At 35.9% G+C, this 60,948-nt stretch overlaps 1 protein-coding gene and 1 long non-coding RNA gene across 2 annotated transcripts; one reads left to right on the forward strand and one right to left on the reverse strand.

Moving 5' to 3' along the window:
* The first annotated feature begins 28,876 nt into the window (after positions 1–28,876).
* LOC109173213 lies at positions 28,877–48,474 on the forward strand. Its single transcript, XR_002052868.1, has 4 exons — positions 28,877–28,888; positions 30,033–30,036; positions 42,336–42,343; positions 48,404–48,474. It is a non-coding gene; the product is annotated as an uncharacterized LOC109173213 (long non-coding RNA).
* On the reverse strand, positions 38,429–40,681 carry LOC109173212 (plastid division protein PDV1-like). The gene is made up of 2 exons (XM_019322510.1): positions 40,237–40,681; positions 38,429–39,248 (listed from the first exon to the last, which is right to left on the reverse strand). Exons 1-2 carry the CDS (start codon positions 40,597–40,599, stop codon positions 38,727–38,729), a joined length of 885 nt encoding a protein of 294 aa, XP_019178055.1. The 5' UTR covers positions 40,600–40,681; the 3' UTR covers positions 38,429–38,726.
* Positions 48,475–60,948: the final 12,474 nt, after the last annotated feature.

The following is a 60,948-nucleotide window of genomic DNA, read 5'->3' on the forward strand; positions in this document are numbered from 1 at the left end:
AACAATAATATAAAAAATTGTATAAACTTTCCACGTATGGGAGAAAGGGTCACGAAAAGTTGATTAAAAAATTATTTTAACTTCCCACGACCCTTCCACCCAGAAAGGGTCGTGAAAAGTCAAACTAGATCTACATCTAACACCAGATCGTGAAAACCCTCTCCTCTCCCATCCTTTCCTCCGACGATTTGTAAAATCCTCCAGCGATAGCACCACCACGCTCAGCCATTGCCCACACCACTGCTATTGCCACCGTCGCGCTCAGCTTCCGCCACCGCTGACCCCATCACCACCAACCTCAACTACACCACTTTATTGGTAAGTTTTTTTTTTTTTCTTTTTTTCTTTTTTTTTTACGGTTAAATATGTGTTATTATTATTATTGTGCTAAATATGATATAAACTCCCTCCGTCTCATTTTATCTGTCTTACTTTCCTTTTTAGTTTGTTCAAAAATAGTGGCATCTTTCCAAAATTGAACATAACTATCACTCTACATTTCTCAATTTACCATTTTGATTTTTCAAATTTCTAGAGGTAAGTACAATTGTACTTTGTACAAATAACACCTACTTTTGAGGGAAAAATTGAAAAGTTAGTAATATTTGTTATGTTGTATTAAAAACTGTGCAAAAAGCAAATGAGACAATCAATTATTGGCGGAAGGAGTATTTATTTATTTTTTAAAAAAATTATTTCAAATTTTAAATAATTTGTGGTTATTTTTGTTATTGTTGGAATTTTAGATAAAATGGCATAGAAAGTGACTATTTTGTGGTACAAATATATGTGGGGTCAACTTTTTATTTGGATTGGGTGAAAGTAGATTCAGGTTCTTTGTAGTCAGATGAAAAAATTGATATATTGTACGCTCAAAACGGATAATTGGTGAATAGAAAATTGATTCTCAAAGTAGACAAATTTGAGTTGGAAAATGAAGGTAGAAAGTCTTTGTAAAAGCACTTGTCCCACATTGGTTTTGGAAAGCGGGTATACACCAAAATATATACAAGAACCTTCTATAAATATATTAAATTGTATAGCATAGATGTTCACTTTTGCGTGCAAGACACGAGGAATAATTGACTATGTTGCCTTGCAACTTAATTTTAATGAAAGTGTGTGTCACACACCGACTTTGATTTTTTTTTTTCTTCGTTAGGATAATTTATTTATATATTTTATATAATTTTTTTTTGTTCCATACCAAACGCGGGTTGAAATTAAAATTTTTCCTAAAATTAAATTTCATATATATATATATATATAGTAATGTGTGCTTGTCTATGACTTTTGATTGTTTATTTTCAAATTTGGTGATTTTTAAGGTGAGTTATTATGATTAAATATTATATAATTTTGAAGAACATCCTCATTCTTTATGTCTTGCGTTTAAGCTCTGATAAAATTTTTCTAAAAGTCAGTGAGTTATTTCATGCCATAACTTTAAATCTATATTGCAGTATCAATTTCTCCACCAACTATGTATAAGTGCTGATTAAATTATATTTGAAGCGACCAGTAAAAAAAAACTTTATTTAATGTCGGAAGGTAAAACATAAGTGGGTAAATAACATGTTTGTTATTAGTTGATACAGTCACAATTAACATCACATCATCCATCATTAGCGCCAAGTTTGGTAACGACGGTCACCTGCACGATTGAACGTCTTTCGGTTTTGATACATCTCCTTAGAGCATCCATATTAATTGGGAAGAATATAGGGATAATGTAAGAGTGATTAGGAGGGAGAATGTGGGGAAGGGAGAAAAAAAAAATTTAAAAACCAAAATTAAAAAACAAACGAAAAAAAAAATAAAAAAAAGATCCTGTCAAGCGCGCCGTTCGGTGCGCCTGACGCGCCCGTGTGGGCGGGCTGCTGTGCACGAAACACGCACAGCATCCCCTTTTTTCTTTTCTTTCTCTTTCTTCTTTTTCTGCCATTCTCCCTTCATTTGCAGTATGAATATCTCCACAATTATTTCCACCCCACATTTGTTATTATCTCCATTGGGAAGAATTAATACTGAAATCTCTCCATAATATACACAAGTGTGGATGCTCTTAATTTTACATAAAGGTCATGATTAATTTTTCCAGGTAAATTATTAGTCCTAGAAGATTGCCAGCTCAATTGTGTCCCATCACAATAAATGCAGTTTTATCACGTTTTACCTTTATTTTTTATTTTTATTATTTTTTTGGAACCACCAAGTTTTACACTTAAATAATTTACAAATATAAAATAATGTAACTTATTTTTTTAGTACTACTGACTTTGTTACAATACAGTATTTATTAATAACTACTTTCTTAATCTATTGAAGCACCAAGGGTTAATATCGCCCCCATTAAGTCTCAAATTCATGACTTCTCATATAGAAAAGTCACTTCGTGTCACTAGACCAAAGGTCATTGGTTATTTATTTAAAAACCTCATTATAAATTATGTGAAAGCATTTGTCACTCTTGAAGCGAGGTTTAATCTAATACGAATATGATTAGTGTTGATGTTTGCCTTTAGTTTAATAGTCAAGAGTTGTAATTAAAAAAAGAAAAAAGACTTGAATCTTTTACTTTTAAGATGAAATGTCATCTAATCTAAAAATTCTATATGGGTGAATGTAGGGTATATCCTTGAATCTTTTTTCGTCTGTGTTAAAAAATTTGTACATTATACATAAAATGTTATACATTGTATCTTTTGCATATTGAACTATCTACATTTCGCTAAGTTACAATGCTAACCATCATTATTACAAGTGTTAGTTGCATTGATTTCCATAAGGCCATAATAAAAATATACTCCATAATAAACATGCATTTGTGTATATATATATATTCAGGATAATACGAGGACCCTTCTAGAATTAAGAACATATTTGAATCATCTATCTTTGGCATTTTAATGATTGTGATTTTTTCTTCTTTTATTTTTATTATTATTTTTTTCTTCGTAATGAATAATTGTTAGTTTTCTAGCTAAGATTTATAAATATGTATTTACTTTTCTTCATTTTTAATATTAAATGTCAATTTGCTTGTTAGAAATATCTTTCAAAATAATCAATCTATAGTGATTTTTATATGCTTAGTTGCATATTTCTTAAGTAGTGCAATATATGACCAGTATATATTATTATTGATAATATTTTTTTTTTTAATTTCTTATAGCGATTCTTAAAGAATATTTAAGCAAAATGGATGCTCAAATGCATACATTGATTTGTGTATTATAATATGTATACTCAAATCAATTTTATAAGATTTTTTTTTTTTTTTTTTTTTTTTTTTTAATATCAGTCAATGATCTAATATGCTTATTTTTTGTAATGTCTTGTTGTAAATAGAAAATTGAAAATGCAATTGGTATTATGGTAATACCACATTTTTTTTTCAATTTATTTTAAGAAAATGAAAATGACATATATAATTATATAAATATTGAAAGTGCTTATAGATTGAACACCCACTCTAATTTATTGATATAAAAAAAACAAAGCAAAAGTTTGGCAACCTCAACGATTAATTAGCACAAAATAATATAAATAAATAGTGATTCTTCAATATTTTAAAAATTTAAAATGTAATGTTAATATTATCACAATTTGTTAGTGGTGATTAAAACTGCTATTTTACAGCCAACTACCATGTAGTGTGATAACATCGCGGTTACCATTTCAGATAGGTGGTCATAAGTTCAAACCTGGTGTTGAGAGCTTAGATTCTTTAGACTAAAAATGTTTGAGAAATTATAGAACAAGTACTACATACTTTGTAAAGAATCATTAGTATTAAAAAAAAAAAGGGATAGTCCAAATTGGCCATTAACGTAACCTGAAAATGCAATTAGGCCACTAAACACCTCAAATGTATGCAATTTTACCTGATAGTAGGTTACCACCCATTTCATCAGGTTGCCTGCTTACGTGGATGATGAGTTGTCATTTTTAATAATTTGTAATAATAAACTTTAAAAATAAAAATAAGAGTTAATACCATCCGAGGTCCTCCGAGTATAGTGGTTTTGCCACGTTTAGTCCTAAACTTTCAAATTGACCATTTGCGGTCCTTCGACTTTCAAATTTAACCATCCGTGGTCCAAGTTAACCACACATGGTCCTTCAACTATTAAATTTTAACCAACCATGGTCCTTTTAAGAGGACCACAACTGGTGAAATTTCGAAACTTGAAGGACCATGGGTGATTAACTTGGACCACGAATGGTTAAATTTGAAAGTCGAAGGACCACAAATGGTCAATTTGAAAGTTTAGGACTAAACATGGCAAAACCACTATACTCGGAGGACCTCAGATGGTATTAACTCATAAAAATAAATATTAAAAAAAAAAAAAAAGAACGCACCAGGGTGGGCGCCGACCACCCCTTCCCTAACCCCCTTCTCCTTCATCTCCGGTTGGAGACAAAGAGAAGTCTTCGTCTCTGGTTGGATCTCCAACCGGAGACGAAGGAAGGGGGTGGCGCGAGACAGGTCCTTCGTCTCACGCCACCCCCTTCATCCCTCCTTCATCTCTAGCGAAGATAATGGAGAAGGGGGGGGGGGGGAAGGGGTGGTTGGTGGCCACCCCGACTTTTTTTTTTTTTTAGTTTTTAATTTTTAATTTTATTTTTAAGTTTATTATTAAAAATTATTAAAAAATGTCAACTTACCGTCCACATACGTAAGTAACCTATTTAAATGGATGGTAACCTATTATAAGGTGAAATTGCATACAGTTGTGTTGTTCAATAGTCTAATTGTATTTTTTTTTGTTCGGTGACCTAATTGTATTTTCAAATTACGTTTACTGCCAATTTGAACCTTATTCCAAAAAAAATAAAATAAAAAATACTCATACTTTGACTAATGAATCTATAATATTTGGATAATTAATTAATAAACTAAAATTACAATTTTCTCAATCAATTATATATACCTCAACTATATATATATATATATATATATATATATATATATATATATATATATATACTGATTGAAGCATTAGCTAGCTAGTAGCTAGTATGGATATCATATATTAATTAATTAGTTAATTAAATAAGACATTAAATTAATCCGATCCCTTAATGAAATTGTTGAGATCAGAGTCGCGTAAAGGTCCAAACAGGAATGCTTTGCCTTTCACAGTTTTACACTCTTGGATGCTTATATTTCACGCAAACTAAAGCTGAATCTATCTAATCTCGATTTCTATTCTTTAAACTTGCCTGTTTGCTAACTCATCAAGTGTTGTTGTAAGTCAAACACGCTTAATTTCAGAGTTTTTTTGAATATTTAATTGTCATATCTTACTTAAAATAATTAGTATTTCTCTCTAGTTTATTTACTATCATACGTATCAAAGACAGATGTAAACGATTTTACAAGAACACACTACGTGCAAAATAAACTAAAAAGAATTAAAAAGAATTTCCGCTGTACATACTCCACACGAGAAGTTAAAGCTATCACTTGAATTACTTAAATGAATCGTGATAAATATTTTAAAATCTAACAAATTTATTCACCCGTTATAGACTTGTTCCCCGGCCCTAACCTCCGGACCAACATATTCTTCATTTTAACACTAATTTCAGTGTACATGCGCATTTGGGAGTCCCCAAAACGGATCGGAGCTGCTTTCTGATCTGCAGTTATTGCGGGCGGCCCCTTCCCCTGTAACGTGTAATCATCTCTTGCATGTGTGAGCCTCCACAGGGATTATATAATATAACCCCGGCCATTTCATTTCATGGTATCTACAACAGTAAAACCTTATCCGCAGATAATATGGGATAAACATAAACTAGTATCAGCATGCTTTCTGGGAGTGACAACTTCTATGTTTTCTAGAACAAGAATATATCTAACAACTAACTTTCCTAACAGATCGACTTCAGGATAAATAGATTCGATATGATCTCTAAAAGCAGTATTTCGGGTAGGGATCTATATATCGGAGGAATAAATTATTAATTAGTGTGGGAATTTGGAGATCTAAATGTCACGCTTCAGTTGGCGGCGACAGCGGCAGATGATGAATAGCCTCATAAAGCACAACATATAATACCCAGAAAGCTACACACGTTACCTACCCTGCCCTACTGCAATTCAATTCATTATCACTCATCTCCATCTGCTGCTTTAATTTTCTTTAATTTCTTGTATATATGTTTTTCATGCATGCAATGAGTTAGTTGAGTCATGAACACACTCCTTCAATACTTGATACTTCTAATTTCTAAACACACCCCAGAAGCTACGTATGTACCCATCACATTGACGCAAGGCTCTTTTCATTACATGACTCGTTATGATATCAAGTTAAATAATGTGCTATGTTTCAATTAAAAGTCTAAATTAATAAGATGGTTAGACTATACATTTATATGCTTTACACAATAACACTGGTAAAAAGTAAATTTAAAATTGTTGTTAATTAAAGTAAACTCGTGTGTTGTTAAAATATGGCAACTGGCAATCCATGATTTTAGAGTTTATCACTGAGTTTTTTGGTTTTATTTGGTTTAACAGTTCACTTTTTTACTACTTAGGGTTTAATATTTACAATTTAAGTTTAAAATTTAGTTTTTTCATTGATTTTTTAAAAGTTTCAAAAATGCGCATTATGTTGTTAAAAAGTGCATTGTATCAGTGGCGGACCCCAGATTTACTGATTTACGTTGACTGGGGAAAAGCAAAGGTAAAATGAATTAAAAAATGATCAAATACAAAATATCAAATACGAATAAAATTGTTAAACAACTATGCCAACTAACATTAACGAATTTCCAGCAAATGTATTCCTCCTTAGTAATTGACATAACTATTAAACAACTACATCAGTACAAATGGAATGCATAAGCAGTGAAAAATAAATGACAATTAAACACAGTTACAAAGGGCAATACAAAATATCAAATACGAATAAAATTGTTAAACAACTATGCCAACTAACATTAACGAATTTCCAGCAAATGTATTCATCCTTAGTAATTAACATAACTATTAAACAACTACATCAGTACAAATGGAATGCATAAGCAGTGAAAAATAAATGACAACTAAACACAGTTACAAAGGGCAATATTTTGGCAACTAAACACAGTTACAAAGAGCAATTACTAGATGAAAAAATAAATGACAACTAAACACAGTTACAAAGGGCAATATTTTGGCAACTAAACACAGTTACAAAGAGCAATTACTAGATGAAAAAAAAAAGAAACCAATTCCAAGTTGCTGACCTTTCACTCATATTTAAAGTCAAATAATGGCCTTACCATCTCAACCAAACCTAACTTTGTTTAAATGTTTATATGTTTAATATATATACCATTTATATGGAGTAGGGCAGTGGGGGCAGCAACCCCGTGCTCCAAAATCTCTGCTCCTACTCCATTCTTGAAGTTGTGTTCTGCCCGTGCCCTAGTTCGTCGGGTTCGTTCGTTTGGGTGCTCAAACGTCGAACCGTTGTACGTTTTATCATGGGAAACCTAGGCCACAACGCTCATAGCACTTTTGGGAGGTGACAAATAAGGTTTTAAGGAAAGAAAGGCACCTCGCCTAACTCGTACTTTCTTCTTTCTTCCTTCTCCTTCTTTCTTGTTTTGGATTATGCTTTTAAGCAAAAATCCGTTCTCCTTATTTGGTTTTTGCCGTTGGATTGGATTATTAGTTCCAATTTCTGGTTGATATATATTGGTATATCTTTCTCGTAGATATACATACATACACATACACACACACACATACACACACACACACACACACACACACACACACACACACACACACACACACACACACACACATATATATATATATATATATATATATATATATATATATATATAACCTTTTGGTCCGTTTATATATATTTGTGTGTATATATATATTTCGGATAAATATCAAATAATATTTTATATACTTGTGTGTGTATATATAAATATTATTTTACGATATTAAATCGATTTTTGGTTCATTATCACCAACAATCTTAAAACCTTATAATTTTGATAATGAACAAGTCGATGGATTCCAAGAGTAGTGGATCCGTGAATGTTGCTCGTGGTGCACATTCAAATGGTCGGAACGGTAACGATGTTGCACATTCCGTGATGCCGGTTGACGGCGGCAACGTTGAAAATAAGATTTCCATGGGAGTTGCAAAAACACACGATGGTGCTCCGGTGAACTTTGGTTCACGAACCGGTAGACCTGTCTATGGCTGGTGGCACACAATTGGTACCTATTGTGTTGTCTAGTGGATCGGCTAAAAGCCACGAAGGATCCTATGATCATGGCCGGTTTTTAGATTTTGGTGGCCCTGTTCGGGTAAATAAATCAGGCCTTACCAAAATCAAAATCTTTAAAACTAATATCGTAATTTTTTCTAATATATACTATTCTAATCCGGATATCAACCAAGGAAAAACATATTCAGGGATACCGTTTCTCTCTAATGTAGAAACGGTCCCCCATGTCCGTTTCTGCTCATACGAAAATTTTCAGTAGTATTCTGCATTGATACATATTCACACGTATTTGAATGAATATTTAGCAAATTTTGAAAGGATTAAAGAAATAGTAAAAATTTTATTATCTAAATATATAACAAAAAATTTTATACGTGTATCGCACGTGCATTGCACGCGCACTGTACGCACACTGCACGGATAATTGGACAATTATTTGCTCGAATTCAAGCAAGGATAACATAAAAAAACATAATTGATACAAGTATACAACCCATTTCATCAATTACACTATATAATATAATATTCGTTGTTATAATTTATATTTGTATATTCATCAAAATATATTCTTAAAGATTATAACAAATCTATTCCGTGCAACACACAGGTAAAAATACTAGTAATAATAATAATAATAATAATAATAATAATAATAATAATAATAATAATAATAATAATAATAATAATAATAATAATGTGGTAAAATATTAATGTGCGGAAAGAAAAAGCCAAAAGACATATTATGGAATAAATTACAATTATAACAATAATAATAGTATGCACAAGTTTTGAACCTTAGACTTCCAAGTTAAAATACAATAAACACATGTTTCTACCATTTCTACCTAAAGTCTTTTATGTTAAATTAAAAAATTTTAGTTTTTATTTATAGATTAACTATGTAAAATGAAATATTGGGCTTCTAAAATTTGGGACCCTGTGCAGTAGCCCAGCCCAAAATCCGGGCCTGCCTATGATGGTGTAATGACTACATGGTCTGAGGACTATTGTAGTGTGACCAATGTCTTCAACGATAATCGAAGGAAAGGCAAGTGGAAGCTTAACTTTCAAGAAGATTATGAGAAGAAGGAGAAATGCCACTACGAAGCGAACCGTCATCCTGGTGAAAAGGTTGAAGACAACTTCGCTATGTTTAAAACGTGTGGATGGTTGGATGAGTGAAGTCACAACCGAGGTACCCCCGATGTGCGCTATGGACCACCCTTTGTGGAGTGGACGGTTGAGAATGGAACAAGGCACACGGGTTTGAAGGACTACTACGAGATTTGAATAAGGAATTTTTTCCAATGTATTTTCCTATTTATTTATTTTGAATAAATGTTGTTGTATCCTTGTGATACATTTTATTGTTGAATAAAATGAATTGTTCCATTTGTGTGTATTGAACTTTGTATATTTTAAAATATTCTTGTGTGATACGGAGTATTTTATTATATAAAAGATTCAATATGGATGCCTAGTGCATCAAGTAGCATATGCTAAGATGGCTTAACGGCCGGAACGAAATGTAACAAGTGTGTTACATGTCTGAAATCCCGTAAAAGGACTGCGGTCTTGGTTCATGTAGAACAATAAGGATTTCAAGGATCAATTTGTCAAAAAATTGGGATAGCTATATAATCGTGAGCGTCACAGCTCAATTACTGAATATTTTAAATAATATTCTTGGTACGATTATGTATGCTTGATTCAACTAGTCGGAAATTTGGTTGATTTATTCTTGTTAATTGTGTTATAATTAACTTGATCAAAATTCCAAATTATACTAGTATGAAATGTGATTTGGGACAAATTGTTGGGACGTCAAATTAAGCTTGAGCTTAACGAAAAATGCTAATTAAATTTAGCATTATTGAAGTGCTAATTGGAGTAAGGTTTTAAGGAAAGAAAGGCACCTCGCCTAACTCGTACTTTCTTCTTTCTTCCTTCTCCTTCTTTGTTGTTTTGGATTATGCTTTTAAGTAAAAATCCGTTCTCCATATTTTGTTTTTGCCGTTGGATTGGATTATTAGTTCCAATTTCTGGTTGATATATATTGGTATATCTTTCTCGTAGATATACATATACATATATATGTATACATATACATATATATATATATATATATATATATATATATATATATATATATATATATATATAAAACCTTTTGGTCCGTTTATATATATTTGTGTGTATATATATATTTCGGATAAATATCAAATAATATTTTATATACTTGTGTGTGTATATATAAATATTATTTTACGATATTAAATCAATTTTTGGTTCATTATCACCAACATTATATTATCTCAATTTTATATTACTAGATTTAGAGTATAATAAGAATCTTTTAAATTTGAATTAAAAAAAGTTTTTTAAAGAAAATTTATAGTTAAGAAGCTAAGTAAAAAAGTTATCACTTATTTTAGTACTCCTTTATATGTCCAATTCCTTCAATTTTCAGTCATTTCAAATATAGACGTTTTTCTTATTTGGTGAAGAGCCTACTCTTTTTTTTTTGCTATTTATTTGTTATTTGAAGAAATATATAAGAACGCGTAAAATAAACATGAAAAATGAAATTGAGCAAAATTGAGCGGATTTAAGAACATTTCAGAGTTTCATATTAACTCAAATGTGAGGAGAATGAGAATATTAAGAACATGACAAAAAATAATTCAAAAACCATCTTCAAAGCTTACATTTTCGTAATTCAAACGCTAGCATATAACATTTATTAGCAAAGTTATATGATGTTTTCCGAACGTGAAACGTGCAGGCAATTTTAATTTCCTGGTCCCACAGTAGCAATCCTTATACTATGGACCATGGTTCAGAGTCCATTGTGGACCCTAATGTATGTGTATGTCTCTTATATTGTGAGTTTTTGTATCTTGTGTTATGAAATTCTGTACCTTAAAAGTATGAATTATGTACATGAAACATATTAGTAATTATGTCTTATTTTATGTATTTCTGTGTTATCTGTTGTGAAATTGTATGCCTATGAATACAAATTATGTAACTAAAACAAATTTGAAATATAAATAAAGAGTTAATACCAGTCGAGGTCCCTCGAGTATAGTGGTTCCACCACCTATGGTCCTAAACTTTCAAATCAACCCATTGTGATCCTCCAAGTTTCAAAATCTCCGTTAGTATTTTTCGTTTTAACCGTCAAATGTGAGGGCATAATTGACTTTTCACATTTTTCAATGCTGGCTGTGTTGCCTCCATCAAATTTAAAGTGTTCATGTTTTAAAAAGTAAAGAAACGTGTATGTAGGATAAAGTGCCACATATCTAATTGGGTCATTAGCTTTTTTCTCTCTCTCCAAAGAATAAAACAACCGTTCTTCTCCATCATATCGTGAATAGCGTTGAGTTCCAGTGGCAATAGAGAAACAGAGACGAGCAAAAGGAAGCTTCAAGCGAAAGATCCAGCATCATCAATTTCCAGTAGACGACGGAAGTTAAAGGAACTCTAGCTCAGTAGCGTCGACGGTCGAGAAACGAAGCTCTAACGGCGAACTTCAGTTTGTCTAATGCGACACTAAAATGGAGAACAGAGTTGGGCGATGCAGTCCAACAATGTCATCGATAATCCTCCAGAAGCGGCGATTTCCGGCAACCTCTGGTGAAGAACCCTATCAGACAGACAAAATTCTGCCATAAAGAACTTCCAAGACAGACAAAATTCTACAAAATCATAAGCTATCAATCTAAATTCTGAGTGCACTTTTGTTATCTGTATATCCCAATTCGCAAACTAGAAAACCTAAACCTTATGGAGCAATACAAATTCTAGTTATGTCATACTGATTGAATACCATACCTCATTAATAAACAATCAAGACTCTAAGAATTCCTTAAGACATCAATGCTCCAATCAAGACTCGTAGAAGATGTACGAAAGCTAAGGTTAGCTTCTGAGTTTCCTCTGGGTTCTCCGACGACACGCACGAGATGGGCAGCGACATCGTGCACCGGCGGGCTGCCCAGCCTCGGCAGCGACAGGTTTAGCTTCAAGTCTAGCTTCGGCCCTACATTCCCGTTTCTCCAGCTTATGATAGCTAAAGAACATGAACAACAAAATTAGTGGCGACAAGTGAAGGGGGCGGCGGTCACGGCTGAGATGGAAAATTTTAATTTCCGATTAGGGTTAGGGTGAGATAATTTTAATTTCTGATTTGTTATGGGTGAGAAAAATGTGAAAAGTCAATTATGCCCTCACATTAGACGGTTAAAACGGAAAATACTAACGGAGGGACTATATCAGGTCATTTTTGAAACTTGGAGGATCACAAAGGGTTGATTTGAAAGTTTAGGACTATAGGTGGTGGAACCACTATACTCGAGGGACCTTGACTGGTATTAACTCATAAATAAATATATAACATGTGTATGTGTCTTGTTCTATGAAATTATGTACATTAAAAATATAATTTCTGTACCTCATCGTTTCGATACTGGATCCATAATGCTATGTGGGCCCTAGTCCATGATATAAATTGTCCCACAGTATTGACGTAGTGTACCACGTTGAAAGAACAAAAATCTGAAATTCTGAGTTGAATGGAACGTGAAGCGCGCAAATTATGCTGTGCAACCGAATGCACCTTGCAAGGTGCATACGGTTGCAAAACGGCGCCGTTTTGGTTAAAAAAACGCGCGTCCCACTTAAAGGAGAAATCAGGTTCGATTCCCGGCAATAGCATTTTTATATATCCAGAAATTCATAACTATATAACCACAATTTCATAACTATATATCCAGAATTTCATAACTATATATCCACAGTGAATGAATGAATTAAAAATCCACAATGAATGAATGAATGAAGTAAAAATCCACACTGAATGAATGAATGAATGAAGTAAAAATCCACACTGAATGAATGAATGAAGTAAAAATCCACAATGAATGAACTAAATATCCACAATATATGATTGAACTAAATATCCACAATGAATGAACTAAATATCCATAAATTCATAACTATATAACCACAATTTCATAACTATATATCCAGAATTTCATAACTATATATCCACAGTGAATGAATGAAGTAAAAATCCACAATGAATGAATGAATGAATGAAGTAAAAATCCACAATGAATGAATGAATGAAGTAAAAATCCACAATGAATGAACTAAATATCCACAATATATGATTGAACTAAATATTCACAATGAATGAACTAAATATCCATAAATTCATAACTATATAACCATAATTTCATAACTATATATCCAAAATTTCATAACTATATATCCACAATAATGCTATTGCTGAGAGTCGAACCTGATTTTTTTTTTCTAAAGTGGGACGCGCGTTTTTAATCAAAACGACGTCGTTTTGAACCGTATGCACCATGCGCATGGTACATTCGGTTGCACAGCATAACTTGCAAGGTGCGTGAAGCGTGCATGGGCTTAGGAATGAAAACAAAAAGGATGGTCAACTAGTTTGATGGTTACCGACATGGTTTGAATAGCGTCATTGTTGAGTGGACTAAGCCCACACCTATTATTAACTAACGTGATAATAGGGTAGATACAGCTAATTGTACTATGTACTATGTTCCATATTATATTGTGACGTGATCACTGCTAAATATTCATTTTTAGTATATTAAATACTACGTATTTATCATTCATGTACTGAATGTTTATTTTTAGATAATATATTTAAAAATAAACATACAATACACTAAAAATAATAAACTTAAAAAAACATTTAATGTACTAAAAATGAACATTCAGTATATTAAAAATGAACTTTATGTTAGTGGTCTATCTCACAAGGTAAATCATTGTCCATTTTATAATTATTGGGTAGATATAATGTACTTTACTTTCTTGCTTGTCCATTAAAGACAAAATTCCATTGCCTCAAGGCTCCCACATCCAGGCCTAGGATAGTAGAGAGGGTAAATCACTATGGTTCAGCGACCCATTAGGTGGGAGGACCAGTGCCTAGTGCTCAAAAGGAGCTCACCACATTGGGTGTACTCCCACATACGACTGCCGCCTGTCAGGGCATAATACCTTTGTCATTGTTCACAATTTACCACCCAATACTTCGCTTTCTTAACCTCATAAAACAAGGTTAGTTTTTAGGGAAAATGGCGAGTTTGGTCCCTGAGTTATGATGGTAGTGACGACTCAGTCCCTGAGTTATGATCTTATCCAATGTTGAAAAAACGTTAGGCGCCCCCTAGGCGCCGATTTTTTATTTTATTTTTTATTTATTTTTTATTTTGTTTTAATTAAAAAAATATTTTAAAATTAAAAATTTTCAAATTTTAGTACTAAAACATAAGGTTTCCATAGTTATTTCTTAGAAACTATTTACAAAAGTGGTTGTAAAATTGTTCAAAAGATTGTTTAAACCATCTAAATACATAAAAAACTAAAATTAAGAGCTAAAGAAGCATTTTTTTGAGAAATTAGTGGACCAAATCGGACAACCGAGTCAAAAGTTATGCCTTCCGAAACTTTTCCGACATTTTCAAAAAAAAATAATAATAAATCGCCGAACTGCCGAACCGGCCGGCCACGGAGGAGGCCACCGAGGCCATTCCTCGCGGCGGCCTCCTAGCGCCTAGCGCCTAGGCGCGATTTTTGCAACACTGATCTTATCCATTTTTAGTCCCTCAGTTATGAGCGAAGTGGCGCATTTAGTCCCTGACCGTTAAAACTGATGGAAAAATTTAAAAATATTGGGAAAATTATAAAAAATGCCCCTCTATAATATGCCAATTATCAATGTCACTCCTAAATTATGAGTGGTGTAAATGTTGCCCCTCAATTATCAAAATGGTGCACATATAGCCCCTCTCGTAACAGACATGTGGTTCCCCGTTAGTGTACGACACCGTTAAGTCGGAGTAAATATGTAACTTAGTTATTTTTTTCCTCCCTCAATTCGAAGTACCAGAATGGACAGCGGTGGGGAACCACAGGTCCGTTACGGGAGGGGCTATATGTGCACCATTTTGATAATTGAGGGGCAACATCTACACCACTCATAATTCAGGGGTGACATTGATAATTGGCATATTATAGAGGGGCATTTTTTAGAATTTTCCAAAAAATATTTAAAATTTTAGGGGTAAAGTAGGAAATTCACATTTTATTCACTTTCTTATATTGAAATCACTTTTGCAACATTATTTTCAACTTTCTTGCATTCTATTTCAAGGTTCTTCAATTCCAAAAGCAATTGAATAATCTTCGTATGACTTGTTAGTAACCTGAGTCTCCTATAAGGAACCTGTGACTCAGACACTCAGTGACTCTGTGACTCTGTACAAACAAGAGAAGACTTGATCATTGTCTTTAAGCACGTAAAACACACCATCCTAAAAGTTTATGATTTACCTTACTAAACATAATGGTAATCAAACCATAACTCTTTTTTGTTTTTTTTTTTTTTTTTTGTTTTTTGTTTTTTGTTTTTTGTTTTTTTGTTTTTTGTTTTTTTTTTTTTTTTTGTTTTTGTGAAAGGAATTAAACCATAACTTTTGAAATACAAAGAAGATTAGACATCAAATTTCTCATGACAAATTCTCCAAGGGAGTAACTTGAGATTTTTAGTACGTAAAATTATTTCGTATGCTTTGCAGTAACTTAATCAAGAATCATATATCCTGACAATATATATATATATATATATATATATATATATATATATATATATATATATATATATATATATATACACACACACACCCATCACCTCATCTGTCTTCTTAAAAACCAGAGTAATAAATAAGGAACCTAAGAATCAGTTATGAAAATTCTAAAAAATTGTAACTTCTAAAAACGATTATTGACTGTTGCATATGAAAAAAATTTACATACTAAAAATCTCAAGTTATTCTGTTGGTGAATTTCTCATAAAAGCAACCTGAGAAATTTAACATCATTTTGTATCTCAAAATTTCTGGTTTGATTACCTTTGTTGCTTAGTAAAGAAAATTTAAAATTGATAGGATTGTGCGTTTTACACTTCTGAAGATAATGATCAAGTGTTTCTTTGTCTGGTCTAGTAATGACCAAGTACTGCAGCAGGCCAAGGAGACGCTGAAACTGAGTTACATCTACCGTAGCACTACCAGATTGCGCAGGGAGCAATTTGTCTGTAGTTGCCAGTGGTGTTGAAACAGCCTTTGCACCATCCATCTTAAACCGAACCAATATGTCTGTGATATATTGACTCTAAGATAGGAACACGCCAGTAAGTGTTGGAACTACTTCAATGCCCAGAAAATTATGCAAGGAACCAAGGTCCTTAAAAGCAAACTGAGCTGACAGAGTTTAACAAACTTATCAAGCCATGCAACATCATTTCCTATTAATATAATATCATCCACATACACCAGGAAATAAACAATAACATTATTAACAGAATAAACAAATAAAGACGCATCTGCTTGTGACTTCAAAAACCCACAACGCAACAAGAACTAGAAAAGTTCCAAATACGAAGCCATGGGAGCCTGTTTAAGACCATATCAAGCGTTAGCCATTTTGCAAACATGAGTTGGAAACGAAGGATCTACAAACCCCGGTGGCTGTTCCATAAACACCTCCTAATGCAATGTTACATGAAGGAACGCATTGTTAATGTTTAGTTGGCGCAAACCCCAGCGATTAGTCAGAGCAATGGTCAAAACCACACGTATGGTCACTGGTTGTGGGTAGTCGGCTACGTTAGAGAGAGACGTAGCCGGAGAAGACACAGACGTAGAAGTAGGGGAGTGAACGGCTGAGGGAATGGTCACGAACTGTGTAAACACAGGAGATGACTTGAACATGATATTGCTTAATTCTGAACCATGCGAATCAGACGGTGGGCTGCTAGATGTTTGCTGCAAATCCCTATAAGGAAACACATGAGGCACAAATCTAACATGCTTAGATACATAAATGCAATTAGAATTGGAGTCTAGACATTTATAACCCGATTGAGTGTTTGAGTAGCCAAGAAAGACACACGGGCGCGACTTTGGCTATAGTTTCTTGGTGTTATAGGGGCGCAACCAGGGGAAACATAGGCAGCCAAAGGGTTGTAACTTATCATAGTTAGGCAACTGACAAAACAGGACGTAAACCGGAGACTGATTACCTAAAACCAGTGTTGGAAGCCGGTTAATGAGGTAGACGGCTGTCTGAAAGGCGTAGGTCCAGTACGAGGAAGACAGGGATGCAAAGTGAAGGAGAGACATGCCGGTTTCAACGACATGCATGTGTCGTCGCTCTACGACACCATTGTGCTCAAGAGTGTGTGGTGGGGGTGGTGAAATGAGAAATTCCGTTTGCATTTAGAAATAGTACAAGTTTTATGAATTCTCCCCCATTATCTGAGTATATAGAAATAATTGAAAGGTCAAAATATTTCTCCACCAACTATTTGAACTGAGCAAATATTGTAAACACATCCGACTTACGTTTCATGGGGTATAGCTAAATGTATTTTGAAAAATGGTTTACAAAAATTACATAATAGCAAAATTCATCAATAGATTCCTCAGTAGGCCCCCACACATCAGTATAGATCAATTCCAGAGGTTTAGTGTTAACAAGGGTATTTGTTGAGAACCTGGCTTTGATACCATGTAAGATTATGAACTCAATGACTTATTGATGTAAATACAACTAGCTATAAATAGTATACAAATGTGAGAAGATAGTAGGAAGTTGTAACAATTATTCTAACACAACTATTCAACAGGAGCATAACTAGAACAAATATAGAGATAGAACATGTTAGCCACATATATTCTTAACACCTATATTGAGTGGTTGTGAACCACCACTACTGAAATATGAGGAAGATCTAAAATGGTGTCGCTCTCTTTGGGATAAAAATATCAACCTCATCACCAAGCCACTCATCTAGAGAAGCCAACTCCTGATCAATAATCTATTTTGTTTTGTTTTTATTCGGTCCACTTTGTGTTACAAAGTCGTATCTTAGCCTAGGTTACGAAATCTTGGGCATAATAAATTGTTGAAAAAAATAGCTTAAAATGACATATTTAGTGGCTATTTTGTGGTACAATTATCAGGGGGGGTCCACTTCCAATTTGGGTCGGGTCAAAGTGGATTCGGGTTCTTCGTAGTGAGATGAAGAGATAGATAAATTGTATTCTCAAAATGGATAATGGGTGAATGAGATATTGATTCTCAAAGTAGACCCATTTGAGTTAGAAAAGTGAAGGGAAAAAGCTTGGGAGTAGTTTTTGTCCCACATTGATTTGGGAAGTGGATTTGCACCACTATTTATACAAGAACTCTTCAAAAACTTATTGAATTGTATAGAATAAAGGTTCTCTCTTGCACGCAGGGGGGGGGGGTGCAAAGGCTGGCCGGCCATGTATTTAAGGCTTGATTCAGGCTTGAACTCGTGTATTTAAATTTTGGTATCAAAGGCCGGCCGAATCTGGAGAGCGAGCGAAGCTCTCGTGTCATGAACGGCTCGGCCTTGGCCCGAAACCAAGGCCGAATCTGGAGAGCGAGCGAAGCTCTCGTGTCATGAACGCCGAATCTGGAGAGCGGATGGTTCGGCCTTGGCCTTGGCCTGAAACTGCAGCAGCTCTCGGGCGGATGGTTGGTTCGGCCTTGCGAGGTCGAATATGGAGCGCGATGGTTCGGTCTTGGGAGGCCGAATCTGGAGGGAGGCGGAACAACAAGAGCCAATGGTTCTGGCTGTTGTGAGATTAAATTCATCCGTTACGAAATTAATTTTGAATTAATTCCAATCTTTAAAATTTAGATTTAATTTCATGTTGTGGCCTGATGTTTCAGCTGTTGCAAATTGGTTTTAAATGCCAAAAATCAATGCTATTTAATCCAAACATCCCTATATAAGAAGGGGTAAGAACATCAGAAATTTAAATATCAAGAAATTAGATTTTTCAGCTCCAAAACTCTCTGCTTCTACTCCTTTCTTAACCAAATTGTGTTAGAAGCTTTTCTCTTGTTCGCCGTGTTCAAAGTTTGGGTGCTCAAACGATTACACTGTAGTACGTTTTATCCTAGGAAACCTAGGCTACAACTCTCCTAGCAATTGTGGGAGGTAGCAGATAAGGTTTTAAGGAAAGAGTGTTTCGCTCGGCTCGTACTAAACCTCTTCCCTCGTTCTTCCCATCACATCCGTTCATCCTTCCCGTTTTTCCATAAAATAATAATCCTTATTTTGTAGGATTATTATTGGGTTTTACCAACAAAATATCCAACAGAAATAGAATTCAATAGGCTATGATACAGAATGATATCAGAGCTTAAGTTATTAAATCTTGGGCATAGGAATTCAAATTGATTAGACTTTTTGATACAAAGGGGTATCAGAGCTTAGGTTGCCAAATCTTGAGCATAAGAAACAAAATTAAATAGACTCTGATACAAAGTGGTACTAGAGTAGTACTAACCTTTGGGACCTAGGAAATAAAATTGATAAGTTCTTATTCAAAATGGTATCAGAGCAGTATGAAACTTTGGGATATAACTTAGGGTTTTTTTTTTCTCAGATTCATCTTGTAATACAATCAACAACAATATTTTTTAAAATATTTATCCATTTGTAAACACACCAACGGTATCTACAACAGCATAAGGGGTATCTACAACAGCATAAGGGCCGTAATCTAGGTCTTCTTGGTCCTCCAGTTCAGGATTTCCCTCCAAATTGTAGACGATATCTCATCAGCAATAGGGTAGCTTCTTGCTCCTCCAATTCACGACTTCCCTCTAAATTGACAACGGTATCTTCATCAGCAATAGAGTGGGCTTCTTGCTCCACCAATTCACGGCTTCCCTCAAAGCTTAACAAAGTTGAAGCAGCAGTGTGGTGGTCAGTTCACATCAAAGATGGAAGGGATGGTAATCTCCGTGAGATTATTATTCATACTATTATACTAGTATGCAATGCCATTCTTTTGTCATTAACCCCCACCCCTTCCCATTTCTTTTCCTTTCCAGGTCACTGATTTGACTTTGACAAGTGAAAATCAAACTAGTTTTGAGGAATATCTAAGTAAAATCCTCATGCAAGCCCTGATATTGACCTGACTATTACAGTGAGATTATTATTCATACTATTATACTAGTATGCAATGCCATTCTTTTGTCATTAACCCACCCCTTCCCATTTCTTTTCCCGTCTGTCATCATTACTGGTGAATGCTATCACATGAGGGTCTGGATCTAGAGGATTTGAATATATACCAAACCCAACAAACTCGTCGAGTTTAAGTACATCGAACACGCTGCTAAAATGACAAGACCTGACGGTATAGGCTTCAAGCTGGGCAAGCTCGGCGCCCGGATACTCGATGAGCCGCTCAAATTCACGAAATTGTGGCTGGATTCTATGAAAGAGGTTGATTGTAACATGATCCCGTTGCATTTGTGCCACAAAATAACCTCCACGCTAGGAGATTCTCACAGTGGGGGCTCTGCTCCATTAACAAATTGGTCTTGGAAATAGTGAACTCCTCAAGAAGAACCCTTCAATTTGCAAAAATATGGTTAGATCTATCAGGTAAATTCATAGATGTAAAATTGGAAACTCAACAGTTTCATCAAGCACATTTTTGGTTAATTTGCCTGCTTGAACATCAATTGGGATTGGGAGCAATTCTTTTTGTTGCACTACACTTACCGTTTCAGACACACAAGTTTTGAGCTTATTTGGAAATGAAAATGGAACTGGGAACTGACGCGATTCTTTTTCACAAAAAGAACGTTTTAGTAATGGTAGTACACTATCACTATATGCTTATTAATGATGGTATCATATACCGTCACTATTTATTTTTATCCTTAGAAAGAATAACAACTGGTGGTGACGATAAATTTACCGTCATTAAAAGTCTTTTATTATGATTTTTGATTTTTTTAGTTACAGTTTTACCTCTTACTAATGAATAAATTTCTTAGCTTGTTGTTTTAGGTATAAGATATATGTACTTAAATAATTGTGTAAAAAAAAATTAGATGATTGTTATATGATCTCAATTCAATAAGCTTTGATACAGAGTGATATCAGAGCTTAAGTTGCGAAATCTTAGGCATAGGATTAAAATTGATTAGACTCTGATACAAAGTGGTATCAGAGCTTAGGTTGCAAATCTTGAGCTCAAAAAACAAAATTAAATTGACTTTGATACAAAGTGGTATCAGGGCCGTACGAACCTTTGGAACCTATGTTGTAAAAAACTTGGCATAAGAAATAAAATTGATTAATCTTTGATATAAAGTAGTATCAGAGCGGAATGAACCTTTGGGATAAAACCTTATGTTGTTGTTGTTGTTTTTGCAAAGTAATATTTGAGCCTAGATTACCAAATCTTGGACATACGAAATAAAATTTGATAGGTTATGATACAGAGTAATATCAGAGCTTTTTTTTTTTTTTTTTGAGAGGTAGGGCTATCATTACTAGAATTTTAGTACGAAATTACAACATATTTGTTAGGCATATCACAGAAAATGGAAATCATAGGGTTACTCAGTAACAGAAAATGGAAATAATGGAAAAGCCCTAAGGGCTACTCAGTAACAGAAAATGGAAATCATTGAAAAACTCTAAGGGATACTCAGTAACAGAAAATGGAAATCATAGAAAAGCACTAAGGGTTATTCAATAACAAAAAATGTAAGTCAGGGAAAGCCCTAAGGGCTACTCTACAGGCTTTGGTGCGTGATTTGGTTCAGGCTTTGGCTTGGTTCTTTGAAATTTCTCACATTTCTCTTCGTGCTTATACAGCTTTTCCATGTTTTGCAAATTTTTGCAATCACAGCATTGGAATACAACTGCCTTTTTCTCATCCTTTTACCCCATTATGTAAATTCTACAAATGATGGCAATCAGTGCAGTTAGAGCTGCTCTGCTGATGGATGGAGACCTATCAAAATGGAAGGCGTGAGAATCTGAGTTGAAAGCTTGAAAGTACTCTACTGAACAAGACGCCTAATAGATCTAGTGATATTAGAGCTTAAGTTGCAAAATCTTGGACATAAAAATTAAAATTGATTAGACTCTGATACAAAGTTGTATCAGAACTTAGATGCAAAATCTTGAGCATAAAAAACAAAATTGAATAGACTATAATACAAAGTGGTGCCAGAGCAGTACGAACCTTTGAGTCCTAAGAAACAAAATTGATTACACTCTGATACAAAATGGTATCAGAGCGGTATGAACCTTTGGGAAATAACTTTAGGTTTTTTTTTCCTTATATTAAATTATGAATGCATGAAGTGCTTCTACAACCAAAGAATACAATCTTCGAGAAAAGAGACTGTATTTAGTGCATCAAGAAAAGAGACAAAATGATATTATATTGAGTGCATTATGCTTAAAATTCTTCGGTGCGATCTTCGAGATACTTGACATCTTCGAGAAGTTGATGCATCTTGGGCCTAATGTCTGAGATCTTCTTAGTCTTTGCACTCTTAAAACCCCTGAACTTATCAATCTTTTTTTTTGTCGGTCAACTACCTCTACTTTCGACACCCAGACCTGATCCTTCAAAGAATCAAACAACATATTTCGTTAATTTAGCAGTTAGTCTGGTTTATTTGTAACGATCACCAAAGCATCGTACTTGCCACGACGTGCCTTGAGCTCATCTTCTATCAAGCCAATTTGTTCTCCAAGATATTCAAATCGTGTTCATTTTGGGATCATTCATTTGGTGAACCGTTATGACCAGAAATTGTAATCAACCTTTTATCGGTAATATCTTTGATATACTTCATACCAGTATTAGTCAACCCTCCCTCCCTCACACCCCGAGTAGTTGCCTTCCTTTGTTGTCCACTTTTATCACCTAAAGTTTTCACATATTGAAAGTTTTATTTAAATTTGAACAAAAATTGTATCTAAAAGTTAAAGAAGTGCATTTTATTATGCACTTGATTACTAGACACATTTAGAGAAGCCAACACCGGATCTGTAATCTATTTTGTTCCTTTTTTGTTTGATCCACTTTGTGTTACAAGGTAGTATCAGAGTTTCGGTTGTGAAATCTTGGACATAAGAAATAGAATTGAATAGGCTCTGATACAGAGTGATATCAGAGCTTATGTTGCAAAATCGTTGGCATAAGAATTTAAATTGATTAGACTCTAGTACAAAGTGGTATCAGAGCTTAAGTTGCGAAATCTTGAGCATAAGAAATAAAAATTGAATAGGCTTTGATACAAAGTGGCATCAGAGCAGTACAAACCTTTAAAGCCTAGTTTGCAAAATCTTGGGCATAGGAAATAAAATTTATTAGGCTCTGATATAAAGTTGTAGTAGAGCGGTATGAACCTTTGGGATATAACCTTACGATTTAGGGTTTAGGGTCTAGGGTCTATGCTTTTTTTTTCCTAATGCAAGAAATAGATTCATATCAACAAAAAAAGAATTCAGGATAACCCATAGGTCTTAACACGATTTTGACCAAAGTCTTGGACTTATTACAAACAAAAACGTAAAAGAAAAGGGGCAGTGAGTAAAACTTGCGAAGAGCTCTCATATGGACCTCGACCTCTGGAGTCCATCATCTTCGTCCTTCAGCATTAGGAGGACAACGTTCAACCCATCCACCACGCGGACAAGCTTGTCCATTATATTCTTCTCTCTTTGAATATATTCAGAATCTCTGGTTTTCAACTTGAGTTTCAGATGGTTGACATCATCCTTCAAGCCATCGCACTCGACATGCATTCCCGCCATAGCACCATATTGGTGTTCAATTAGTTCATAGAGCCGATCTATATGTTTTTGCACTTCCTCTTTGCATGGCACCTCCTTCATTATCTTTCTTTCTTGGGGAGAGAGGGAGGGGGAATAATGACAGAGAGAGGGGTCTAGGGTTTATGGGTTTATGGCTGGGGAGTTACGCATGTTTTTGTACAGATCCTTCATGAGCGTGATATCATCACTATTTTTCACCCCGTGAATGCAGTGTCAGTTAGCCAGGCCAGCTTACTCTTATTTAAGTTGGAATAGTAGAGATTATATTATTATAGTCCATACATTCAGGTAAGCAAGTATAGGGTATTACGTACTTTGCAATGCATACGAAATTCCACAATGGATGCGCTTATGAAAAATGGTATTTATATTGAAGGCATTTGGTACAAACTAATTTATATATGGAGACCAAACGTAGCAAACTAACTACATAGGCTAGCTCAACCTTAAATTAAAACGCCATACTACCCAAACAAAACCAATTTTTTTTGTGCGATTTCCACGTAACGTTGGATGACTATTTATAATTTTTCAAGTTCGTTTTAGTACCGTTTTAGGTTTTATGCATTTCAAGAATTTTCTTCCTGTTATTTATTTTCATTTATAATTTGCTTCGTATTACTACACCTTTACTTTGAAGAATTTTCTTCCAGTTCTAATTTGATCTTTTCGCGATCGCAGAATTCTCGTGCGTCTTCTGTGCTCTTTATAAGTTTCTATCTTCTCATTTGTTTTCTTCCTCTTATTTATTTGTTAGTACTGTGCTTCGTTTTAGTACATGTTTTTCTTCCAGTTCTCATTTGGTCGGTGCTAATGATCGATGCGTCTTTTCGCAATCGCAAAATACTCAATTGCTTGGTGTGTGTCTTATGTTCTCAGTGCGTCTAGCAAATTTTCAGGTAATGTTAGTGCATGCATCTTCTCATTTGTTTTCTTCTTGTTTATTTGTTATTACTGCGCTTCATTTTAATACATCTTTACTTTCAAGTATTTTCTTCTAGTTTGATTGGTGTTCTTCGGTAATGTTGGATTGCAATTTATAATTTCAAGTAATGATATAGTGCGTCTTCTCATATTTTTTTCTTCTTGTTTATTTGTTATTATTGCACTTCGTTTTAGTACATTTTTTTCTTCCCGTTTTCATTTGATCGATGCGTCTTTTCGCGATCGCAGAATTCTCAATTGCTTGGTGTGTGTCTTCTGTTATCAGTGCGACTAGCGAATTTTTAGGTAATGTTAGTGCGTCTTCTCATTTGTTTTCATATTGTTTATTTGTTATTACTGTGCTTCGTTTTAATACATCTTTACTTTCAAGAATTTTCTTCCAGTTTGATTGGTGCTCTTCAATTCGTTAATGTTGGATTGGAATTTATAATTTCCTTTTATTTATTTTTGAGTTTTTTTAGTACACGTTTTACTGCATTTGAAGAGTTTAGTACACGTTTACTACATTGGAAGAAAATGTTCTTACTTAATCAATATGTTCTTATTGTTGCTATATGTTGAATTGAAATTTATAATTTTCTTTTATTTATTTGTGAGTTCTTTTAGTACACGTTTTACTGCATTTGAAGAGTTTAGTACACGTTTACTGCGTTGGATGAAAATGTTCTTACTTAGTCAATCTGTTTTTATTGTTGCTGCAACTTATAGTTTAATTTGGAAAATATAATTTCAAATGTTTTACATATTTGAAGCGAAGTATATTTGCAAACAAATAATACTCGGAGTACGAGTTATCGATCCACAGGGAAGTGGTTGTACTAAGCACTAGCTACTAAATTATTCTATGAAGCTAATCCTACGATTTACTTGGAATGGTTGCATAAAATAAATAAAATTAAGTAATGATTCAGGGTAATGGAAACAATAGAGAGAGACTGAGATTCCTGGGATTCAAGTGTTTAATCCCCTAGTGTCTAACCTAATGCAATATTAAATCTGGGTTCATACGAGTGTGAGGATGCAAAGCTGTTAGAGCTACCCCCGTAGTCTTTAACACGGGTGAATATCCACTCCCGTGCGATAACCACCCAATAAAACAAGAACAAGCATCATAAATCCTTAACTACTTCCATCTCCCGAACTGGCAATAATCAAGAATTAAATCTCCCTAATAAATTACCATCCCAATGTGCAACAATTAGGTGCAATTGTGTATGCCCTAATTTATGCCTAACTCCCGTTCAAACATGAATATGGCAAACGAAACAAGTAACTATGACCAGTAATTACAAGCATCAAACAATAAAGTCACATTGCAACACAATTATTAAACCCAAATAATAATATGTTATAGAATCTGAGAGCTTAGGCACATAGGTTCATAAACACTTTTACCCAAGAATCTCTAAGGAATTTAGCCAAGCATGACTAAATTATACATGGCCAATAATAATAAAAGTTATACAAATTATCTAAAGAGTACAAGAATGAACCAAACGATTCTCTCAAATCTCCCTAGTCTTCTTCTTGCATCCCAAGATAACTTGTGGCTCTTGATTTCTCCCTGTCTTGTCTCCAAAGATCTCTGAATGAATATTAAGGGGTGTATTCAATCATGAATTTTGTAGAGTTTTAAAGACTTTTAAAATGATAGATTTTAATAAACTTTGATTGACTTTAATAGAGTCGTTCAAAACTTTTTAAAACTTTATAAGACTCTATAAAAGTCTATATAAAAAATATTCATAGACTTTTATCAACTTTTTATTTTAAGAAGTCTACAAAAGTCAATGAAATTCTAAATTGAATACATCCTTGCAAACTTTCAATGATTTTGATTCTTATCATTTATAATTTTCTTACAAAACATTTATAATATATCATAAAATTCTTCTTATTATATAGTTCTTCACCCACATCAACATTTTCAACATTATTATTTTTATCCATAGTATGTTGAAACTTACAACATAGTATGGAATTGTGTATCACGTTATGGCCCTGGAAGCTCCAAAAGAAATTTGGGATAAATTGGAAACTCAGTTCATGGAAAAATCTCTAACGAACAAACTGTATCTAAAGCAAATGCTTTATGGGCTTAAGATGCAGGAGGGTTCAGACTTGGTGCATCATATTAATGTCTTCAACCAGATAATCTCAGATCTGGCCAGTCTTGATGTCAAGATTGAAGATGAAGACAAGGCGATGATCTTGCTATGTTCATTACCTTTTTCCTTTGAACATCTGGTGACTACTCTAACATACGGGAAAAGCACGATTAAATACAGCGAGATCTCTGCGGCCCTGCAGGCTCATAATAAGCGCTTGCAGAGTGTAGGAGATGGATCGTCTGTTGGTGAAAGTTTGTATGCTAAAGAGGGTCAGGATCGTGGAAGGAAACAAGAGAAGGGTAATTCTGGGAGGAGAAACTCTAGGTCTAAGTCCAGAAATAGCAGGAAAATCCGGTGCTACAAGTGTTATGAGATTGGGCACATAAAGAGAGATTGTCCAAAGTTGAAAAAACAACAAGAGGCGGCGAACGTGGTACATGCTGATGACTCAGATTATAGTGAAGGTGATGTTCTAGCAGTTTCATCGAGTAAGTTGTCATATGCTTGGATTGTAGACTCAGGATGCTCTTATCATATTACACCTAACAGGGAGTGGTTCACAACCTATAAGTCAGGTACTTTCGGTTCTGTTTTTCTGGGTGATGATAGATGTCATAATATCATAGGTATTGGTGATGTTAACATCCAGATGTATGATGGTATTGTCAGAACTTTGCATGATGTCAGACATATACCGGGATTAACTAAGAACCTGATTTCTCTTAGCAGTTTGCATGCTAATGGTTTTATTCATAAGTCTGAGAGTGATAAGGAAACCATTAAAATTAGTAAGGGTGCTTTAACTATGATGAAAGGGAAAATGACCACAGGGAACATTTATAGGTTGTTGGGTAGTACTGTTGTAGGTGGAGCACATTCTGTTGAGTCTAGTGATGATACTACTAGGTTGTGGCATTTACGTTTGGGTCACCTTGGTGAACGTTGTCTGTCTGATTTGCACAAAAGGAATTTGTTAAAAGGAGTTAAATGTTGTAAGCTAGATTTTTGTGAGTTCTGTGTCCTTGGGAAACAGACTAGAGTCAGTTTTTCTACTGGGCAGCATAAAACTAAATGGATTCTGGATTATGTGCATTCTGATGTTTGGGAACCTACCAGGGAACCTTCAATGGGTGACTCTCGATATTATGTTACATTTACTGACGATTTTTCTAGGAAAGTCTGGGTGTATTTCTTGAAACATAAATCTGAAGTGTTTGAGAAATTTAAGTTGTGGACAGCTGAGGTTGAGAACCAGACTAGAAGAAAAATCAAGTACCTAAGGTCTGACAACGGGACAGAATATACTGAGAAAGAATTTCAGAAATTCTGTGCAGAACATGGAATTCAAAGGCACTATACAGTGCGTAAGACACCACAACAGAATGGTGTTGCTGAGCGGCTGAATAGAACCATTGCTGAGAGAGCAAGGTGTCTCAGATTGAATTCTGGGCTCTCTAAGTGTTTTTGGGCAGAAGCAGTGAACATGGCATGTTACTTGAATAATAGATCACCACGGACATCACTTGGTGGCAAGGTTCCTGAGGAGGTTTGGTTAGGTAATCCTGTAAGTTTTGATCACTTACGAGTTTTTGATTGTCCTAGCTATGTTCTTATTCCAGGTGATGAGAGATCAAAGTTAGATCCAAGTCGAAGAAGTGAATCTTTTTGGGTTACAAGAAAGGTGTAAAAGGATATAAGTTTTGGGATCCTGCAACCAAAAAGGTGGTGATTAGCAGAGATGCAGTGTTTGATGAGAATTTCATGTTCCAGCCAAAGAAAGAAGATACACTAGTTGATGGTTCTAGTACAGTAGAAGTGGATATGGATCGTGTACCTTTGAGTGAGAAAGTAGTTAATCCACCTATGATTGAGACTCAAGAAGTTGCAGATCCTACATCTGCAGCAGGTTCGAGTTCAGAAAATTTACAAGATTACAGTTTGGCTAGAGATAGACCGAGACGCACCAATGTCAAACCACCTAGTAGGTATGGGTTTGAGGATATGGTTTCTTTTGCACTTCTTGTTTCTAATAATGATCCAGTTACCTTTCAAGAGGCTATTTCTAGTCAGGAGAAAGATAAATGGATGGCAGGTATGATTGAGGAGATGGACTCTTTACATCATAATCATACTTGGGAGTTAGCTCAACTTCCTCAAGGAAAGAAGGCTATAGGGTGCAAGTGGGTCTATAGAAAGAAGCCACCAGTATCAGAAAAAGAAGGGGAAAGGTTTAAGGCTAGGTTAGTTGCAAAGGGGTTTTCTCAACAGAAGGGGATAGATTATGATGAGGTTTTCTCTCCTGTTGTTAGACATACTTCTATCAGATTAGTACTTGCTTTGGTAGCCATTTGGGATTTGCATTTGGAACAAATGGATGTGAAAACTGCTTTTTTACATGGTGATCTAGATGAGCAAATTTACATGAAGCAACCTGAAGGGTTTGTTAAACCCGGAGGGGAGCATCTGGTTTGTCGACTCAAGAGGTCTTTGTATGGGCTGAAACAGGCTCCACGGCAGTGGTACAAGCGGTTCGATGCCTACATGATTCAAATTGGCTATACACGTTGTGAGTATGATTGTTGTGTCTATGTTAAAAGACTTGGTGATGGTTCTTTTATTTTTCTGTTACTGTATGTGGATGATATGTTGATCGCTGCTAAGAGTATGAATGATATTACTGCATTGAAAGTTTTGTTGGGTCAGGAATTTGATATGAAAGACTTAGGAGTTCCACAGAAAATTCTTGGCATGGAAATTCACAGGGATAGAGGTGCAAGAAAGTTGTGGCTAACTCAACAGAGTTATATAGAGAAAATTCTTGACAGGTTTGGGATGAGTAAGTCTAAACCGGTTAGTACCCCTTTGGCTAATCATTTTAAACTCTCATCCAGTCAGTGTCCCCAAACAGTTAGTGAGATTGAAAATATGGCAAAGGTTCCTTATGCTAGTGCAGTTGGTTGTTTAATGTATGAAATGGTTTGTACTCGACCTGATTTGGCTCATGCTGTTAGCCAAGTTAGTAAGTACATGTCTAAACCTGGGAAGCAGCATTGGGAAGCAGTTAAATGGATTCTGCGGTACTTAAGGGGCACTATGGAGCATGGTATTGTATTTGGGAGTCAACAAAATGAGCATGTACTCATGGGATATGTGGATTCTGATTATGCTGGTGACATGGATAATAGACGTCCTACAACAGGGTATGTTTTTACTCTTGGGGGTGGTCCTATTTGCTGGAGATCATCAGTTCAGTCTATTGTAGCTTTGTCTACAACTGAAGCAGAATACATGGCTGTGACTGAGGCAGCTAAAGAGGCTTTGTGGCTTTCAGGTTTGATTAAGGAGTTGGGTATTGAGCGAGATGGAGTTCAATTACACTATGACAATCAAAGTGCCATTTTCTTAGCTAAAAATCAAGTATACCATGCCAGAACCAAACATATTGATGTAAGGTTTCATAAGGTCAGAGAGTTGGTTGCTTCTGGTGAGATTTTGTTGCAGAAAATTCATACAAGTGAGAATGCAGCAGACATGTTGACAAAGGCAGTTACTAGCGACAAGTTCAAACATTGTTTGGACTGGTTGGGTGTTTCCAGATGTTAAATGAACATGGTGGTCCTAATCCAGGGAGACTATGAGATGAGTTTTTTCTCCTAAAGGGCTTATTTGCGAAGGTGGAGATAGTTAGATAAGTATTTTCTCCTGAAGGGCTTATTCGCCAAGGTGGAGATTTGTTGAGTTATCTTTTCTCCTAGAGAGCATATTCGCCAAGGTGGAGATTTGTTGTGTTTGTCTCATATAAGGATTAGGAATATGAGTTTGTCTCATATAAGGAATAGGAGTGAAAGGGAGATTATATGCCTATAAATATAATCAATGTATCTCATCACCTGGATCACCATCACAAATAATAAGAGAATACTTTCATTCCCGTGGATGTAGGCACATTGCCGAACCACGTAAATCTTGTCTTCTTTACCTTTTTGTCATTATTATTTTCTTGTTCTTGTTAATCTCAACAGTAATAATAATAATAATAATAATAATAATAATAATAATAATAATAATAATAATAATAATAATAATAATAATAATAATAATAATAAAGAAAATGCTAACATCGGAAGAAATGACAAAAGTAATGAACAAATTCAAATATAAAGATATAAAAAGGAAGCTTGTATATTGAAAAAGTAATGAGGGGAGAAGAGAGATGATGTATTGAGAAAACATACAAAATCATAATTAAGAAATCTCTTATTTGAGCTTAATTAAAGGATGTGTCGAGAGAAGTTGCCCACTTGAAGAATACCCTTACATAAAGGACATGTCAATAGAAGTTGCGCCTTGAGGAATACCGTACCCTTCCATAACATTCATTTATTTTAAAAGAGATAAACTCATAAAAGTTGGACTGTTAAGTCTTGGAGATAGGGTGTGCTAAGAAGGAGGAATCGATACATGTATTACAGCACGTTTGGTTCATGGAATGAATTTTGAGGTAAAAGGAATGCTATTTCATAAGGAATAGAATAGGCAAGGAATAGAATAGGAATTGTATTCTATTGTTTAGTTCGCGGAAAGAATAGACTTTAGGAATTATATTACAGTGTTTGGTTGATTTAAGGAATAGAAATGAAATATGTTTTAAAAGACATAAATACCCTTATAAAAATATGTGATGGTGGTGGCGGTGGTGGTGGTGGTGGTGGTGGTGGCGGCGTTGGTGGTGGTGGTGCTGGGGTGGTGGTGGTGGTGGTGGTGGCGGTGGCAGTGGTGGGGGCGACGGTGGTGGTGGTGACGGTGACGATGACGGTTGACGGTGACGGTTGTGGCAGTGGTGGTGGGGGCGGCGACGGTTGTGGCGGTGCTGGTGGTGGTGGCGGTTGTGCTACTGGGTGGTGGTTCTAGTGGCGGTGGTGGTGGTGGCGGTGGCGGTGGTGGTGGCGGCGGTGGTGGTGGGGGCGGCGACGGTTGTGGCGATGGTGGTGGTGGTGGTGTTGGTGGCGGCGGCGATGGTGGTGGTGGTGGTGGCGACGACGGTGGATAAATAGGATAAATTTATATATAGGATAAAAAAAATTAGGTTAAAGAAAGGGGTAAAAAAGAAAATACATTCTAAAATCTATTCCTGAGCGTTCAGTAATAGGCTAATACCAGGAGGCCCCTAGTAATAGTTATTACCTTATTTGAGGTAATAGGCTATTACCAAGAATATTATTCCTGGTAATAGAAATGGTTACCAAACAAAAGAATATGCCTATTACTGGGAATGCTATGCCATTTCCGATCTATTTCGTGAACCAAACGGGCCATTAGTGTTTTGGAGATAACTAATACACGCACAGTAAGTATTCTCTTCGACAAAGAGGATTACACTAGGGCTATGTAAAACCTGTCCAACCCAAAACTCCGACCGATTCAAAACACGAACATCTATCTAGGTATGGTATTCGAATCTGAATGTACAAAATTGATCTGAATAATGCTTTGTTCGGATGTTATATATATATAAGGGATCAGGTGCGGGTGGTGCTTCCCGTGCGGTTGTTCGGGTAGACTCACATTAAGCATTACACTGGCACACTTTAAGTACACAACAGACGCACATTAAACACACAATCAAAATACATTCAGAACACAAACTCACGCACCTTAATCACAAACCCTCACGTACATTAAGCACAAAACTCACACACATTAAGCACAAAAACACATGCACCTTAAGTTTTAACAACTCACATTAAGTACACACTCACGCACATTAAGTACAAAACTCACGCACCTTAAGCACAAGACTCACACACCTTGAGCACAAAACTCACGCACATTAAACACAAAACTCATGCACTTTATAGTTTCAACAACTCACATTAAATACGCACGCACGCACGCACATTAAACACACAACTCACGCACCTTAGGCACAAGACTCACGCACCTTAAGTACAAAACTCACGCACATTAAACACTACACACTCACACACATTAAGCACAAACCTCACGCACCTTAAGCACAAGACTCACGCATATTAAGTACAAAACTCACGTACATTAATCACCCGCACAACCACACGGGAAGCATTCACCCACACTGGAACTTAAACCTATATATATGTATATATATATATATATATATATATATATATATATATATATATATATATATATATATATATATATTATAGCTAGCGTTTTCCCTTTCTCCTCTCTTGGTTTTGCACAGTCGCAATTCCTCTAGTCCTCTCCCGTCTCCCATTCTCTCTACTTCGCCTTCTCCAGTTCTCCAAACTTCCATGTCTCTCATTCGTTCATAGTCTCTCGTTCTTTAATCTCTCACACTCTGATTCTCACTCTCTTACTCTGTCTCTCACGAACTCATTCTCTCGTACTCTCACAGTCTCACTTAGACTTGACTTTTGAGTGTTTTCTCTTCAACGCTAGTGGTGCCGTGGTGGAAGCCTTTTATCCTGCAAGAAATTCGATTGAGGAGGGCGAAGAAGTAGGACAGATTCAGAAATTTTTTCCAGTAAAAGCGAAACATTAAAACAAAAGAGATGATTTAAAACAAAATAAATAAATTACCTAAGAATTTTTTTTTTTTTATAACCATTACCTAAGAAATATAGTTGTAAATATTATTGGATATGTGCGAAAAATAAAACACATCGAAACTTTATAAAAATGTTCATAACAAAATATGCTACATAATTCATTTGATAAAATAATTTGAAAGAACTCAAAAATATGAAAAACTATGGTAATGCAAAGATTTAAACCCAAGACCTTTCCCATTACCAACCACTTGCCCTACCAACTAATCTAATTCCTTACTTCTTAATATTTACTAATTTTTTTTTATACTAATACTAAAACCTATACTATATATACATATATACATATATACATACATACACAAATTATATATGGGGTGGGGTGGGGGTGGGGTAGGGGGGGCAGCTGCCCCCCCCCTTTGGCTCCGTCCCTGCCTGCAAGCCTTCGACTCTCATATCCGTGGTGGCTCCATGGTGGAAGCCTGTTTGCTTGAAGCCCTAGTTTTCTAGGAAAATATGGAGAAAACATGTAAATCTCAAACTTTTTTAAATACTGTTGTTGTATACTTTCTAGGATTTTTTACTTATTGTGTTATAGTGTTTGATGTATTCACTCTTTTGTAAACCTCTAAAAATTTGTAAGTGAGCCATTGAACCTTATTTTTTTGGCCTTTTCATATACATGATGAATTTTAAAAAAATTCTGATATATGGTTTTATGTTTATAGTTAGAGGATCGTACATGATGTATATATAGATTGTGTAATTGTGTTTGGATTGGTGGAAGGCTACTGTAAGTATGTAATCATGAACTATGATTAAATTCTTATGATGGATATATTCTCTATTTCTATTAATGTGTATGAATATTGAATTGTTAGATTATTTTATGACAGCCTAATTTGCTTTATGTGAATTTTTGTTGATGCATATTGTATGTTTGTAATCTGTATGAATTGTATGATAGTATGAGACTATGAGCCCTAAATTTGGGCAATTCTATATATGATGATTCAATTCCGAAATGCAATTTATGATGAATTACTGAATTGTGATTTGTGAGGCAAACTGACAACTGGCGCAAATTATGCTGTGCATCCGTATGCACCATGCATGGTGCATACGGATGCAAAAACGACGTCGTTTTAATAAAACACGCGTCTCCCCTTTAAAAAAAAATAAAATCAGGTTCGATTCCCAGCAACAACATATGAACTAAAATTCCAGAACTGATGAACTATAATTCCATAATCGATGAACTATAATTCCAGAATCCAATCTATGAACTAAAAAATCCAGAATGAATGAACTAAAATTCCAGAATCTATGAACTATAATTTCATAATCGATGAACTATAATTCCATAATCGATGAACTATTATTCCAGAATCAATGAACTATAATTCCATAATCTATGAACTAAAATTTCATAATGAATGAACAACATAATGCTGTTGCTAGGAATCGAACCTGAATTTTTTTTTAAAAGGGAAACGCGCGTTTTTAATAACGTGGAAACAATTGAACTGTTACTACCTTGATTCCTTTCCATGAGGCCCATTGAGGAAAAAAAAAAAAAAAAAAAAACAAGCATCAATATCAGCAATAGTTATGCTGTGCAACCGAATGCACCATGCGCATGGTGCATACGATGCAAAACGATGTCGTTTTGACTAAAAACGCGCGTCCCACTTAAAAAAAAAAAATTCATGTTCGATTCTCGGCAATAGCATTATTGTGGACATATAGTTATGAATTTCTGGATATATAGTTATAAATTTATGGATATTTAGTTCATTCATTGTGGATATTTAATTCATTCATTGTAGATATTTACTTCATTCATTTACTGTGGATATATAGTTATGAATTTCTGGATATATAGTTATGAATTTCTGGATATTTAGTTCATTCATTGTGGATATTTAGTTCAATCATTGTGGATATTTAGTTCATTCATTGTGGATTTTTACTTCATTCATTCACTATGGATATATAGTTGTGGATTTTTACTTCATTCATTCACTGTGGTCTGTGGATATATAGTTATGAATTTATGGATATATAGTTACGAATTTATGGATATATAAAAATGCTATTGCCGGGAATTGAACCTGATTTCTTCTTTAAGTGGGACGCGCGTTTTTTAACTAAAACGACGTCATTTTGGACCGAATGCACCATGCGCATGGTGCATTCGGTTGCACAGCATATTTTGCGCAATATCAGTTCATTAGGCCTTTAAGAATTTTCCCTTGATTCATTGAATTTTGAGTGAATAGTTAATCTAATATGGTATATCACTCTCATTTACTTCTTAGTTCTTAGTTATTAGTTATTAGTTATTAATTCTTAAGCCTTAACTGATTAGTGTTTACTAATTACTACCAATCGTTATGCTGTGGAATCGTGTCCACCTTGCATGGTTCTATGTTTATAATTACTAAACTATATGTTCATAATTATAAAGGTATATATTCATAATTTTTGAATTTCATATTCATAATTATTGAACTCTATATTCACAATTACAGAACTATATGTTCATAATTATAAAGCTATATGCCTATATATTTATAATTTTTGAACTTCATATTCACAATTATTGAATGTCTATATTCATAATTACAGAACTATATGTTCATAATTATGTTCACAACTCTATGTTCATAATTATATAACTATATGTTCAAAAATTTTGAACTATATATTCATAATTATGAACAGTTTTGGAACGGTTTCCACCTTGCAAGGTGGACACGATTCCACATCATAATTTGCCAATTACTACTTTGTTGACTAAGATGATACTTTCACCATTTGTCTGAATTAAAGGACTTTGGATTGGTATGTTGCTCATGAGTTTTGAGTTTCAAAATTAAGTAGCAATTTGTCCTCAATCCTACCTTGATATAGAAAAATAGCAATCTAAGCCTTTTATCTTTCTCAGCAGTCAGCACACCTGTAATTCCTTTTAACACTTGTATATTAGTAGTGATAGACTGATAGCTAATGATTTTAAATTGTGCATTTGTGTTATTTGAACAGGAAGTGGAGTAGGATTTAAGGGTGTGTTTGGAAACCTGGAAAATGAGTTCTGGAAATCATTTTCCAAGTTTCCAGTGTTTGGATGTGCCTGGAAAATCAAGTCAACGGAAATCATTTTCCGTTGACTTTGGAAAATAGGCTTGTTTTGGAGGAAAATGACTTCCCCTTTTTTTGGGGGGAAGTCATTTTCCAACTTTTACACCAACATCACACCACCACCAACATCATCAACACCATACCACCATCACCACCACTATTACCGCCGCCACCACCACTATACCCCCGCCACCATCACACCCCCACCACAACCATCACCAACACCGCAACCACTACCACCACCACACCACCACCTTCATACCACCGCCGCCGCCACCACCACTACCATACCACCGCAACCACCGTCGCCGCCACCACTACCACCATACCACCGCCACCGCCATCACCACCATACCACCGCAACCACCGTCGCCGCCACCACCACCACCACCACCATACCACTACAACCATTGTCGCCGCTACCACCGCCGCCACCACCATACCACCACAACCACCATCGCCGCCACCACTACCACCATACCACCGCCACCGCCATCACCACCATACCACCGCCACCACCACCACACCGCCACCACCGTCGCCGCCGCCACCACCACCACCATACCACCGCAACCACCGCCGCCACCACCACCACCATACCACCGCAACCACCGTCGCCGCCGCCACCACCGCAACAACACGACCACTGCCACCACCGTCATACTACTACCACCATAACACAAACACCACTACCGCCGTCGCCGCCACCACCAGCATACTACCGCAATCACCGTCGCCGCTGCCACCACCATACCACAGCAGCCACCGCCACCACCATCACACCGCCGCCGCCGCCACCTCCACGACCATACCACCGCAACCACCACCGTCGCCACCACCACCATACCACCGCCACCACACCACCACCGTCATATCACCACCAATTATTATTATTATTATTATTATTATTATTATTATTATTATTATTATTATTATTATTATATAACGAATAACACCACTACCACTACACCACCACCACCACCACCATAATATTTTTGATATATTATTAGTTTTTTTTTTTTGAAAAACTTAGCTATTTTTTATTATATTTAAAATTAATATTATATTATTATATATTATTATACATGTTGTAATATTCTAAATAAAATAATTAAAATGTTTAATTATACAATTCTACTCATTTTCCAGAAAATGAACCAAACACAGAAAAATAGTTTTCCATAATGCAACCAAACACTGGAAAGGAAAATGTTTTCCGGAAAATGACTCATTTTCCAGAAAACATTTTCCAGAAGTCATTTTCCTGCTTTCCAAACGGACCCTAAAAGAAGTAGAATTAGATATTTTAGACTTTCAATGTTAAACTAGTGACCTGCTAATTCATGAAGTTGATGTAAATTGTAATTTGGATACTAAGACACAAAAGTGCTTTATTGAGAATGTAATTCTGACATTTTAGTTTAAACAAGATAGTTGTGTTGAGCTTACTTAGACTAAAAATGTCACTTTAAAGATTGAATCTACACTAGAGATGTAATTTAGAGACTAACAACATTAAAGTAGTATACATTCAAAGTTCAAACACTATAAATTCATACAGAGCGTAAAGAAAGACAAGAAACAACATTAAAGTAGTATACTTTATACCGTCCCAACCGAATGTTAAAGTAACTAGCAAGTTGCACTAGACCAGAAGAGATCCAAGTATAGAATACAATTCTGGAGAAGCACATAAAATTCTATATATTTATTTACATTTAAGTCCGCGACATGTAGAAAACTATGACCAAATAGTCACCTTATCAACAAACACGACACGATAAATGCACCTTTTGATCAAATAATGGACACAAAAGTTTTGCTTGCTAGACTTGGAATGCTGAGCTTTTAACAATAATCACATATGCAGGCACTCCCCTACCAATTACAAAATTTTCGAGGCAGAGCAGCCAAAAGGAATGGCTACATCGTTAAATTTTCAATCTAGCCCCTGGCTGACAACACATCCAACTGCTTCACACCACTAGATGATGAATCCTGGCGTTGTGAAACTTTGGTATGAGTTTGGTTGTGGAGGGCATCTTCCTGTCTTGGTGGATAGTCCAAAAAGTGTCTTTCCTTGCAACCCGCTTGCTGCATATGCATTAACGCTAGCATACTAAATGCAACAAGAGCAGCATTACCCAGAATCCCACCCACATGATCCACTCTAAGGGACTTCTTTACAAATTTAAAACTAGACAATAGGACATTCAGAAGAATATTTGAATTCCCTTTTGGTGCCATGGAATTCTCACCAGGAGACCGTGGTGCAGAACCAAAAAGGCTTTCAGGTGAAACAAAATGACTGGCATCCCGAACATCTCCAACCAAGGCTTGAGCTTCTTCTATGAATTTATACTTTTGACCCTTATGATCAGCCAATCTCATTGCAAGTATAATACGGCTTTGCTCCAAGCGAGCAAGTGCAACATCTCTCTCTACACGCTGCTGTGTTTGCACAGTCTGCAAAAGACAGTAAACAAACTTCATATTTTAACAAAATGGTAGCTGAAAAGGAGCTCCCAAGTTATAGTTAAATAACAAATGTAGTTAATTTAGGCTTATAAATTATAACATAAAGCTATATAACATACAACATATACACATTCTTCTGCAATTTGGACAAATAAGCCTATTGTTACATTCCGGCACCTCTAAGGAAATCCTAAGAAATACAAGAAATGAGTTCATCAATCTTAACCATTTTATCAAGGTAGAAAAGCATAGCTTTGTACTCCTTAATTTTCATGTGAAAAATATCATTAAAGATTATCCATCTCTCAACTACAGAAATAAAACAATTTCATCCTGCCAATGTTTTCCTTTACTGATTCTACTCACAGTATAATTATAGTAGCACAGATACTACATAAATGCTTATGCTGGACTATGGTAATTTGGGGTTTCTAGATGTATACATAGAATTCTTGTTACTCCAAAACATAAGTCCATCCAATGAATCCACCAATATGTAAACAATATCACCATTCTTTATAATTGAAAGACAAACAAAATTATTGTAAAAGCTAGTTTTTCCATTCCATGAACATAAATGCAAGTACTTGATAGAGTAACATTAGTAATATACGCTTGCCATATACAAATCTCATGATTCAATTATACACAAATTCAGTTTTTCCAATGAAATTAGAAGAAAAACGCTAATGATTGAAGTCTATGTAAACAAGACTCAAACAATACAGGTCTATGTTCCTCCTATCCTATTTCTGCTTCTATATCCTCCAAAACACAAATTACAGGATATTGCTCCATAACAATCAGAACAATCTTCTATACGGTGGAAATTTTTTGAAATCGAAATTGTGCAGCAGAACATTTAGGCTAAGCGTGCCAAGGCACATATCAAATTTCAGAACATTAAGCGAAAAATCTAAAAATATAAGTCGCTAAAAGATAGGATCAATGAAAAGATGCATAATCGGGGACTTACATGGAAGAATTCAAGCTGGTCCTCGAGGTTTTCGAGGGCGGTGCGGATAGCATTGAGGCTCTTAGCTTCATGAACCGCCGCCAAGTCATCGTCCTCATCAACTCTAAACTCCTTCACGAAAACGAAGCCGGACGGCTTACCGTTCTTCCATCCGGCGTTCTGGTCGGAGTCGGGTCCCGTTCGCTTCTTAGAGCGGTGGTGGAAGCACAAATCGTCGGGCTTGCGAGGCTTGTTGATTGAGCTCAAGAAGTGAGCTCGAGTGATGGAGTGGATGGCGTCGCTGAGCTTATCGTGCAAATCCCAGATTTTCTCCAGCACGGCTTCGATCTCTTTCTCTTCTTCGACCTCCATTTCCCATTTCATGGTGAACAACCAAATGAACACACGGATTAATACATTTTGTTTTCTTTTTCTAGGGTTTGGAATTTTTTTCTTTTTCTTTTTCAATTTTTAATTATTTATTTCCTGACTTTCCCTCCTTTTGATTTTATGTTTTGCCTCCTTTCACAATTGCTTGCACGATACCCAACGCACATTCGTAATGAGTGGGGCCACCATGATTCTGTTCCACTCCAGCTGTATTCCTGGTGCAGATACAGCGTGGACCCGCGCAAACAAAATAAGAAGTTTTTTTTTTTTTTTTGGAAAGACATAATGGACTTGTTTGGTTATCCGCGGTTAGTGGTTAGTGATTAACGGTAGCGGGTTGTGTTAGCGGTTATCATATAACGGATTGTATTAGCGTGTTTGACCAGCAGATTGTATTAGCGGTTTATAAAAAAATGTTTGATAAAATTAACTGTTTAGATTAGCGGTTAACATGTAAAATGACCTATATACCCTTATAATAATTAATAATTAATAATAGTAATAAGAATTTTAAAAGAAAAAAAAAAAAAAAAAAAAGAAGGGAGCAGCGCAAGCTGCTCACCTCTGGGCTCTTGTATTCCCACTTTTCCCACCGTCCCACATCGGTGGGAAAAGTGGGAATGGAGCCTTGAGGCTCCTATTTAACGAGCCTCAAGGCTCCACAAATTCATTCGTTGCCCATCTGGTGATGGGCAACATTGAGGAGCCGTTTTGGCTCCTCAAATTGAGGAGCCGTTTCGGCTCCTCAAATAAAAGTTTACAGTTTTTTTTTAATAATATATAAACAGGGGTGTTTTGGGAAAAATTAATTTTTTTCTAAAACGTTAACTCCAAACCGCTGCTAACCAAACAGTTTTTTTTGGCGGTTTGATCATGTCAAACCGTCAAAAAATGGCGGATCCGCCGATAACCAAACAGGACCAATAAGAAGTTAACGCCTCAATTAATTTTTGAGAAAATGATCAAATAGGCTCCTAAACTTTATCCCAGAGGTCAATTAGGCCCCTAAACTTTAAAAAAGTTCAATTAAACACTCAAACATGTCAAATTGGGTCAATGAAGTCCAAAAACCGATAAATGACTTGTTATTACAGGTCATTTCAATTCCGGCGACGGACTCCGGCCACCGGCGACAATTTCCGAATACAAAACTCGAATATAATGTTTTCTTCTAAGTTTTACTAGTATTCTTTGAAAGTGTGGTCCTAGCTTTGTATTTTTTAAATTTGCATTGAATATGTGTCTTTTTATCAGGATGAATGAATCTGTGGAATTAATAATTCACCATGGGGTAATTTTGTGCAAAACCCCAGGCTACAATATGTGGATGGAGGGACTGAGGTAGTACGTATGGACCCAGACCTTATATGTTATCCCCATTTACTGAAATATATATCAGACCAAATATATGGGAAAATAACCTCACTTACCTACAAGATGGCCTTTGAACCCTTTTAAGCTTTAAAAGTATTACACAATGATACTAGTAGTCTACACTTAGCTCAGATTGCTCGTCAAAATAAAAAGTGTAAGATTTATGTTGAACATGGAGTAGATGAGCCTGAAGTGGTGGGTTTACATTTACCGGGGCCTGAAGGGGATGAAGTTGAAGCTGAGGATGTGGTTGAGTCAGATTTAGGGGGTGAGCATGAGGGTAGTGAAGTTGAGGCAGATGCTGAAATTGGGAGTGAAGACGAGAGTGAAACTGAAAGTGAAAGTGATAATAACAGTAAGCAGGGTACTAAGAGTGATAGTGACCAACAGAGGGATCAAAACACTACTCCAAATCAAGGTAGGGATAAGAGAAAAAGAAGAGCAAGAGTAGATGATGAAACTGTACCTCAATCTGTGCCAGCATCAGATATTCCTTTAGAGGATGCCCAAAATTCTGAGTATTATGATTCAGAAGATCCACCTACAGTTGAAGAAGAAGCGCAGAATGATGAAGGGAATGGAGTGCAGTCTAAGTACAATGATAAGTACCCTAAGTATAATGCTAAATGTGACCCACCCATTGTTGAATTAGTTATGTATTTTGATGATAATGTGCAATTCAAGCTTGCTATGATAAGTTATGCTGTACACACAAAGAGAGATTTATTCTGGAAAAAAAATGGATTATAGTATGTTAGGGTAGAATGTATTGGAAAGGGATGTGGATTTCATGTTAGTGCGGGTTGGGAAGAAAGAACCAGGTGTTTTCAAGTGAAATCAATTATGTTAGAGAATAGATGCAACTCTCAATTCACCTTAGGGATTGTTAGTCAGAAGTGGTTAGAATGGAAATATGAAGAAAAGGTAAGGCAAAATCCTACTATTGGTTATGCAGAGTTGAGTAAGATCATTAAAGCTGAGTTGAACATCAATATTACAGTGAGTATGTGTAGAAGGGCAATGATGAGGATTCTAAAGAAGTTGGATATAGGGTATGAGAGTCAGTTCAAGAGGCTTAGAGACTATGCTCAAGAGTATCTAAATTCAAATCCAGGTTCTACTGTGAAGATAACAACTACAACAACTACTCCTACTTCACCCCTTGTGTTTGAGAGGATTTATGTATGCTTTAATGCCATGAAGAAGGGATTCTTAGCGGGATGTATGCTTTAATGCCATGAAGAAGGGATTCTTAGCGGGATGTAGGAAGTTTATTGGACTTGATGGATGCTTCTTGAAGGGCAAATTGAAGGGTGAAATCCTCACAGCTGTTGGTAGGGATGGGAATAATCAAATGTACCCAATTGCTTGGGCTGTAGTTGAGATTGAAAATAACTCTTTATGGGGATGGTTTTTGGGGCTTCTGAAGACAGACTTGGACATTACGGACATCAGTGAATGGACTCTAATGAGTGATCAACAAAAGGTAAATAATCTAATTCCATTTTCTCAATCTATTTCTTTGTACTTTCTGAATTTGTTTGTATGTATTTAAATTTAGTTTGCTTTGTTTTGTGGCATATCTTTTGTAGGGATTATCCAATGTCATTCAAGATCTATTCCCGGGAATTCAACATAGAAACTGTGCTAGGCATGTGCATGCCAATTGGAGTAAGAGCCACCGAGGGAAGGTATTAAAGACTCATTTCTAACAGATTGCAAAGACCCCAAATGAAGCACAACTTGCTGAAAATTTGAAGGCTTTAGAGAAGATAGATGTTGCTGCTCGTGTTGCTCTGGACAAATATCCTATGCAATTTTGGTGCAAGGCTTACTTCAAGGAAGATGTGAAGTGTGACATGGTAGATAACAACTTGAGTGAGGCATTCAACAAAACTTTGTTGAATGCAAGGTCAAAATTCATAATTCCAATGCTTGAGGATATACGGGTAGCAACAATGAAGAGGGTTGCAAAGAAAAAAACATGGGCTCAAAATTGGAGAGGGAATTATGGGTCATTAGTCATGAAGAAACTGAATGAAAGCATACTTGGGAGTGCAGGTTGGGAAGTGGCATTCAATGGAGTTGAGGGGTATGAGATTAAAAAAGGCAGATTTCAATGCAATGTAAATTTACAATTGATGGCCTGTTCTTGTAGGCTTTGACAGTTGACTAGTATCCCATGTCGTCATGGTATTTGTGCAATATTTCACAAAGGACATCAGCCTGAAGAGTACATACATGAATGCTATAGTAAGGAGCTATACTACTTGAAGACATATGGGCATGTAATCTAGCCATTGAATGGGGAAATCTTTTAGCTAAGGACTGAAGGTGATGAAATTCTTGCTCCTGTTCCAAGGAAGATGACTGGTAGGCCAAAGAAGAAAAGAAAGCTTGAAGAAAATGAAAAAAAAAAAAACAAACAAACAAAAAATGAGTGAAGAGGTTAGAAAGTTGTCTAGAAATGGAAGAATTATGACATGTCAATTGTGCGAGATTTTGTCCTACATTGTCAAGCTAACAAGTAGAATCTGCCAGTTCTTCTACTGTTAGAGGAAGATGAAGACCATCGACTGCTGTTAGAGGGAGAGGAAGAGGAAGAGGAAGAGGGAGAGGAAGTGGAAGAGGGACAAACTTGTCTCAGGAAAGCTTTGTTGGAATGTCAGGTAAATAAATTGAACATAATGCAGATTTAAATAATTTATGTAGATGGTTGTTTGCAGTTTATGATTAATTGACAATGCTTTCTTCTTTTGTGTAGCTTGCACAGAGTGAAGCTCAATGAGACCATGAAGGCATATGAAGATTGATGAAGTCACATTTTTTAATTTCTCTCATTATTTTTATTTGTTTTTATTATTAACTAGCTGGTGTTTATAGCTACTATGTATGTACGATTTTGTCTTTTAACTAGCTAGTGGATTATGAATTGAGAATTTATTTTGTTTTGTTATTAGCAATAATATATATTGGTTTTTCTTTTTACAATTTATATTAGTAACTTGATTTCATTTTTAATTTCACTTGGTGGATATATTTATGTGCGAAAATGCTAAACAAAAAAAAAATAGCATTTCTATAAATTAGGAAACCTGGAAAAATATTAAACAAAAAATTATGCAAAAAATAAAAATTCTGAAAAAAAAAATTGAAACATTGGAATTGAAAATTTGAAAAAAAGTATAAATTATGAAAATAAAGAGAAGAAAATTATGGTTTTTTTATATAATGATTTTGGTTTTTTAAATTTTAAATATGTAAATGCTTACATGGACAACATAAGGTTAAGAGAAATGCCACATCTGGTGCCATGTCAGCAGGAAGAAGGGAAACCTGCTAAAAGTTCTAGGTGAATTTTATTTTTTGGTTTGTGGATTGATATATATGATATGAAAGTTCAGGGTGCGGGATGAATAATCGAATATGGTTCATGGTGCTTTAGCCAAAATTAAAAATTAACTTACTTTTTTTTTTGGTAACTCCGTGTATATGTCGAGCCAATCACCCCACAAAGTAAAGCTTCTGCTGTTTCCAGCAACAATGATGCACGATAAGAATCAATTACCCTTATCCCAACATTAAACGTTGCTTCTGAAGCCATAATTCTAACCGGTACAGCTAAAATATTTCCCGCCATTCTTGACAATATTGGATACAGTCTATTCATCTTCCACCAATCCAAACAAGAAAAGTCTGTAGAAATCTCATTCTTCTTAAGAAGGCCTTTTTCAAGATAGTCTACTAGCTCTGATCTCTTAGGCTCTGAAGTCTCAACTTGTGCACAATAAGCATCAAAATCATCCCAAGTATATGCAGAACTGTGGTGACTGACTTGGCTCCCAAAAGTGTTAGAAGAACCTGGATTTTCAGAAATTCCTTTGTTCATTGATTCAACAACATACTCTTCATAAAGAGTATTAATTAATGATCTCCTTCACTTTTGAAATATTTTCCCATAGCTTCTTCATTAGAGTAAAGTCTAGCAAAACAAAATTCAACGGCAAGCATTTTTTTTGTTGGATCAAAGAAAGCACTTATAGTCATCAACAAATTACACTCACCCCAATATTTATCAAATTTCATCTTCAATTCATTCTCCTAACAAAATCTCTAGGGATGTCAATCTTAGCCCGAACCCGGTGGGCTGACATGATAAAACCGAAGTTGACAAGGCTATGACCCGAACGGGTTAGCCTGATAAAAAACATTAGTCCGATGAGCCCAAAAACGATAAACCCGAGGCCGGATAAGACTGGTCTGAAATTTAATGAACTAGCCCGATAACCCGAACTATTGAAAGTTATTTTTTTATTATAGAAGTGATGTGAAACATAACATACATGAAATTAATTTATAGGTGAGTTCATCTTTAGTACGTATTTTTTATTACATTTTTATATAAAATTTTAATAAATATATTACAAAATAAATTATTTTTATAATAATAAATAATGAAAAATTAATAACTTACTGTAAATATTATATTACAGTGTAAGTATATTAATTATTTTTAGTTATAATTTAGAAATACCGGTTTAGATTAATTGAATGATGTATAAGTTTATATTTATTAGTGTAAATGTGCTAGTTTGAAATATAATTATAATTTATTTATTATAATTTATATGTAATATTTTTATTTTTACTTTATAATTAAAATATTATCAAACTATGAAGTTTATAAAATGTATAGTTTATAACTTTACTTTTTTTGAAAAACCAATGTGGTTGCATTTATATATGAATCGAAATAGAGTTTGGAGGGATTCCATCCCAGTACATAGCTATAGAATAATTAAAAGCATCTGATGCTAAATCATGAGCCATTGTATTCTGCGATCTAGGAATAAATATAACTGAAAGGAAATTAAAAGTAGCAATTAATCGTCTGCACTCATCAAGGACATAGCCAAGATAAGATCGAGGTTGGATAGAAGACTCGAGGTAGGTTCGCAACGTCTGGCAATCCGTGTAGATTTGAACCGATTGTTCACCTCGCTGTTTGAGCCATGATAATGCCTCCTTACATGCTAGGACCTCGGCCATAAGAGGTGAGAAACAAGTTTGTGGTGGCACACAGTAGCCCGATACATAAGCTCCAACATGGTCTAGTAATAGGACGCCGGCTGTGGCTATCATCAAATCGGCATTGTATCCTGCATCTATGAAACATTGCTTCGGATATGCGGGACAGTCCTGGGACAAGCGAGGCGGCTGCAACGTTGACGTAGCTGGAACAGGCGTGCCGTGGCGTGTGGCAGTAATGGACCCGGACAGCGCTGTAGAGTGGCGTGTGGCAGTACTGGACCCGGGCAGCGCTGTAGAATGGCGTGGTGGCTGTTTGGTGTGTATTGCTTGCCATGTGTTCTTCATGGTTAGAGTTGCTAACACAACTCTCTTTGGTAACTATAGGCATGCATCCCATACCGCTCCGTTTCGGACTCTCCAGATATTGTATAGAATTCCAGCTGCAAACAAGAATTCATTAGAGTCTAGAACATCCAAAATTGTCCTAAACCATTCATGAAAAATATTTGTGGTAATATGGGGTAATGGAAGGCCAGATTAGCTCCAAATGGACTTTGCATAATCACACAATACTAATGAGTGCATAACATCTTCATTGATTAATCTACACATGGCACATATCGGATCAACATCCACTCACTTTATAATCAAGTTGTTTGTTGTAGGGAGGATATTACTTATAGCTCTCCACAAAAACATCCTCCACTTAGGTGGTATTTGTAGCTTCCATATAGTGTCCCATTTATCAAACCCCGGGCTGCTTTCATAAATGCCTACCACGTGCCTGTACCCATTCTTGACCGAGTAGCATCCATTCGGGTCATCATACCAATACCACGTATCATCATATTCCGGGGAAACAGGTATTTTTAATATTCTTGGCACATCACTTGGGTCAAAAATATCAGCTAAAATATATGGGTCCCATGTACCAGTCGTCTGATCTATTAAACCGGAAACCTTTGCATCCATTAATTGTGGCAGCATTTCCGTTTGGATCATAGGATCCAATTCATCCTGTAACCAAGGATCCTTCCATATTTGAGTCGAGTTACCATTTCCAATACGGCGCCTCACCCCACCAACTATCAAATCTTTGGCCGCTATAATACTCCTCCAACAATAGCTAGGATTATTCCCTAGGCATGCTTCGTTAAACGGGCGGTCATGATAATATCTGGCTTTATAAATGCGGGCCACCAAGGAGTCAGGATTGGTAAGAAATTTCCATGCTTGTTTTCCTAGCATAGCCAAATTAAATGCTCTTAAATCTTTAAACCCCAAACCTCCATATTTCTTTGGGATACATAGCTTATCCCAGGATTTCCAATGAATACCACGGTCCGTCCCAGAACCCCACCAATACCGGTTCATTGTGCGCTCAATAGCAGAGCAAACAGATACTGGCAACAAAAATACACTCATTGAGAAAGTAGGCATTGCCTGAGCCACACTTTTCAACAATATTTCTTTCCCAGCTTGCGTTAGGAGCTTCTTATTCCATGAGCCAATTCTCTGCTTGATTTTGTCTTCAATATAGGCAAAGGCTATTTTCTTATTTCTTCCAACAAAGGCTGGCAACCCCAAATATTTTCCAAAATTCGGCGCCTGGACTACTCCAAGGGTCAGTGCCACCATATCCCTGTCAGCTTCACTAGTATTCTTACTATAACAAATACTAGATTTCTGATAATTGACCATTTGCCCAGATAAGTTCTCATAAATAGTCAAAATATTCTTAATCTCAGTCGCCTCCTGTATATTTGCCTTAAAAAATAGTAAACTATCATCAACAAAAAACAAATGGGAGACAGGGGGCGCAGCTCGTGCCACCCTACAGCCATGAATTAATCCATTAACCTGCGCCTGCTGTAACAATAGAGAAAGGCCTTCTGCACAAATAATGAATAGATATGGGGATAAGGGATCTCCCTGTCTAAGACCACGGGTGGGCAATATTGCTTCTGTAGGAGACCCATTGACCAGAAATCTGTAGAAGACAGTGGTAACACACAACATAATCAAATCCACCCACTTCTCATCAAAGCCTAACGCTTTAAGCATCCCTTTCAAAAATGGCCATTCCATACGATCATACGCCTTAGCCATATCCAGTTTAAGAGCTCCCCATCCACTAACACCACACTGTTTTCTATTCAAAAAATGTCCCACCTCAGCTGCTACTAAAATATTATTAGTAATTAGCCGATTAGGAATAAAAGCACTCTGTGTGTCCGAAATAATACCTTCCATCAGGGGTTTCATTCTCTGCGTAATCATCTTGGCCATCACCCTGTATACAACATTACTTAGGGCTATTGGTCGTAGATCAGATACTAACTCTGGGGCATCCTTTTTGGGAATTAACACAACATTCATTTCATTCAATGCAGGGGGGATAGTACGCATATTCAAGCAATCCACAATATAATTAGCCATGTCTCCTCCCACAATATCCCAGAAGTGCTGATAGAAACCTGGGTTCATTCCATCTGGGCCTGGTGCTTTATCCGGGTACATTGAAAATAATGCAGCCCTAACCTCCTGAACCGTAAACGGCCGAAGTAGCGCCTCATTTTGCTCATACGAGACCTTTGGTATTACCCTCTCAAACAGATCATGGCCAGACACAGGATTACTAGAGCTAAACACATTGATAAAATAATCCATAACCACATTCTTCATATCATTCCCCTCAACCCATTCCCCTAAATTATTCATAATACGAGATAATGAATTTTTCTTTTTTCGGTGAGAGGCATACCTGTGATAGAATTTAGTATTGGCATCCGCATCCTTGAGCCAATGCTGTTTTGCTCGTTGTTTCCAATACGCATCCTCCTGGGCCTCCATATTACTCAATTCCACCTCCAGGCGCTGGAATTCAGTTAATGAGTTTATATCCATTCGTCCCCTGAGTTGCAATTGCTCCCTCCGGAGAGCCTTAATTCGCTCACCAAATTTATGATACCTGTCTCCCCCCCACTTAGCCAAACGATTACCACAATGTGCAATACAGTCCTGTAACCCATTACCCCTCTTCTCATTCCACGACTCCTCTACCACAGGCCTGCACCCCTCATCATACAACCATGCCATTTCAAATCTGAATTGTCGTCTGTATGTCCTCCCACTCCCTATTGGATCATGAATACCTAAGAAGATGGCGGAGTGATCTGATTGTCTCATTAACAGATTCGCCACATTAGCTCCTGGAACTACATCGCTCCACACATTCGTTGCCAGCACCTTATCCAATTTCTCCTCTACCCATCTTGCCGTACCCTTTCCTTTCTCCCACGTAAATTGATATCCATTCATCGGTAATTGAGCTAATTCACAATAGTCCAGAACCTCTCCAAACCCACGCAGGAGGTAATTCGGGTGTGGATTACCCCCCCCCCCCCCCCCTCTTCTCATACTGGAATAGAAGCTCATTGAAGTCACCAATCATGACCCATGGTAGATCAGATTGCGACTTTAAGGATTTTATGAGATTCCATGCCTCCCTGCGCCTATTTCTCTCTGGAAACCCATAATAACAAGTCATTCTCCAGTGTGGAAAACCCACCATAATGATCTCCATATCGACATAATTCTTCGAATAAGTTATCAATCTTGCTGTGCTGTTTCGGTGCCACATTAACGCCATGCCACCACTTAACCCACGTTCGCCCCCCGGATCAACATAAAACAACCCCTCAAACCCTAGCTTTATTCAAAGACGTTCCGCATGATCCCTTCGTACTTTAGTTTCCATTAAAAATACAAAGTCAGGCTTCTTCCGGGACACTACATCCTCTAATTCACGAACTGTCTGTGGATTGCCCAAGCCACGACAGTTCCAGCTTAGCATACTCATTGACTCGGGCGGGCCTGGGAACCAAGACCCGCCATCTGCAAGTTTTTTGACACATTGTCATTCACCACCTCCTCAGTCACTGGTATAGTAGTCCTGTTTACATCACCCTCTACCGTTTCAGCACGACGTCGTTTAGACGAAGCCACCACATCCTCCTCTACTTCATCCCCACTCACTACCATATGCACATCCGCCATCCCCCCTGCACCTGACGAACCCGCACCTGGCTGTGCCTTTGGTGGTAACGATGTGCCACTAACCGGTGGCAATAGCCAAGACGCCCCAACTGGCCTCGGCCCCTTGGTTCTTCCCGCTCTCATCCAGGCTCCATACGGATAAAGTTCCGGCTTAATCCCGGAAACCCTAGCTTTCACACAGAATTTCTCAAGGTGCCCTAGCATTCCACAACAGTAACAGAAGTTATGTAGGCGCTCATACTTCAAATTGACCCATCCCCAGGCTTTATCCCGGCGAATTAATTTCATTCTTCGTTTCAGTGGTTGGTCCACCGGCACTGCAACACGCACACGGTAAAACGTTTTCCATGGCCCTCCAACCTGACGATCATCACACTTAATAAAAGAACCAACATAATTACCAACCTGTTCCAGAATCACGTTTGACGTATATCCCATAGGCAAGTCATAAACCTGCAACCACATATCGATCGTATCAAGCTTAACTTCCCCAGGCAGAAAACCATCACACACCTGTCGGCAGACCAACGTGTGATTCTCAAACAACCATGGCCCGTCCTGAAGCACCCTGAGCATGTCCGTCTCATGATAAAAAGCAAACAGAAACAAATTCGCATGTAACTCCGTTACCCGTAACCCCATCACAGGTTGCCATGTCGAGGCTAGGACTTGTCGTATATACTCTACCTTGATCATCTTCCTTGTGAGAAATCTGCCCACAACTGAGTATACCTTACCCCCATCCAAATCATTCGGCTGGAAGGTGTTGGCAGCCTCCACACCTTCCTCCTCATCTTCCAAACGCATATCACTCCATCGATCAGACAAGGTTTCTTCATCAAGTTGGTCCGAATCCACACGGTGCTGCTGGGGAACCGACGCCATGGAGACGAAACAGCAGCTGCTTAGTAACGTGCTGTCGGACGTCGAGCACGAACTTCGATCGGCGTTGAAAGCGTAAAGCTGTCGGAGGCTTCCAAAACCCTAGGCGGGAGAGAGGGAGAGAAAAAACCCTAAACGGGAGAGAGATATTGTTTTATTAAATCGAGGGTCTTTATAACTTTACTTAATTTATGTAATAAATAAACTTTACATTAATTTTATATATATATATATATATATATATATATATATAATTATATTAATATTAATATTAATATATATAATAAATATTTAAATAAACTTACGATGGAGGTATGACTAGGGGTAGTGGGTTATATGGGTTGACTCACGGGTTACATAGGTCATGAGGTCAACCTGTATAACACGGGTACCCCTTAGGGGCTAAACGAGATGCCCATTTGGATTGGATTGGATCGGATCGAAGAAATATACAACCCAACCTGCCTAAGGCTAAACGGGCTCAATTCTACAAATAGGACCTGTTTTTATAGCTGGAATTCTTTAAATATGGGTACTCACTTTTAGTTTTCCATTTTAGTTCAGATGGTTTAGCTTGCGCGATTAACTCGAATCGATAAACCCGACAAACCGACAAAGCTAGCCCAAAATCGAACAGGTTAACCTGATTGACATCCCTATAAATCTCTAGCTAATAAAGGAATCTTCATCATCTACACAAATATCCAATGTTATTTGATTTTTTAAACTTGAATAAATAAATTTAAAGTAAGATACTCACAACCTAAAACAAACGCCCCAATCCGAGTTGTTTGATGTCAATTAAGTGTACCTTTTCTTTTTCAAAAAAAAAAAAAAAAAAAGTAAGTGTACCTGTTTCTAACGACTTAGTAAATGCTTTGACCAAACAGAACAATTTGCTTAAAAAATCCGCGTAAGTTTGACTCGTAATATGCAGAACAGCAGAAGACGACAGCTTTTGGTTTAAACCAAATTTGACTGAGATTCCACCCTCCTTCTTCTCCAAGATTCAACTCAGTCAACACCAGATTCGGAAATTTCCTTTTTCTGCTCGCAATTTCCTCAACCCAATTCTTCACACTATAAATCAACCCCCTTCTTCAATTCAACAATCATCGCAGCTTTATACACACACATCTCTCTCTCTCTTTTACCCACCTGACCACTACGCATAATCCATCTCTTGTTGATCAGATAAAGAAGATGATGTCAATTTTCAGTTCCTTTGAAGTTCTCTGTGCTGACTCTTTTGGCCTTAAAGTTAACCTTTCTCGGCATCCCTCTTCCGCTCAGCAACAGTTACAACAGACAGGGTCGGAAAGCAAGACTGCGCCGCCGCCATCTGCCGCGGCTGGTGGTTCGAACAAGTCCGGCGAGGTTCCGACGCCGCAAGCTAAGAGTCCCCAGCAACAGAGGCGGCCCAGGTTCGCTCCGGAGTTCGACGGCGTCCACTGTTTCGAGACCGTTATTCCTTATTGACGATGATGAATCATTAAATCGTACTATAAATTTTTTAGGTTTATGTTGGATTCTTGAATTCTTTGGGTAGCCAAGATTTTAGATTTATGGATGCTGTATAAACTCCTAAATTTTGTTTACAAGAAAAATTAATTCATATACTATTCTTTTTACATACAAATATTTCAGCTCTCTCTTCAAAGAAAATAAAATTATTTCAGCTCTATGATTTTACTTGTTTATTATTCAATCAAACTAACACTGTTCGGTTATTTTTCCGGTTTCTATTTTTCTGTTTCCTTTTTCTACAGTTTACTCGATTTTCTTATTTCCATTAGAAAAGTGATAGACAGCACAAAAAAAAAAAAAAAAAAAAAAAAAAAAAAAACGCTATTATTAGCATTTATTTTTCAAACCTACAAATAATGCTAGTGGTGGAGCACAATAATATTGAGTAGTGTGGTCATGTATGTACATTGTAAATTAAATTGTTCAATAATAAAATTCTTCTCATAATCATTGATCTTATTTCGTATCAGTAATCCTAACGATCTATGAATGCCAACCCTACCATAACCGCCACTGCCACCGCCAATGAGGACGGTGCACCGTCGCCGCTAGCAAGTGACACTGCTTCCTCATCCGGTATTATCTTAGATGTTTTCTCTCCACCTCAACCCCGATAAATACCCTACAGACAATCCATCACCACTTTATATCCATTAAACTTACCTCCCCACACTATTTATTATGGAGAAACCAACTTGTTCTCTTTCTTCGCGGACAAAATCTCAGTGAATACATTAATAGCATAATTCCGCGTCCAGCTTCTTTTGTTTAATTAGGCTCCGAATGGGTGTTTAGTTGTAGCCAATCTTACGGTTCAAAATTGGATCTCGTCTCTATTTGATGAGGTTATGTATGTTGGAGTGGGACATACAACGTACTACGCCTTGTAGCAAACCATTGAAGTTGTGCTTGGGTTCTCCTCTCAGGCACATTCTCTGAGTCTCCTTGGCCAGTTGCAATCTTTGCTCTAAGGGGACTCTATTACGAGTGAGTACTTTGGCAAAGCTAAGGTTTTGATTGGACTGCTTGTTGAAGTCGGTCGGTCAAATGGTTTGGATGAACATAATCTCGATATGTTCAAAGGCTTCCACCCTGACTATCGCGCAATGGTCTCCTCATTAACCACTAAGGAACCTGCAACGATCGATCAACTCAACGATTATCTCATCGCACATCAATTTATCTATGTAGATGACGTTTCTGCTCCCCTAGAATCCCCAATATCACTTGTTGCGCTACAACATTGACCAACCATGCACAACCTCTCCTCTGGAACACATTGCCAAGGATGCCAAGGATGTAGTCATGGTCGTGGTTGCGTTCTAAAATGTCAAATATGCAACAACCTTGGTCATACTGCCATTCAATGCTATAAGGGATACCATGGAGCCCCCGGTCTTCAAGCAAACATGACTTACGCTAATGATCTAGCCACCACACCATTCTCTTAGAATTGGCTCTTAGACACTAGTGTTACCCATCATGCCACGCTGGATTCATCTTCATTACAAAGTAGAAGAGTACGCAAGTAACAACACTCTTCGAGTTGGCCTGGTAATGGTATATGTTTGAATCTTTCTGGTATTGGAGACACTTCTATATCATATTTCTGATGTGCCCTTCAACTACAAAATGTGTTACATGTTCCAATCCAAAAAAAAAAAAAAAAAAAAAAACCATTGCTCTCATCACATCGAAAACATCACCAGAAGTTTGGCACAACCGTCTTGGTCACCCCGACTCTAGGGCCTTGCACAATATTCTACATCATTGTTCAGTGTCAAAGTTCTCAAAAAATAGTAGTATCCTCAAAGTCCCTATATAAAGAGTTACAAAATCTACTTCTTTTATATTATATTTAGTTTACACTGATATTTGGGGACCATCCCCAATTTTATCGAATGAAGGTCATCGTTATTTTGTTATATTTATTGATGATTATTCTCGATATACTTGATTTTTTTCTCATGAAACTAAAAATAGACATCTATGCTATTTTTCATAGGTTTAAAGCACTGGATGAACAAACCTTTTTCTTAAAAATAAAAGTCATACGGTCTAATTTAGGAGGTGAATACAAAAAGTTAGACAAACACTCTGTCACCTTTGGAATAAACCATCATCAGTCATATGCTTACACACATGAACAAAATGGACGTGTTGAAAGAAGCCATAAATGCATTGTTAAAACTAGTCTGACCTTACTTGTTGTCATCCTAGATTTTTGGTTTATGTCTATGAAATAGCAATATTTCTAATTAATTGTATGCCTGTTGTCAACAAATCAACTCCAACTACTCTTTCCTCGTGTCTTTGGTTGTCTATATTTTTTTTATCTCCGTCCTTATCATAAACACAAAATAGGATATCATTTTGTTCCATCTGTCTTCCTTGGGTACCTAGACTCTTTTAGAAGATATCTTACTTGAATCTAAATACTAGACAAATTCGTAAAATACTTATCCCAACAATTAAAACCCTTTTAAGACTAAAAAACTACACAATATCAAAAAGTTAAAAGTTTCTCAATTGAATATAATTTTAACTATTAACTATAAAGTGAATGGACCAAATCTCACTTCAAAAAAAAATTATAATCGTTTTATATAAAAAACTTTCCGTATGCAAATAATGTATCTTTTTATTATAATTAAAATATACATTATGTCAGTGGTTTACGGTATAATTAGTCAATTTGTAAACAATTGTTATACAGTGGACCGTGGTCCACACAACATTGTATAGACCATGGTCGTTAATGAAATTGTAGTAGAATTAAAATGATGTTTTAGTGTTGCTATAATGAAACTAGTGTGTGTGAAAAATGAAACTAAAAAACAGAGCTCATTCAATAAAGTATATGGTCAAATGAAACTGTACTATAATTAAAATGATACTTTAGTATTGCTATAATGAAACTAAAATCTAGAGCCATACAATAACATATTAACATATATTGTCAAATTAAATGAACTTTTTTAATGTAGTATCTGTTCAAAACAAAGAACCGATAACACCTCAACTAAGGCTCAAACTCATAACCTTCCAAATGGAAGTCCAACCCGGATATCATTAGACCACATAGTCTTGGTCAAATTAAATAAATTTGAAGTGTAATTAAAATAATACTTCAGTATTACTATAATTAAACTTCTGTGTATAGAAAATGAAACTAAGAAATAAAAGTCATGGAATAATGTATATTGTCAAATGGAACTGAAGTAGAATGAAAATGATACTTTAATTTGGTATTGTTATAATAAAGCTAGTGTGTGTGAAAAATGAAACTAAAAAATAGAGCAATATTGTGAAATGAAACTAAAGTGTATTTGCCAAGCACCTTGTGCTCAGATGGCATGTTGTGACCTCTCCCATGTGGGAGGTCTCGATCTATGAGAAAGTATATTTGAACAGATACTACAATACAAAGTGTATTTAGAATGCAATCATTATTGCGTGGACCACGGTCCAAAAACACATAAAATACATTATACATCATTCTAACTCATAAAATACATTATTAATTTACACCGGAATTTCATTACTCTCACATAAAGTATATTATTCGAACTCATAAAATACATTATATTTCTCCATAACGTTCATTATTCTAACACGCGCGCGAAACAAAGAACTTTTTTAACATCAAAAGTCAAAACGATGTTATTTTGGACTGTGGTCCACACAGAACCATGATCAACACAATAATTTGCTATTTGAAATGATACCTACTTTATAGTCCAAGTTATCAATCGTTATGCTATGGACCCGTGTCCAGCATGCATTGTGGACACAGTAACGGTGCCGTTAGTGGCACCGTTATCTTCCACTTTTTTTTTTTTTTTTTTTTTTTTTTTTTTTTTTAAATTTCAGACCGCTTCGTTATAGGAGTATATGTTCATAATTTTATCACTATATGTTCATAATTGTAAGTTCATAATGTCAGAGCTCTGTGTTCATAATTCCATAACTGTACATTCATACTTCCATAACTGTACATTCATAATTCAATAACTGCAAATTCATAATTTTCGAAGCTCTATGTTCATAATTTTATCACTATATGTTCATAATTGTAAGTTCATAATGTCAGAGATCTGTGTTCATAATTCCATAACTTACATTCATAATTGCATACCTGTACATTCATAATTCCACAAACGAATAACGCCATTAACGGCGAGACAAAATCAACTTTTTTTTTTAACTGAAATCTCGCGTTTTCCTTGAAAACGATGTCGTTTTGGACTCGTGTCCATAATACATTGTGGACACGAGTCCACAACATAATTTGCGCCAAGTTATTACATAGACTATGATCCATACTAAAATTTGCTACTCGATCGTGAAATGCTAGTGTCTCGTTAAGAATAGGCCTACTGTTGTAATTATATATATTAATGGTGGCCATTATTTTGTAACGTTTGTAATAGACATATTAATGTCTCATTATGTATGCCATTATTACTCTATATTATATATGTGTGTAATCCTTTTGTAAGATGAGGCCATGGGAATGAAATGATATCACTCTCTTCTCTCCTTCTCTATTACTTTTCTTTCTACTACCTTTGATCAATGAGCTATTCTTTGAGCAATGAGCTAATGGGTTACAACACGTTATCAGCACGCTCAAATTCTTTACGGTGAATGGTACAAATTCTTTACGGTGAACGGTACAAATTCCCTTTTTATTGAAATATATACATTTTTTTTCATGTTTGATATGTGATATATGCAATATTTCATGTCTTCTTGAATATACAATTCGTATGTTTTAATATGCAATTGCTTCTGCTATACAATTCATATGCCTTTTGTATATATATGAATATTGCCTGTTTTGCTGGTTTTTTTTTTGCTACAAAAAACAAATTTTTTTTTCAAACAAGAAAAATCATCATCAACAAAACACCTAAAAACAAAATACCTTTTTTTTAACACTCCAGTGTTCAAAAACCAACCAAAAAGAAAAATTGATTGCTTTATGTACCGGGCAATATATGGAGGTTTTCAAGTATGTGTTTTGAAAGTTTTTTTCATATACATACACTGTATATGTATATTTGTTCTGAGAAATAAAGGCAAATCAAATGATTTACAAAAACAGAGGGAGTTCTTTTACATTCCCGAAATATATGATTTTTTTTGAAAAAAAATCAAAACAAAACCTGTTTTCCTCCGATCTGCGATGGAGACGGCGGTGGCAGGTTGTCGCCGGCGGTGGCAGGTTGTCGCCGGCTCTGCTGCGTCCCCGTAGTGAGAAACGCAACGGCGGAGCACGGTGGCGACAGTGGTCACGCGGCCAGCGGCGTCTCGCGATCAGCCAGCACTCCAGCAGAGGGCGGCGAAGGCCGCGATGCTCGGTGATGGCGATGGAACTGGTTTCCCGGCTCTCCTTCCGGCGAAGGGTGGGGGTCGGCGTGATTTGGAATCAGGGACAACGTCTGTTTTGAAATATGGCTCCGGCGAAAGTAGATGACCACGAGGTGAGATGGCGGTGGCGTTGTCCGTCCGGTCGGTCTGTCTCTCTCTCTCCCCTGGCTGCTCCGTTTGTATGATGTTGAAATGGCTACTAGGGTTATGAGATTATAATTAATTTTTGATGGATCTGAGTTTGGATCTTTTTGGCCCAGATCTTAATATTAAAATTTTGTGGGCCTTAGTTTTTCTTTTGGGTCCAATCCTATTTACTACAACAAAAATATATGTCTTGGGCCCTTCTAATTGATTTTTGGATCCAGTTTTATGTTATTATATTTCGGGCCTATGGTTTAACCCTTTATGATATACATATAACATATACATGTTTTATTTAGGCCTAATTTATATGTATACATAGATTTGGGCTAGCAATTTGATTTCTTTAAAAAGCATTGATAACTATATTGCTTTCCAATTGCCATTCAAATTATTGAATACGCTCAGACATCAAATTGTGATTATGTTATACAATTTATTTGGATATGAGCTGATTGTACTCTATGCTTTACTAGCATAACACCCTGGACGAGCCTAGATAAGGTTTTTCTTTTGAAGATAACATGTGCATTATTTTACTATGGCAATTTGTTTAAGAAACTATATTGCGAAATTGGAGTCATGTACGTTCATAAAAACTCCCAGATTAATAATTGGCACATTTCATTTTGATTGCAATGTTTATCGTAATAACAATCTATGATAGTTTGATTATCCTTATCAAACATGTAAGAGGCATCATTGGCAATTACCAACATTAGAAGAGATCATGCGATGACCATACAATTGTCAAACAATATTCTGAAACAAACTAGATAAGTATTTTTTTTTCTCAAAAGACAATATTTTATAATTCTCTTATATTGACAATTGTATGCATGTGTATATCACTGTGATATTTTACTATGGCAAATTGTCAAAAAGAATATCTGTCATGAATCCGAATTGATAGAAAACATGATCCATAGACGAAATTATGATATGTTATCTTGATTAGTTCACTCCATACTACATAGTATGTTGAGTTCTCCACTTGTTTCTCTAATTTTCATGAAACAAATATTTAAGATAAACAATATCATATTTTTTTTTAACCAAATCTCTAAATCTTAATAGAGCTTTGTTCGGAAAGCAAATTAAGCATTTTTGGAGGAAATATTTTTTTGGGGACCTTCAAAAAAAAAAAAAAAAAATTGAATAACCAATATCCTGATCCACTACATATCACATACGCTAGTACAAGATGCATTTCCCTATCTGCGTTCAATTTTTTAGTATGCAACCCTTCTAGCTATATCACATCATGAGAAATCAACAGTGATGTTGGTTGCATTATAAGATCTTTTCTCGGCATTAGGGGGAGATTTGAAATTTTCTAATTAATTAAATGCCGAGAAATTGATAAAAATCGTATGTACTAGCCTTATAAAACCAGAAGTTCAGACATTGAACAAATTATCTGCTAGAAATCTCAAAGAGTGACTAAGTCCATAGAAAATATTTCAAATATATTAAGAGTTGAAATCCCCAACTAGGACTAAATATTTCTACCATTATGCAGGAAGCATATATTGGTTTAAGAATTTACAAAACTAGATCTAGTATAGAAATTTCGTCACTCCAGAAATATAGAAATTTTATCCTGAAGATATTCGTCTAGAAGGCGAAAACCCCCAGTAAAATTGTAGGTGCACCAAACAACTAAAATACTGGGGAAGCGGAACAACCAAATTCAAATAATCTTGGGAAATGCCATATATTTGGTTGATACAAAATTGCCATGTGTATAAAAGATATCTACAAAGCTGTTACAGTTGTCGACAACATATTTTGCCTCTATTGCTCATAAATACTTAAGTCTGGATCCAGAAATGAAAATAGTAGTATAACGCCTGCAGCGTGCTAACTATTTTCATAGAAAATAGCAATTAAGGCATACAAATCAGAATTCGCTAATAAAAGGCGAGTGGAGGGTTTTCGCAGAGACCC

The sequence above is a fragment of the Ipomoea nil genome, unplaced genomic scaffold (assembly GCF_001879475.1).
Source record: "Ipomoea nil cultivar Tokyo-kokei standard unplaced genomic scaffold, Asagao_1.1 scaffold0465, whole genome shotgun sequence".
Classification (NCBI taxonomy): Eukaryota; Viridiplantae; Streptophyta; class Magnoliopsida; order Solanales; family Convolvulaceae; genus Ipomoea; species Ipomoea nil.

What these genes read in the sequence shown, in the direction of transcription:
- LOC109173212 (XM_019322510.1), bottom strand. Translation starts at nt 40,599, where the DNA reads ATGAAATGGGAAATGGAGGTCGAAGAAGAGAAAGAGATCGAAGCCGTG. An exon ending in ACCAGCTTGAATTCTTCCAT is followed by an intron (nt 39,249 to 40,236) that starts GTAAGTCCCCGA and finishes TGTCTTTTGCAG; the next exon opens with ACTGTGCAAACACAGCAGCG.